The sequence below is a fragment of the Lolium rigidum genome, chromosome 5 (genome assembly GCF_022539505.1).
Source record: "Lolium rigidum isolate FL_2022 chromosome 5, APGP_CSIRO_Lrig_0.1, whole genome shotgun sequence".
Taxonomy (NCBI): Eukaryota; Viridiplantae; Streptophyta; class Magnoliopsida; order Poales; family Poaceae; genus Lolium; species Lolium rigidum.
Window position 1 is genome coordinate 127,383,422 of NC_061512.1, and position 71,393 is coordinate 127,454,814.

Here is a 71,393-nt window from a genome sequence, read left to right on the forward strand (position 1 = left end):
GACAAATCCCACTATTGATCCATATGCCTCAACTCACACTTTCCAAATACTTAATCCCATCTTTATAACCACCCATTTACGCAATGGCATTTGATGTAATCAAAGTACCCTTACAGTGTAAGTGATTTACATGATCTCATGGTCGAAGGACTAAGGCAACTATGTATCGAAAGCTTATAGCAAATTGAACTTAATGACTTGATCTTATGCTACGCTCATTTGGGTGTGTGCCCATTATATCATTCAACTAATGACATGACCTTGTTATTAATAACATCCAATGTTCATGATCACGAAACCATGATCATCCATTAATCAACAAGCTAGTTATACAAGAGGCTTACTAGGGACTCCTTGTTGTTTACATAACACATGTATCAATGTTTCGGTTAATACAATTATAGCATGGTATGCAAACATTTATCATAAACACAAAGATATTATAATAACCACTTTATTATTGCCTCTTGGGCATATCTCCAACACAACGCCCAGAACAAGACCGCCTATTCGGAATCCCACCATTATCAATCAAGCTTTCATCTCTACTCGCAATATTCTGATTGCATCTTTAGTTCTTACTTGTTCTCGATTTTAGGTAGGAATTAATACCCTTGCTGGTCAGGCTAATCGTGCTCCCGCAAGATCAGTAACTCCCGGAGATTGTCCTAGCGATTGCATTGGCGCACGAGCTTTGCACGTGTAGTTGGATCGTCAAGCACGAACTCCACCAACAAATCGAATTATCCATGTCTCATCGAAAGATCGGCCACCTTTGCCCTATCAACCTGGAAGACGAATGTCGTCGTCGGATGAGGAGATGAGGTCGAGAGTGCGCAGCTTGTTCACCTCGCGGTTGGAAATGGTGGAGGCGCCCCAATCGCGGCGGACCTTGGTTGCGCCTGAGGCGCTGGCGCTCTTCTTCTTGCCCATGGCGTCCGGAGTTCTTGAGAGAAGGAACATAGGTGAAAAGAAAGGTTGGGGAAGAAGATGAGCGGTGTGGAAACGTAAAAAGTGCAAACCGAGGGAAGGCTCCCTATTTATGCTACGGGATTGATGGGAAATCATGGCCATAACTCCAAAGACATCGTGGGAGGTGGACGAGATCTGGTCGTACACGTGTTGCTTGGAAGAGAACGGAACCGGCAACCCATTATTCCCACGATGTGCGAAAATCGAGGAGGCGCCTCGGTCAATGTGCATGCACTGGTCATTTCCTAAGAACTGCCCGCGCAGAACTAGGGTGGGCCCGTCAGGTTACGTCTTGTCAATCAAACCATAGCAGTGGTTACGTCATCAGTGATGTCGTGAAGCTCGCCGGAAGCATCCGAAGAGAAACCAAAACCGTCGGGTGGTCAATCTGAGTCTACGCACGGATTGCAAGCATTCGCACCTAGACTCGGAGGCTACTCCCATCGGGAGCGCTGGACGCGCACCCGATAAACGTGAACTCGAAGATTTTCCTGCGGAGAAGCGCATGAAGAAATATTTGAAGTAAAAGGACGGAATGCTCAGCTCGAGTCTACACCCGGTCATAAGCGCCCGTGCCCAGACTCGGGGGCTACTCCCATCGGGAGCGCTGGACGCGCACCCGAAAACTTTTCTGCACTCCAGGATCATGCCCGGGGACTTGATTCTGTGTAGGGTAACGTTGTTTTGCCATCGATAGTTAACCAACAAAAGCTGGGCACGTTACTCAATATCCTTTACGCGAAAAATACAAGCCCCGATACAAATGTATCGGATGACCTATGAAGACCTGCAGAAAACTTCGACAGAAGAAGACGTTCGAGTGGCACAACTTGAGTCTACGCACGGACTGCAAGCATCCGCACCTAGACTCGGGGGCTACTCCCATCGGGAGCGCTGGACGCACACCCGATAGAAGAAGATAATGTTGTTACAAGATGGACAAGAACAATCAGGGGAGAAGAACATTCAGTGGAAGCATGCTTTAGTCTCTACCCGAAATATCATCGGCTAGACACTCGGGGACTACTGACGTGGGCATCACCCTTCGGGTAACTGTCATTGCCCTATCATGTACGGCCCAACCGGAGGCCCATGAAGACACCCGATGGCAAGGCAGGCCACTAGGGCGGTGCTGGAGAAGATTCCTTGAAGAACAAGATGGAGAGGAGCCGAACAAGGAAAGTTTAGAGCTAGGTCTTTTGTAAACCTAGTCGTACCCGGACAGATCTCTTGAGACCTGGCCTCCTATATAAGAGTCAGGAGAGGGGCTGCCGAGGGACACAATCAATGTTAGCAACTTTAGCCACCATAAGTCCAGAGCTAGGTCACCGTAGCACTTAGCCTCTCGACGAGATCACAGCCGAAACCTTCGGCACCCCATTGTAACCCGATATTTTCATAATCAAGATCGGACGAGCGGGACGTAAGGGTTTTACCTCATCGAGGGCCCCGAACCTGGGTAAATCGCTCTCCCCGCTTGTCTGTTAACCGATGTCTCGTGTCAGCCTACAGGATTCCATCAACCTAAGCCCCAATCGGAGGGCATTGCCGAGGAGTACCCTCGACAAGTGGATTACAAATCTTGTCCGGGAAAGGGCTTCTTAGATCGTGGCATGACCTATGTGTTCCAACATCTTCTCAGATCGTGGTGTGACCGTTGTCTTCCCACATTAATTATCATTTCCCACTCCATCCTTTTGTTCTTCCAAGCTTCGTTGTCAGATTGCTCAACATCATGGCTAACGCCAATGTCATTGGGCTCAACAAAATCCTCCTATGGTACAACCGTACCAGGTCAAACGTCAGTTATGGAGAATGCAACATGCAAGAACATAAGAACATGCTTTACCTGGGTGCAGAAAGGGTGGAATGGTTTTGATCAAGGATATTTGAATGTGTTCTTCTAAGCACATAATGCTCTCCCAATTGTGACCCTAAGACTAGAGTGTCGGAGATTGAACACTTCCTTCGCAATCTGGGGCATGTTCATTGCAGTGAACTCGTTCAGACGGTGGTACCTGGTTGACCTAAAGAGTGGAAGAATCCCATGACGATAACCATATTCAACATCTCCTAGGTAGAACTTACCTTCAATGATTTCGATCCCATCAGGTCTAGACATGTTGTCAGGAAGAACAGTTGAATCATGGGATCCTTCCCAACCAACAAGCACGTATGTGAACTTCATATCAAAGTCAATAGCAGCAAGCACATTCTGGCTCGTGAAGTGCTTTCTTTCCCTGCAAGTGTATGGGTACATTGCCCCTATATATGTGTGATTTTGATAATTAATGATAATTCGTATGGACTAATGTTTTTATTGACTTTATATGAAGGAATATTTCATAAGTAATTCTTGTAGTTCATGAAGATGTAAAAATGATTTTTTTGTTTGAATTTTTTTAACATTTTAAAATGTATTAAAGATATATATCTTTATAAAAATAGATCATATGCACCCAAAAACTAAAACATCACTCTCGAGATTACTCCACTATTATCCTTGTGCTTTTAACCCGCCTACTACACTAACATCTTCAAACAAAAAGACGTCGCATTCTTGGCTTCTGCGTCGGTTGTTGCAGACACGCCCATTGGCAGTACCAGCTAAGTGAGCCTAGGAGATTTCTCGATAATCATCCTGCGAGAGCAAAGAGATAAGATAATCATCCTGCAAGAGTAAAGCATGACAATCGCCTCGAATGAAGGCAGAGCAGTGCACAGTCCGTTGTCGAGAAAACAAGTACAGTAGTTAGCAAGCGTGTGCTCTAAGTGAAGTAGTGGTCGCCATACCTGTCGACCCATTCTTTTCTCCTTAACCTTAGACGATCATCATACCATGCGCATGGCGTGCCTCAACGTCTCGACGACGCCCTCATGCATTCATGGTCCCAACTCGGCAACTCCCAAGCCATGACCAATCATCCTCAAGCTCGGCTGCCTGCTAAAGCTATACTAGCTAGCTTCCATCCAGACAGACATGGCCGGATGCACGCACTCGCTTTCAGTTCGCAAAAGCCCCGAACTATACCCCCATCATTCTGTCGTGGCACAGCTAGGCGCGCGCATGCCTGTCTCGACGCCTTTGAGCATCGCTCGAGCTCACGCACCTCTCCCATGATTCCATCGATCGGAAACACTTTGTGCTAAAGCGCATCCGACACCGGGAACAGGTTAAGATCGTCGCGACCGCCCATTAGTTGTTTACTTGCTCAGCTCGCCTGCTAGCTAGTGGCTAGTGGGTTTATCTACCTCCATCGACCTGTTCCTGAAAGTTTACCTACCCGTTCAATCTTATGCTCACCGCGTTCACGGGTATCTTGGAGTAATGGTACTGTAGTATCTTTCACAAAAAGAAAGGAGTAATGGTAGTACAGCTGAAAAGTTTACAAGTGAACTGTATTATGATACTGTCGACTTCTTGGGGTGTTCCGAATGGTACAATTCCAGTGTTCTTTTTTATTTTGTGGCGACTAAATGCATGTGTCCTCAGTTTCTGTGTTTGAAGATGCTATAGGCACCTGAAGGACGGACACAAGGCCAGTACTGTGCCGTTTCAGGCGAGTAATAAATGTGCGTGTCCTTCTTGGTGTCTGTTTTGGACAGCATATCCGTACATGCAACATTTTCATGGCTTTGCACTCACCAATTTCTTTATGGTTTGACTTTCAGCTCATTCCTAACTAACTTTTGACCAAAACTCGGCACTTGTTCACCTGTTCGTCCATTTGACACGGAACATTCAGAAGGCCATGATGCTGATATTGTTGACAAAGTTTCACAGGTAACGCTTGTAAATTGGCGGTGCTAGAGTTGAATAATACGTTTTACGCATTCAACTCCTGCCAAACTAAAAATTACGCCTCCAATTCCATAAAAAATATATCACTTTTCGGCCAACGGTTTTTTCATTGTTGTTGTGCACGCAATGCGTAGTGACCGAGGTGTCACTCGTCATATACCGAAGAAGGATATGTATGCCCAAGATACATATACAAAACTCAAATGTCGCTCCAAGTAAGTCGGATACGTGACAGAGACACGTTGTCGAAGCCAGCATTGTTCGGTACAAGTGGTGTACGAATCAATGATTGAAGCAATGATTGTTCAATACACAACAGATCACGAGGCATGCACAATGGTAGAGAAGACCTGCCTTCCCTTACTCCGCCACATCAACTAGAGAAGGTATTAAATATAAGTCATACAATACATTATCTTTTACAGCCATCTCTAGCAATTAATATGAATAATTAAATTTTGGTAGGAAATTTATTGATAAGGGAAGACATATGTGACACAATGGAGAAAATAGTCTTCCCTTATTTTCTAAGAGATGATCCCTTAGCTAAGGGAAGACAACCTTCTCTCTCTTCATTCTGTCTCCTCCAACTAAGCAAAAATCTGATGTGTCATCTCTAAGAGAAGGTTTACATCATCCCATTGTACGTGCCCTTAGAGAACACAGTGAACGGTTTATAAAGTTGGCAATGACAAATGGGTAAAGAGGAAGGGAGTAAAATGTTTGGTATGTGGATGTTGAATTCGGGGACCTAGCTGATTGCATGCCTAATTTTGGGCTTTCAACATTTGTGGTGTTGTTAGTTGCTACCCTTTTTGGAGCTCACTTTAAATGTTATCTTATTTTGGAACCCATTTTTGCAAGTCTTTTAAGTTTTTCTTTGAGTGTTGTGTCGGAGGAAGTAATTTTGGGTGAGTTATAGCGGGAAGAGATTGAGGGGAGGAAATTCATGAAACCCCTACCAAGTTTCAGCAGAGAGAGTGCTTGCACAGCTGTACCTCACTTACCATGTGGCCCAGGTGTTGTTTTGCCACAACTCACTCATCAACCGGAGGCGCAGCCACCCGACTCGATCCCCAATCCCCTCCTTCTCTCTTCCCAAAGGCAAGCCCAAGCCGCTCCTCCTCGCTCCCTCTCCCCCGCCCAACCGGACGCGGCGACAGGCGGAGTAGCCGGACGAGGCGGCGGCGCTTGCTGCCGGCCCGTGGATACGACGAACACGACGGTGACAAGGCGGTGCTGTGCTGCGCCGGCCGGCCGGCGATGTCATCGACCCCGCCGCCGCGAGATCTCCAGCGCCACGACCCCGCCGCCCCGCCCACGCGAGATCTCGCCGGCCTCGCCCTCGCCGCCGAAAGATCTCGCCGGCCCCGCCCCCGTCATGCCGCTCACGCGGCGTCGCCCTCAGGTTAGCACCCGCGATCCATCTCTGCTCTCGTCTGCCACTGACCTGCTATTTCCTACCTAAAGCTAGCAACTTTAGTCCCGTAATCGCACCAACTCCCTCAAATTCGATCACTTGGCCGCTGTGAGCAAGCTTCGCACACCTGAATTGAAATTTTTTCTGCTAGCAGCTTTGTACCAGTAATAACAACTTGAATCATGCAATTCCTCAAAGCCCACAACTTTGACGATCACTAGGCATATTTCCCCTGCAAACTCTAACCAAAGAAATACCTGCTGTCTAGCAGGCCAGTCGCCGGACCACCGCAGCTCATCATCCACATCCACCTGCAAGGACTTCCTGCGCAAGTTCGTGGACAACGAGCTGCTAACCGCGAGCCTGGAGGACTGGTTCACCGGCAACACCCAAGACAGCGGGTTCCAGAAACCATCCTTCGACGTCCCCTTCGACCTCACCGAGCTGCAGAGCTTCGACTACGCGCTGGAAGGCGTCACCTTCCAGCAGCTGGTGAGGATGCCGAACGCGCTGCGCGCGTCCACATCCGACGCGTTCGAGGCCACCGCGCACCTCGCGCTGGAGGACTTCCTGCACGCGGGCATCAAGGGGCTGTGGGAGGCCTTCTGGGGCCCCGAGGAGGCCATGCCCTTCTCCGTCGCCTGCATACACAGCACCAGCTCCAGGTTCTACCCCGCCGAGAAGGCCATCAGCAGCGGGAAGCTCGACGGCGTCTGCGCGACCGCCGTGCTGCTCAAGAACTCCAAGCACTCGCAGGGGAGGTGGGACCACATCGTCGTGCTGGCTTTGCTGAGGCCTGATGTTGGGATGGTCTCGGCGCAGAGCGACCAGCACCCGTCTCCTGCTGTCTTGGGGGAGGCGCTGTTCTTTGCGCTCCGCGTGTTGCTCTCTCGGAGCCTCAGCAGGTCCTCCACCGTCCTCCGGAATTCGGACTCTGTTTACGTGCTGCTGGTGGATTCGCAGTTTGGAGGGGTGGTCAATGTCCAAGGGGATCTCAACAGGCTGAGCTTTGATACCAACAATGTTTATGAGTGCGCCGCTGAGTGGATAAAAAATGATGCCAGGATTACAGTTTCTTCTGTGGATCGAGTATGGAATAAACTTGGGAATGCCAACTGGGGTGATGTTGGGACCCTTCAAGTCCTACTTGCGGTTTTCCGCTCGATGATCCAATTCTGTGGAGAGCCAAAGTACTCTCTTGATGAACTAGCCACAGAGCACAGTTCCCGGCTGCAGAGTCGAAGATCAGAGAGACACTTGGTTGACAGACAATCTAATGGAAATGGTGTGTATAGGTACCAGCAACGAAGTCATTCTCCTGAAATTGTTGAAGTACAGGAGGAAGGTACCGTTGATGTCAAACCCGATGAAATCTTGAAGCTTGAGATAGGGTCCATTGTTTTGATGGAGGTCTCTAACTGCCAGAAGGGTTTTCAAATCAATGATATCCGCACAGAAAGTGAGCCTCCTATTTATGGTGCTATTCCTGTGGAAGAGCCTACAAAATCCTATTTGCTGTATGTAGGTTCCAGTCCTTCTCATCTAGAGCCAGCATGGGAGAATATGAATTCCTGGTACCAGGTTCAGAGGCAGACCAAAGTGCTGACTCTGATGAAGCAAAGAGACATTTCTAGCAGATACATACCGCAGATGGTAGCTTCTGGACGTGTGGTCCATCCAGGCCCTTGTAACAAGCCAAACTCCAGCGGGAGTTGTGGTCATCCGTTGTGCGGTACTCCAATCCTTGTCACCTCACCAGTTGGTGAAACCATTTCAAATCTGATACGGAACGGATTGTTTGGTGTTGAGGACGCTCTCAGATGTTGCCATGACTGTTTGTCTGCTCTTGCTGCTGCATCATCTGCAGGGATCCGTCACGGTGACATCCGGCCAGAGAATGTGATCCGTGTCAGCAATGGCTCAAGGAGTCCACATTTCGTACTTATTGGATGGGGTCATGCTATCCTGGAAGATAAGGATCGGCCTTCAATGAATCTATTCTTCTCATCTACATTTGCGCTCCAGGAAGGCAAGCTATGCGCAGCATCTGATGCCGAAAGTTTGATTTATCTCTTATATTTCTCGTGTGGTGGAGTCTGCCCAGAGCTTGACTCGGTTGAAGGCGCACTTCAGTGGAGGGAGACATCATGGTCAAGGAGAGTTATACAACAGAAGTTGGGTGATGTCGCAGCAGTGTTGAAAGCATTCGCGGATTATGTTGACAGCCTCTGCGGGACCCCATACCCAATGGACTACGAGATATGGTTACGAAGGTTCCGAAGAACAATCAATGAAGATCATGGGAAGGAGGTTGATACATCAAGTTAGTACTGCAACACATGCTCTTCCAAATTGCAACATGGAAGATCAAGAACAGTGTTCCATACCCTGTATTGTTGTTGTAGATAATTTATTTGTAGAATTGTAGGTCTTGTGAAAGGTCCATAGCTCATAGTACCCTTCTCGGTCTTGCTCGGGTACTTTCAAACTTACAATCTGGCAACCTGCTGCTGCTCTCAACTTGGATCTCCTGACTGCATTACCCTCACAAGAATGCAGTAGAGATCCTTGAGGATATCTGCAACAGGAAGTGTGCTAGAAACACTCTTCTCTAAGCCGGCGAGCTGCGCTGCGGTTGATCTCAGAGATTCTATGTTGGTTTACTTGGTCTGCCTGGACATATGGACTGGTTTATCCTGATCTGAGCCAAAAATGTTAGAACTTAAAAGGGTGGTAGGCAAGTGTGGATCTCAAGTGTGCGTGCGGTATAGCCGGCTGAATTTTTTTGCTCACCTTTTCTTTTTGAGATAGCACCTGAATGGATTTGTCAATTGTGATTAGAGGTGGTGTACTGGTGCAGCATAGTTAGCAGCATTTTGTTCTGACTAAATTATTTTTTTGGTGAGAGGGTACGGTGGTTAAGTGGGCCAAGTTCATGTAAATGTTGGTCAATGTTCAGTTGTTCAAATTCCTGTCCTGCAACTGATGGGTGTTGATTTGTGCAATAATCCTGTCTTGGCCCATAAATGGAGAAATTCTTGTGGTGGTGCTGGCGGCGTGAATTGTATCTTTGCACTATGATGGTGTTTCTGTTTTAGCTATGTTTTGGTGTACCCCTAAAAAAACTATGTTTTGGTGTCTATTTCTTCTTCCTCTGTTGCAATGGAAGTCTCTGTTTCACCCTAGTCTGTGACTTCTTGCAACTTGTTTCAATCTGTGGTTTTACGAATAGGAAAATAGCTAAGCAAACATGAATGTTGCAGTTCATCTTTAGAAAGAACATGAATGTTGTAGTGCTATATCTTGATGTAAGTAATATGTGTTGTCCTTGTTATATCATCACAAGATGTTTGTAAATTTAAGTGCCAGTTAACTCTGTAACGTGTATGATTTTTGTTTATTTTGGATTGGCTGATTGCAATACTTATTGAATCATGTTCCTGTGATCCTGTCCATGTACTTCCCTATAACACACTTAAATTTTTGGAAAGTAATCATTTAATCCATGTCAAAGTTTTTTCTTGGTTTAATGTTTGTGATGGAATTTTTTAAAATATATTTTTACGATCAAGTTAAAATGGCATAAAAAATTAATACTCTCTCTATTTCATACTGCTTGTCGTCAATTTGGATGTATATAGACATATTTTGTGAATAGATACATGTGAATTTGCGACAAGAAATATGGAAAACTCACACGTCTATTGAGAAAGCTCCGTATGACTACTTTCACTTACCGTGGGCCCTCAAACTGACAGAAACTAATCTGAGTGTATGTAATAACCCAGAACATAGGAACAACGAAGGGTAGATTTAGAAATGGGATGTGCATTTCATCGCAAAACGGGGGAAATTTTCGCGCCTTATTGCAACTAAACCTAAGAGGGATCGAGGTTCTCTCTCATTTTGCACTTAGGGTTAGGCATTGTGAGTTAGGGAAATTTCGACATGATCTCTTTTGTATCTTGTTGATTTGAGGAATTGATTTCATTTGACAAGTGTCAATACATTAAACAATAAACATTGAACAATATAAATGGAATTCATAATTCAAACAACTTATGAATTCAAACAACTTTGAATTTCAAAGTGAATCACAAATACAATATTTATTCTAGAATATAAATGTCACATAATCACAAGCTCATAAACAAAAACTTGGGCTTTATTGATAACAACACAGATTACAAAGTCTTTACAATATTCTTGATACAAGAATTGATAAATAAGAAACAGAAATGAAAATGAAGATTACAAGTTTATTCCTAAACTAAAACCTAGACTAAATGGCTTGGAGAGTATCTTCTGGCCATGTCCATCTTCACAAACCTGCAATAATAAAGCACCAACACTAGCCAGAATATAAGTGTTAGCTCAAGATTCAGTTTAGACAGTTAGCAAGTGACACAATATTCAGTTTGGACAGAACCAAGTCACAGCACACTTGTGCTTGTCCAAAACCAGGGACAGCACAAGATAAGGGCAGCAGCAGACCAAACCTGAGCACACACCAGGGCTCAAGTTTCAGCATATGAGAGCACACAGCTCAAGTGTGCTGGGCAGCAACAGACAAGGCCATGCAAAAGCATAGTCACCAAGCATGCCAGGCTTGTGTGTCAATGCGAGGAGAGAAGTAGGGATCATATAAAAGGAGCACAAACCCTAAAACCGGTGACCGATCGACCGAGATAAGATCACCGGGTAGGGGGAAGCAAAAACAAGCATAGTTCATCTGTTCTTGAGCAAGAACAGAACCAACACACACAACCATTCAAGCCACCAGAGATCATGGTGACCTAGAAGATCATCCAAGCTCTGGAGGTGAAGGGCTGTGAACAAACCCAAGTCTGCATCAACAAAGCATTACTTTCTAGGAGCTGGAACAAGGTATACCTAATTCCTGGAAAAGATCCAATGGATCTAATCCATCATATGCATAAGCATGGGATGAGCAGATGCTCATATGGGTAGATTATCACTTGGTTTTCACCAAGGATTACTGCCAGTCAAAAGCTACTAAGACAGAAACCATCCAGATACAGATCATGTGCACAGAGGCTAGAAAGCATGCACAGATGCACACTAGCAAGATCACATGCACAGATAGCACCAGTAGATAGCATAGATTAGCAGCTAAGACTACACAGAAGATCCTAAGCAAGCAACCATCAGAAACCCTAGATTTCTTCACAGGCAAGCATATTGGCATTCATACTTACTATGATCCCCTAATATGCAAGCAAAGTTGAGTAGCCAACAAGATCCAACCAATCATGTGAGCAACCAGTCAGTAGCAAGGCTACTGAGGTCACATCACACTTAGCACCAATTAACAGAAAGCCAAATAGATCACATCACTATCCAGAAATGGATTCAGATTTTAATTGCTTGTAAAAGAATCATGAACAACAAACTCATATACAAGAAAGACATTTAAATCATCACTGCATAAGCAGTTCATCATAATTAAGTAATCCAAGCATGAATTTATCACAGATCCATGCTAAGCATGACAACGACATACTTGTTAAGCAATACAACTTAATTCATAGCCACTAGAGCAAGTCTAGATAGCTAGAAATAAGCAACGAGTACAAGTAAGCAACGACACGGGGATGCTTGCGCATCGGCATCACCGAGATAAGTGAATCATATAGCCACGGTGTTAGCCGGTAAACAATCACCGACAATCAATTGATCAAATTAACCAATCATAGCAAGCCAAGCTACACAGAGAGATTAGCCAACAAGCAAGAAATGATTCAATGGATCATTGGCTTGCATAAGAAGTGCTGAATCATATCACAGGCACCTCTGGCACACACACAAGTGTCACAGATGCAACACAAGTACACCTAGACAAGCAAGCATGATAAACCAGTAAGCATAGCAAGCCCATAAGCATGAACAGCAGGGTATATCAAGCCATAAGCAAGCACAGCATAGCATGATAAGTGTAGAGCAAGCTAGGAGTAGCAGAGAAAAGCAAGCATAGCATGAACGGCAAGCAAAGCATCATGTGCCGGTACCAAGAAATGGTGAATGGGCCATGAGCTTGCAAATAAGCGAAACACGAGGCGGCTTGCGCAGCCATAGCATGGCTCTAGATGATCACAGGACCACCGAGAGAGCATCGTAGTATGAGGAGGAAGAAGAACGATGGCAAGGGAGGCGCACGGAAGAGTAGGAGGAGGAGCGAGAGGACCTTACCCGCGCACGGAGGCGAAGCTATGGCATGGCGAGCGGTGCCGCGCGGCCATAGCAGCTGCAAAGCCAGGGAAGTCGCCGGCGTTACGCCGACGAACACCACCACAGCAGCACAGCACGGAGACGACGGCACAGGCGCTGCGAGCAGCACCCGCGCCAGGTCGGTCTCGGAGGCGCACACATCGACGGCGTGGGCGAGAGCTCGTCGGAGCTTCACAATCGCCCGAGGCGATTCGCCAGGAGATCCAGATCGATGGCGATCCGCCAGGAGAGGACGAGAGGGGAAAAACGGCGCGGACAGATCAATAGATCTGCTCGCGGCGGTTCCGAATCGATAGGTGGCTACGGCGGAGAAACTCGGCGATGGCCGGAGCAGGGCGGCGGCCATGGCGGCGACGCCATCGCCACGGGGTCGCCAGAGGCTAGGGTTAGATCGAGTGAGGAGAGGGCCGAGTGCGAGTGAGTAAGGTGGGCCGCTTCGGCGCCACCGAACCCAAAAGAGGGCCAGCCTATTTGGGCCGTCCACTGGGTTTGAGTTATTGGGCTGGGCCCAATATGAGTCCAGGGGTATTTTGGTCTTTTTACATTTAATAAAAGACCAAAACTTTACCAAATTTTAATAAATCATAAACAACTTTAAAAATCCAATAAAAATTGGATTTATGAATGAAAAATAAATCTTAACAAGAATAAAATATGAAATGGAATTTATGAAACAAATTCAAAATGATGAATTTTCGAATTTAAATAATAACTTGGAATTTAAAATTATTATTTCCTTGTAATTAAAATTCAAGGAAAATCTCAAATAAGTTCAAATACTTATTTTCAAATATTTCAAAATGAAATTCTATTATTCCAAGTCATTTCTTTTAAAAGGGGGATTTTACCCAGAAAAATCCTATATTCCTTTTTATTCCAAAAACTATAGAGATAACTCTATAATTTCAAATTATTTTTGGAATGACTAAGGTAATTATCAAGTAAAATCATTTTACTTTAAATTGTTGTACTTTGTGTGAATTACAATGATTAATACTTTTAAATTAATTGTAAATTACCGTCAAAGACATAAATCTTAAATACAACCCTAAATTGTAATAACTCATTGGGATAAAGGGATTCAACATAAAATAATCCATCCATGATTGCATTATTTGGATTTTCATAACATTGTCCTTACCGGACAATGATGCTTCTTACTGAGAACCCGAGGTCCGGGTTCCATCAAGCTGCATTGAAGCTGCACTATCTCGCGGTCCACGGGCAAGTTCACCCTTGCTCATGTCAACTTGATTATTTTCTACTACTTTAATGCAAAGCTATATACTTATCATTCCTGCATCGCAAATGAAATGTTATTTTCCAACTATGAATATGACTATGTGGCTGGCAATGGAACCATGGTATGTGTTGATATGGTGGAGGTTCCATTGCAATGGGTTATATCACCCTAGGATTAATTACCAATGCCGTCCAGTGATTCTAGCGCCGTACAAATCGCGTTGACCATGAGATCTATAATGGCTGCGGGAAAGCCAGTTGTATCTTTTCCCTTACGCACGCCAACGGATCGGAGAGACGGTGGGGTGCTTGGAGGCACTGCCGCAATAGGTTGGGAAATCCTTTTAAATCCCCATCCATTGGTGATGTTAATCTCTTCCGATCTATGAAGGATTGTCCAAAGTACACCATGAGTAAAGCCGTATTATCGGGGGAAAGTCTACTGGAGGTGTGCGGGTGGACAAAAGGGTGGGTTTGCAGTCGCGGAGAAGGCGGTGTGGGCTTGGATCTTTATACCTGGCCTCACACCAAAGGAAGTGTGAACGGGGGCAAGTCCCTGCGGATGGCAAAAAGGGTGAGATCTCTTGTGGGAAAAGTAACGCACCTCTGCGAGTGTATCAAATTGTGGCTGTCACTCCCTGTTCCGGGAAGGGAACTGCGAACGCGGCAGGAAAGGAACTCCACGAAGTTCTAGTCAACCTGTGAAGACTGACGGGCATAGTTTTCATAATAAAAGCAACCTTTTGAAGAAATGTTTTCAAAACATGCATTGACCTGCGATTTCTCGATCAATGGTCGTAGCTAGTGCATCAAACACCTTTTATTCTTTTAGAACTTGCTTGAGTACCTCCGTACTCACTTTCTTTCGACACCCTTGCTAGACTGTGATCCGGAAGTGGAGGCTATCAACGATGGAGCACCAGAAGGAAGCTACGAGTTGGTCTACGATGAACCTGATCTTACCGGCGGAGTGGAAGGCGTAGACTATGGGATAGTCTACGGACCAGATGACACGGAGGTGGAGGAGTAGTGACATACCCTAGTATCTTAGAGCCGAGCAACGTAGAGTTTACCTAAATAAGTTGTTGAGCTCTTTATATATTTGTTATGAGTTGTAATCGTACTTAAGTAATATCTTAGGTTGTTCTCATAGGACCTATGAGAATACCAACTTGTTAAGACAATGTTTGTAATAAAGTATGGAGTGTTATGACCTGCAATGTTTCGTTGTACCACTGCGAGGGATATGGCAACTTGTGAGGAAGCCCCTTCACAAAGATCATATCAACGACTTGTATACTACAACATGCGGTGGTATCTCTGGGTCACCGCAGCTGGTATCAGAGCAAATGTTGCGACCTTAGGTTGGAAAAACCTAGTATAGGGAAGAAACCTGTAGGAGTCTAGTAGAAATAGTAAAGGATTCTCTAGAAATATGGTGGTTATTCACTTGAGAATAGCAAAACCATATATTTTAGTGCGATAATTCTTTATTATAGCTATTATGATGCATTATCACCACTAATATTCTGTTTTTGTATACAGCCATAATGGCGAACACTTTTCCTAAGAGGACTTTGAGGAAAGTTGAGGGTTGGCTCGGTGATTATGATGGACCAATAACAGCTCTCCTGTGTGGGATGCTTGAAGGAACTTCATTGTGATCCACGGATACTGTTATCAAGTATACTTACTATGATGGGGAAATCCTAGCCAAGTGCGAGTATCGGTCCAACTACCGGAAAAGCTGCCGATGAGTCGTATAATGCCATACGGAGAAGCCAAAACTATCACCACAGCCTACCATATGGGCCTATTCAAGGCAATCCTTGAGATAAGGCAGCACAAGTCGATAGAACTGCTATGTTCGAGTTTTCTCATATACCTCATGCCGAGGAAGATGAGGATCCCACTCTTAATCATTTGGTGTTAGCACGCAGAAGTCCTGAGGCTGCAGCACAACACATGGATAGCTGTAAGTCTTTATTGACCACGATGTATCTTTTACACATGAAGATGAGAGGTGAGATTGACCACATGCTAGCTGAGTTCACGGACCCTGACAAAGTCCAAACTCGGATGCGTGATTTGAGGGCACAACCACAACATACTACACCCTTCTTTAACCCAGATAGCGATGTAGATTTGAGTGACCAGTGGTTCAAGAGAAATCTACCTACAAGAGATCCACTTACACCTAACTTTGTTCCGCACTATCCACACGTGTCAGCATCATATGATACTGGATATGGGGGAGATCATTCATGGAACATAAACTGCTCGGAGTCGCCGATCGAGAACTCGACGGGTTGGCGTTTCGGGGAACCTTTCGGTGATGAGGAGGAGCCAATTCCATGTGATACAGGAGATGAGAGTGATGCGGTTAACCAGAATGTTAACCAAAGCTTTTTGCAGAAAGAGAAAGACACCAACTCCATTTCTTTAGATTTGGAGATGGGATTACCCAAAACATCCCAGTACGTCGTAGGTGAGAGTTCTGGAACAAAGAAGAAGAAGAAGAAGAAGATGAGGGGTCAAGTGAATAGGAATCCTCCATGGATGATCGGGGAAGAGGAGATGTATTCCACTGGGGATATGTATGAGTCTTTATCTAGTTACTTTGGCATGACAGATCTCTGTCTCGGCACTTCGTCCGATTCAGACTACATACCTACGGGAAGAACTTTCATTCCGGACGGTCTTCGGAGGACAGACCGTTGTACCGGATGGACCCCAGGGATGTACGCGGAGGCGAATGAAGACGATGAGGAGTAGGGCTCCAATGAAGAATAAAGTAATCTAGGTGGTATTGTAATAGAACGTATTTTAAATTCCCGTTGGCTTGGGCTTTGAGCCAAATAAGTGGTTTATATGTACCACATGTAATATAAGTTTGTGAGTGTGTTATGTATTATACGGTGTATATACATAATAAATGTTTGTTTTGGATTTGCTTCTTGATTTCATTGTGTGACTAGTTCTGGGCATTGAGTTGAGCTCAGAAAGCATTTGCATGGTGTAATTATGAGTAATCGCTCTTTGTTACAGGACTAGGGGGAATGGCGTTAGTAGAAACTGAAGAGGCTCGCGAGAGCGGGAAGCCGAGAGAGAAAGAGGAGGCGGATGCAGCAGCTAGAGCAGAAACGCACCACCACCACATCCAATGTTGCACCCGGACTTCCAACGAGTATATGAGGTCAATGGAGGAAGATAGGAGGCGTTACCAGGAAAGCCGAGCAAGAATATGCAGGATTTCTTTACCCATGTCATCAATGATAGGGGTAATGAAGGCAAGGGAGTAACACTATCGGACTTCCAAAATGCAAGACCACTACCATTTACATCAGCTCCAGAACCAATGGACGCTGAAGATTGGCTCATGGATACGGAACGGAAGTTGAAGACCGTTGGTTGTAACGATGAGGAGAAGATTAGATTCACCACTTATCTGTTGTCAGGACCAGCAGCATCATGGTGGGAGAACCTTGTAGCAGTACACCCTCCGGATAAGGTATTCACCTGGGCGGAGTTTAAGAAGAAGTTTCGGGATGCTCATGTTCCGGACAGCGTGGTGGAGCTAAAGAAGAGGGAGTTTGAAGAACTAAGGCGGAATACTTGCACCAATCATGCGAGTATGTTCGGGATTTCAATAGGTTATCCAGGTATGCACCCGAGGATGTGGATACGAGAGGAGAAGCGGAAGAAGCGGTTCATGAAAGGCATGAATCCATACATGAAGATGCAAGCGAGGTTGGCACGGACTGCCGAATTCCAGGAGCCGATTGACTCGGCAATCACTTTCGAGGATGACTACAGGCAAGTCCAGGAGGACAGGAGGAAGAGAGCTCGTATAGAGCCAAGGAAGTACCCAATCAGTAAACCATTACCTGATCGGAGTTTCAAACCTCGATACAGACCTACTACTGGTAATCAATACAACCGGGGAGGTCAGAGTCAGAACCCAATTAACCAGATCATCTGCAACAGTTGTGGCCTGAGAGGGCATTTGCAGAAGGACTGTCAGAAACCCAGAATCATCTGCTATGGTTGTGGGAAGGAAGGACACATCAAGCCGGAGTGTCCGAACAAGTCATCTTGGAGCGGACAGAGCTCTGGAGGACGAGGTGGAAACAACAACAACAACAACAATAACCGCAACTATAACTACAACAACAAGAAGGGAAAGCCTTATGGGAAGCTGAATTGCACATCTTTGGAACAAGCGGAAGAGTCAGATCAAACAGTCTTAGGTACGCTAAGCATTCTTACTCATCCTGGCAAAGTATTATTTGATACTGGAGCAACCACATCATTTCTTGCATTGGAATTTGTGGAAAAATTCGGGCTTAGATGTTCTAAGTTAGAAACCCCTATAACTGTCCTATCCGCGGGGGGAACGATCTTAGTAACCCACGTGAAAGAAGCACAAGTCCTAACCATATGCGACTGTGTGTATTTCGCGGACCTATTCATCATACCCATGAAGGACATATCAGTCATCTTAGGGATGGATTGGTTGACAGAAAATGGAGCGGTGATTAACTGTGGAGACAAAACAGTATCACTTCGCAACTCCATAGGAGGTCGAATAGTGTTCCAAGGAGATAGGTACAGTGAGTTGGAGATCGGATTGGAACTCAATAGCTTGAAGGAAGTGAGAATTGAAGATATCCCTATAGTGAATGAGTTTAAGGATGTATTTCCTAAGGAACTACCGGGAATGCCACCCGATAGAGAGATTGAATTCACAATCGATCTGATCCCAGGCACAGCACCAATAGCACAACCACCATATAAGATGGGACCAAAGGAGTTAGTGGAACTTAAAGCTCAGATAGATGAAGCTGGAACGGAAGGGATTTATTCAAGAAAGTGTGTCACCATGGGGTACACCGAGTTATTTTTGTGGATAAAAGAGATGGAGGAAAGAGAATGTGTGGAGATTACGAGAAATTTGAACAATGTAACTATCAAGAACAAGTATCCTTTACCTAGAATTCAAGATCTTTTTGATCAAGTTCAAGGAGCAGGAGTCTTCTCGAAGATTGATTTAAGGTCAGGATACCATCAAATCAAGATCAAGAAGGAGGATGTACCAAAAACAGCATTCGTATCAAGGTATGGACACCATGAATACTTGGTTGTACCATTTGGACTAACAAATGCACCAGCAATTTTCATGAATTTGATGAACAAGATATTCATGAAGTACTTGGACAAGTTTGTGATAGTATTCATAGATGATATTCTAATCTATTCCAAAGATAAAGAAGAACATGCCAAGCATTTGAAGATAGTTTTGCAAACCTTGAGAGAACATCAGCTATATGCAAAGTTCAGCAAGTGCAAATTTTGGTTAGATAGTGTTGAATTTCTTGGACATGTTATAACCAAAGAAGGCATAGCGGTGAATCCAAGCAAGGTTCAGTCCGTATTGGAATGGAAATCACCCAAAAATGCTAAGGAGATACGAGGATTTCTTGGTATGGCAGGCTACTATCGGAGATTCATAGAGGGATTTTCGAAGATTGCAGGACCAATGACCAAGTTACTCAAGAAAAATACTCCATTTGTGTGGACTGATGAGTGTGAAGCCAGCTTCCAAACACTCAAAGATAAGTTAACCACAGCACCGGTATTGGCAGTTCCTGAACCTGGAAAGGATTATACGGTGTATTGTGATGCTTCCAAGAATGGACTTGGATGTGTTCTTATGCAAGATCGGAAGGTAATCGCTTATGGATCAAGACAGTTGAAACCACATGAACACAACTACCCAGTACATGATCTCGAGTTAGCAGCAGTTGTGTATGCTCTGAAGAGTTGGAGACAATTTCTATATGGATCCAAGTGTGAGTTATACACCGATCACAAAAGTTTGAAATATTTCTTCACCCAGAAAGAATTAAACATGAGGCAGAAGAGATGGCTAGAGTTGATTAAGGATTACGATCTTAAGATCAACTATACCCCAGGCAAAGCTAATGTAGTAGCAGATGCTTTAAGTAGGAAGAGTACGGAGAATCAACCTACGGAATGGGAGATTCCAAAGGAACTTCGGAAAGAGTTAGAGGATGCTCAGATTTTGTTTATTCAAGGTGATGTCAAAGGAAGTATAGCAACCATGAGGATTATGGATGAGATGTACTCAGACTTGAAATATGAGATTATCCGAAAGCAAGCGGATGATTTGTTCATTCAAGAGGAGATCAAAAGGATTGGCGAAGGAAGACCATCGGAATTTCATCTAGGGGATTTTGATTCATTATACTTCCAGAAAAGGATCTGTGTACCAGATGATCCAGAAGTGAAGTCAATCATATTAAAAGAAGCACATGAAACCCCTTATTCCATACACCAGGGAAGTACGAAGATGTATATGGATTTGAAGGAGATGTTACGGTGGAACAACATGAAAAGAGAAATAGCACAATATGTCTCGGAATGTCATACATGTCAACGAGTGAAGGCAGAGCATCAGAGTCCTGCGGGATTACTCAAACCACTAGAGATACCGGAATGGAAATGGGATGAAATAGGAATGGATTTTGTTACTGGTTTACCAATGACTAGTAAGAAGAAGGATATGATATGGGTAATAGTGGACAGACTTACCAAGAGTGCTCATTTCATAGCCGTAAACACAAAGATACTTGCGGAAAAGCTTGTGGATATATATGTAAAGGAAATTGTGAGTAAGCATGGAGTACCAAAGAAGATAGTCTCGGATAGAGGTTCGATTTTCACATCGGCATTACGGAAACAACTACAAGAATCTTTGGGATCCAAGTTGGATTTCGATACGAGCATATCATCCACAAACCGGAGGACAAACCGAAAGAACCAATCGAGATACTAGAAGACATGCTTAGAGCTTGTGCTCTAAACTTTGGAGGCTCATGGGAGGATCATTTACCTTTAGCGGAGTTCTCATATAACAATAGTTATCGGAGTAGCATTCGAGATGGCACCGTACGAAGCACTGTACGGAAGGAAGTGTAGATCACCAATTTGTTGGTTTGAAACCGGAGAAAACAAGGAGTTTACACCGGACTACATCAAGGAGAGACAAGACGTCATCGAGGTGATCCGAGATAGACTCAAGATAGCTCAGAGTCGTCAGAAGAGTTACGCCGACTTAAAAGAAGAGATTGGGAACCGAAAGTGGGAGACATGGTTTATCCGAAGGTTAGCCCAATGAAAGGACTTAAGAGGTTCGGAGTGAAAGGAAAGTTAAGCCCTCGATATATCGGACCATTTAAGATACTCGGTCGAGAATCGAGGAACAGACTTTTGAGTTGGAGTTACCGGCACAATTAAGTCAAGTTCATAATGTATTTCATGTATCACAACTCAGAAAATGTTTGAAGGCACCGGATGATCCTATCACATATGAAGAAATAGAATTGCAATCTGACCTAACTTATGTGGAAAGGCCTGAAAAGATCTTAGAAGTACAATGGAAGAAGTTAAGAAACAGGGCAATCAAATATTGTAAAGTGCAATGGCAACATCATCCTGAGCGAGAAGCAACTTGGGAGACGGAAGAAGAATTGAGGAAGTCTTACCCCGAGATGTTCAGGTACCAATCTTAACTTCGGGACGAAGTTTACGTTAGGGGGAGAGGCTGTAATAACCCAGAACATAGGAACAACGAAGGGTAGATTTAGAAATGGGATGTGCATTTCATCACAAAACGGGGGAAATTTTCGCGCCTTATTGCAACTAAACCTAAGAGGGATCGAGGTTCTCTCTCATTTTGCACTTAGGGTTAGGCATTGTGAGTTAGGGAAATTTCGACATGATCTCTTTTGTATCTTGTTGATTTGAGGAATTGATTTCATTTGACAAGTGTCAATACATTTAACAATAAGTATTGAATAAAATGAAAATGGAATTCATAATTTAAACACACTCATGAATTCAAATCACTTTGAATTTCAAAGTGAATCACAAATACAATATTTATTCCAGAATATAAATGTCACATAATCACAAGCTCATAAACAAAAACTTGGGCTTTATTGATAACAACACAGATTACAAAGTCTTTACAATATTCTTGATACAAGAATTGATAAATAAGAAACAGAAATGAAAATGAAGATTACAAGTTTATTCCTAAACTAAAACCTAGACTAAATGGCTTGGAGAGTATCTTCTGGCCATGTCCATCTTCACAAACCTACAATAATAAAGCACCAACACTAGCCGAATATAAGTGTTAGCTCAAGATTCGGTTTAGACAGTTAGCAAGTGACACAATATTCAATTTGGACAGAACCAAGTCACAGCACACCGTGCTTGTCCAAAACCAGGGACAGCACAAGATAAGGGCAGCGACGAGACCAAACACTGAGCACACACCGGGGCTCAAGTTTCGGCATATGAGAGCACACAGCTCAAGTGTCTTCGGGCAGCAACGACAAGGCCATGCAAAAGCATAGTCACCAAGCATGCCAGGCTTGTGTGTCAATGCGAGGGAGAGAAGTAGGGATCATATAAAAGGAGCACAAACCCTAAAACCGGTGACCGATCAACCGAGATAAGATCACCAGGTAGGGGGGAAGCAAAAACAAGCATAGTTCATCTGTTCTTGAGCAAGAACAGAACCAACACACACAACCATTCAAGCCACCAGAGATCATGGTGACCTAGAAGATCCAAGCTCTGGAGGGGAAGGGCTGTGAACAAACCCAAGTCTGCATCAACAAAGCATTACTTTCTAGGAGCTGGAACAAGGTATACCTAGTTCCTGGAAAAGATCCAATGGATCTAATCCATCATATGCATAAGCATGGGATGAGCAGATGCTCATATGGGTAGATTATCACTTGGTTTTCACCAAGGATTACTGCCGATCAAAAGCTACTAAGACGAAACCATCCGGATACGAGATCATGTGCACGGAGGCTAGAAAGCATGCACGAGATGCACACTAGCAAGATCACATGCACGAGATAGCACCGAGTAGATAGCATAGATTAGCAGCTAAGACTACACAGAAGATCCTAAGCAAGCAACCATCAGAAACCCTAGATTTCTTCACAGGCAAGCATATTGGCATTCATACTTACTATGATCCCCTAATATGCAAGCAAAGTTGAGTAGCCAACAAGATCCAACCAATCATGTGAGCAACCAGTCAGTAGCAAGGCTACTGAGGTCACATCACACTTAGCACCAATTAACAGAAAGCCAAATAGATCACATCACTATCCAGAAATGGATTCAGATTTTAATTGCTTGTAAAAGAATCATGAACAGCAAACTCATATACAAGCAAGACATTTAAATCATCACTGCATAAGCAGTTCATCATAATTAAGTAATCCAAGCATGAATTTATCACAGATCCATGCTAAGCATGACAGCAGCATACTGTTAAGCAATACAACTTAATTCATAGCCACTAGAGCAAGTCTAGATAGCTAGAAATAAGCAACAGTACAAGTAAGCAACGACACGGGGATGCTTGCGCATCGGCATCACCGGATAAGTGAATCATATAGCCACGGTGTTAGCCGATAAACAATCAACGACAATCAATTGATCAAATTAACCAATCATAGCAAGCCAAGCTACACAGAGAGATTTGCCAACAAGCAAGAAATGATTCAATGGATCATTGGCTTGCATAAGAAGTGCTGAATCATATCACAGGCACCTCTGGCACACACACAAGTGTCACAGATGCAACACAAGTACACCTAGACAAGCAAGCATGATAAACCAGTAAGCATAGCAAGCCCATAAGCATGAACAGCAGGGTATATCAAGCCATAAGCAAGCACAGCATAGCATGATAAGTATAGAGCATGCTAGGAGTAGCAGAAAAGCAAGCATAGCATGAACAGCAAGCAAAGCATCATGTGCCAGTACCAAGAAATGGTGAATGGGCCATGAGCTTGCAAATAACTGAAACACAGGCAGCTTGCGCAGCCATAGCATGGCTCTAGATGATCACGGGACCACCGAGAGAGCATCGGAGTATGAGGAGGAAGAAGAACGAGTGGCAAGGGAGGCGCACAGAAGAGTAGGAGGAGGAGCAGAGGACCTTACCCGCGCCTGGAGGCAGAAGCTATGGCATGGCGAGGCAGTGCCCGCGCGGCCATAGCAGCTGCAAAGCCAGGGAAGTCGCCGGCGTTACGCCGACGAACACCACCACAGCAGCACAGCACGGAGACGACGGCACAGGCGCTGCGAGCAGCACCCGCGCCAGGTCGGTCTCGGAGGCGCACACATCGACGGCGTGGGCGAGAGCTCGTCGGAGCTTCACAATCGCCCGAGGCGATTCGCCAGGAGATCCAGATCGATGGCGATCCGCCAGGAGAGGACGAGAGGGGAAAAACGGCGCGGACAGATCGATAGATCTGCTCGCGGCGGTTCCGAATCGATAGGTGGCTACGGCGGAGAAACTCGGCGATGGCCGGAGCAGGGCGGCGGCCATGGCGGCGACGCCATCGCCACGGGGTCGCCAGAGGCTAGGGTTAGATCGAGTGAGGAGAGGGCCGAGTGCGAGTGAGTGAGGTGGGCCGCTTCGGCGCCACCGAACCCAAAAGAGGGCCAGCCTATTTGGGCCGTCCCTGGGTTTGAGTTATTGGGCTGGGCCCAATATGAGTCCAGGGGGTATTTTGGTCTTTTTACATTTAATAAAAGACCAAAACTTTACCAAATTTTAATAAATCATAAACAACTTTAAAAATCCAATAAAAATTGGATTTATGAATGAAAAATAAATCTTAACAAGAATAAAATATGAAATGGAATTTATGAAACAAATTCAAAATGATGAATTTTTAGAATTTAAATAATAACTTGGAATTTAAAATTATTATTTCCTTGTAATTAAAATTCAAGGAAAATCTCAAATAAGTTCAAATACTTATTTTCAAATATTTCAAAATGAAATTCTATTATTCCAAGTCATTTCTTTTAAAAGGGGGATTTTACCCAGAAAAATCCTATATTCCTTTTTATTCCAAAAACTATAGAGATAACTCTATAATTTCAAATTATTTTTGGAATGACTAAGGTAATTATCAAGTAAAATCATTTTACTTTAAATTGTTGTACTTTGTGTGAATTACAATGATTAATACTTTTAAATTAATTGTAAATTACCGTCAAAGACATAAATCTTAAATACAACCCTAAATTGTAATAACTCATTGGGATAAAGGGATTCAACATAAAATAATCCATCCATGATTGCATTATTTGGATTTTCATAACATTGTCCTTACCGGACAATGATGCTTCTTACAGAACCCGAGGTCCAGGTTCCATCAACCGCATTGAGCTGCACTATCTCGCAGTCCACGGGCAAGTTCACCCTTGCTCATGTCAACTTGATTATTTTCTACTACTTTAATGCAAAGCTATATACTTATCATTCCTGCATCGCAAATGAAATGTTATTTTCCAACTATGAATATGACTATGTGGCTGGCAATGGAACCATGGTATGTGTTGATATGGTGGAGGTTCCATTGCAATGGGTTATATCACCCTAGGATTAATTACCAATGCCGTCCAGTGATTCTAGCGCCGTACAAATCGCGTTGACCATGAGATCTATAATGGCTGCGGGAAAGCCAGCTGTATCTTTTCCCTTCGCACGCCAACGGATCGGAGAGACGGTGGGGTCTTGGAGGCTACTGCCGCAATAGGTTGGGAAATCCTTTTAAATCCCCATCCATTGGTGATGTTAATCTCTTCCGATCTATGAAGGATTGTCCAAAGTACACCATGAGTAAAGCCGTATTATCGGGGGAAAGTCTACGGAGGTGTGCGGGTGGACAAAAGGGTGGGTTTGCGGTCGCGGAGAAGGCGGTGTGGGCTTGGATCTTTATACCTGGCCTCACACCAAAGGAAGTGTGAACGGGGGCAAGTCCTCGCGGATGGCAAAAAGGGTGAGATCTCTTGTGGGAAAAGTAACGCACCTCTGCGAGTGTATCAAATTGTGGCTGTCACTCCCTGTTCGGGAAGGGAGCTGCGAACGCGGCAGGAAAGGAACTCCACGAAGTTCTAGTCAACTTGTGAAGGCCGACGGGCATAGTTTTCATAATAAAAGCAACCTTTTGAAGAAATGTTTTCAAAACATGCATTGACCTGCGATTCCCGATCAATGGTCGTAGCTAGTGCATCAAACACCTTTTATTCTTTTAGAACTTGCTGAGTACCTCTGTACTCACTTTCTTTCGACACCCTTGCTAGACTGTGATCCGGAAGTGGAGGCTATCAACGATGGAGCACCAGAAGGAAGCTACGAGTTGGTCTACGATGAACCTGATCTTACCGGCGGAGTGGAAGGCGTAGACTATGGGATAGTCTACGGACCAGATGACACGGAGGTGGAGGAGTAGTGACATACCCTAGTATCTTAGAGCCGAGCAACGTAGAGTTTACCTAAATAAGTTGTTGAGCTCTTTATATATTTGTTATGAGTTGTAATCGTACTTAAGTAATATCTTAGGTTGTTCTCATAGGACCTATGAGAATACCAACTTGTTAAGACAATGTTTGTAATAAAGTATGGAGTGTTATGACCTGCAATGTTTCTGTTGTACCACTCTGAGGGATATGGCAACTTGTGAGGAAGCCCCTTCACAAAGATCATATCAACGACTTGTATACTACAACATGCAGTGGTATGCTGGGTCACCGCAGTGTAAGAGCCTGATTGGTTGTCAACTAGCTTTTTTCGTTTTCACTAGGCCAAAAATTGGATGTTTGGTAGCCAACAACGAAAAGATTTTCTACATATGATGGTTCTTAAAGCAACCTAGATGCAGGGAAAAGTTAGCCCAAGAAAAACGCTCAAATCGGCCATTTTTTCACGGCCAGTCTACAGTGAGCGTAAAAGTGGGCCCTTCGTGGCCGAAGTCGTACGATCATGTGTACATAACCTTGCCATTAATCTGCATCATTTTAATCCTCCCCGATCTACAAAACGATGGACCAGTTCAAAATATGCTTAACACGAAAAAGATGTGTATTGATGTTACAAATCAATTACCTTGAACGGTTTTTTTGGTTTCGTGAAGTATTTAAATGACAATTTCATATTCTCTTCAAAGCTTTTTGGGCTGAATTTAGTTGCAGTTGTTCGCTGGTTTCAAAATTACTTTGGTATCTTCATCTCTCCCACACACAACTTTTGTGTTCATAGTTTTCCATATTAACATTCGTATGCGTGTACACTTACACCTTGCTAGTACATTGTACGTAGTTGTAGATCTACTCGTTTACAAATGTTAAAACCGAAAACTTTGAACACAAAATTAATGCGAACTGGTGTAGTGAAGCTACCCCCGAAGAAATTTTGAAATGGTAAGAAAACTCGTCCACAAATGGTTTAAAAAGAAACACGGGTCCGATTACGGGAATAGAATCACAACGTCCAGACGGATTTTTTTCCATTTGACCTTATCTTGAATCGATAAATAGTTAGCCAGATTAAAAATAATTATAATTGAACTAGTTGAGTTAACCACAACCCTCTTCCTTAACGTGCTGTCAACCAATCGAACTGTCACTGTCTTTCCAAATTACATGCGACGGGACGCGAAAAGCTAATGCGAGCAACCAACCAGGACCTAAGTGACAATACAGAATAACTACAAGGGTGTTTTCACGAAGCGCCATCAGCCATTTCGCTCACTCCATCCAGGCTACGCATGCTTGATCGAACGGCCGCCTCACGCCACGATCCAGAAAGGGGAGCCAGCCCGCCGCCGGAGCCGCCGCCGTCTTGCATCGCCGCCTCCGCGTTGGGCCAGCTTTGAACGAGACGAATCGATGGCTGCCGCCCCAGCCGTGTACCGGCGGGTGATGAAGGCGGTGCAGAAGCACGTCGGCGGGGGCGCCGGTAAGAAGCACTTCCGCGAGTTCGTGGCCGCCGAGTTCCGCAGCCCCGTCGGCACGGAGGCCGAGGCCAGAGCGGGGCTGCGGCTGGCCGAGGACTACGCGTACCATATCACCAGCATCCAGCACCAGAAGGTCGGTCCTTTTTTATAAATGTTTGCTATGCGGAATTTTTTGTTGCTACTTCCGATTAGAAGGTCGTACTTGTGTTCGATGAAATGCTAAAGTAGAGATTGGTACGCGGGCGCCTATTTCTATGGTAGATTTGGGCCCGAAATAGTCTGGATTTGCACAAGTTTGAATGGTTATATTCAACGAAAAGAAACTGATGTAGTGTATTACAATTGAGCATTACAGGATGTGCTTATTTGATTCCTCATTTCCATGATTCAATCTTGTTTGATCACCATTTCAGAGCGTCGTTACTCTTGTGATCTAATTTGAATGGTGATATCTGACTAATAGAGTTTGCATTTATAAGTGATTCTTATTTAATTATGTGCTAATTGTTTTGTCCATGCGTTCCAGATTCAAGTTTGAATGGTTATATTGAACAAAAAGAGATTGTTTTAGTTTATTACGGCAGAGCATTAGATGTGCTTATCTGATTCCTGATTTCCATATTTCAATCTTGTCTTATCACCATTTTAGAGTGTCGTTCCTATGGTGATCGAGTGGTGATATCTGACTAATAGAGTTTGCGTTTATACATGATAGTATGATACGGTAATATACTTGATTTCGTGCTGATTTCCTTAAACAACGACATCAAATCACCTATTTTAGATTGAACAAGTCATCCACTTGTTCATATATCCTTGTAATGGTGGCATGCTCCCATCGAATTTTTACGCACCGTGTACTCGACTAACTCTGTAAATATGCTTGATTATCCAGGAGCTGCTATTCTCGTATAATATAGCTGTGGACCGATCTGAGGAAATGAAGAAGACATTGAACAAATCTGCTGCCAGTGTAGGCCTTCAGCTTCCAGATGTCTACCAGCCATGAGAGCTTATTTTCTACAAGTCTGCTACCCGTGGTACTGTTTTCTGGGCAACTTTGCTTGACTTACGAAATTCCAGTTGTTCTGGAAAGTTTAGCTTGCTAGCTGTAAGCGCCTGTACTCTTCCCAATAATGAGCTGTAGCATTGGTTTTGTTGATGGTTTACACTACCTTGTGGCGTATTTGTTCCTTTTGAAGTTAATTTATGAGAATCCATCAATTTCCTGTTGTAATTTGCACAGAATCTAAATTGCTTTTTGGTGGGCTGCTCGTTTCTGTGACCATTCAATCCTTCATCTTTATATTACTATTTTGTGGAGAACTTCAGTTATGTCTATCTGACCTGCTTTATTACAAAGTCATGAACGAAAGCAGTCAATAGAAGTATAGAGCTGCTTAAACTCTTCTCTTGCTATGTCCACTTTTGCCATGCAAGGCACATGCCCTAGAATTCGGAATATCTAATGTAAACATGTACAAACAATACAGTGAGAGATGTGGATAATACTTCAGTTCATTACACTCTCCTTAAAAATATATTTTCTGATGTAAAGAATGAGGTCAACTCACAGTGGCCATATCTATGGACAAATACTCAAAACATATATGAGTAATACCTATCAGCTCATGTCCTTCACGGGCTGGGAAGATTCAACTTCTATCTGAGAGTTATTCTCCTTAGTATCGTGCTGAACTGTTTCATCGTCAGATATTGCATTACCTTGTGTGGATGTTCGTGCGGGGCTTGTATTTGCACTACTAATTTCCTTAGCATCGTCCTCGCTTGTTTCTTCCTTACATGCTTCCATAGCTGCTACTGATGTTCCAGCACCTTCACTTCCTTTTTGTGCCCAAGCTGGAGAAGAAGACACTGTTCTGTTGCCATCGTTCTTGCTCTTGTCATGTGAACCATCTTCAAAGGAGCCGTAGTCTATATTCTGCAGTACTGTTGGAATCTGAATCCCCCCTACGAGTACTTCCTTCTCTCGCGTCTCTATATCAATCTTCTCCCTTGCGCTAGTCACATCCAACCCAATGTATGGAGTGTAGAACCCAGCTTCCAAAGCGCCCTCACCTACCTGTGAACGGAAGTCGTTCATTGGAGGAGGGATCTTGGTGAAGAACACTTCAGCAAAGTTTTCTGCGATGCTCCTCCGGTAAGGATTGTCCTGTTTGTCATAATTGTATCTGAAGTTTTCGTATGTTGTCTGCATAATTTGTAGCTAATATCAGTAAAGCTATGCAATGTTGATATTAATATAAAGTACAACCTTAATAAGCAAAGCAAATGTTAGAAACTCCTATATCACGAACCATACGTTCATTATCTAATGAGTCCTCTATATACCTTCTATGATGGATGTTTTAATAAATTTTCCAATACGGCTCTGCCCCATTTTTTCACCATGGCAGGAAACTCACATTTTCCTGTTGTTTCTACTTGATTGACCAAGGCAGGAAATAGATATTTTCCTGCCCCTCCATCTTGGTAACTGTCACTTGGCTTTTTATGGGTGCAGGCTTTCAAAATATGCTCAAACAATAAACAAGTTTTTATGAGCAGCGAAGCAGGTTTCTATGTTTTCTGCAACATCATCTACTATGTAATGTTACAAATTGAATGGTATCCATGGGAATGATGCTTGAAGGAGATATAACACATGGCAAACGGTTCCAGTCCCAAACACACTTTGCACGCTCAACAGTACATCACCATTTTTCTGTGTGTGCAATATGATTGCACTGGGCCACCATCTTGTGCACGCTCTAGCATTGCGGGTACAATTAGTTCCATAACTTCTTAGAGACACCATTTCATATAAATAGCTAAAGAATGAAACAAACTTTGGCAAAATAGCGTATTTCACAACAATGGTGCAGCCATGTCATGGTAGTATATTGTACTGCTAGTTCAAGAGAATAGACCTAGTATTTTGTAGTGTACTCAAGTGCATTACTTGAGTCTCAAGAGCTAAATTGTAACAAGAATTTAACATTGCAGCAGAAGGAAGCAAATTTTACCTGATTAGTACTGATCAGATATAGGTGCAATACTGTTAGGCCACCAACGAACCATACAACAATGGAAGTATAGATGATCAGCACAAAAGAGTACACTTCCTTGCGCAAGGCCCTCCAGATAGAGCCACCGTTGTCTTCCCTTTCGCCATAGACATTCAGCCATGAAAAGATTAAGACGGACATGCACAGGAACGTTGATGTGGCTATGAACATGAAGAAAAAGCGGTAGTTCCTCTGCGAGGGAAGAGAAGACATTGGGATTATGATGGTTCAGTTGCAATTATCTGAGAGTGCAAATATGAATATAACTCGGTCAGTATTTCTGTATAAGACATTGTTGGGTTCTTGAAAAAACACATGTATGATGCTTAATTTTTGGTTAATCTGGTCGTTGAATGCCTGCTATTCTTCTTTGATGTCAAGTTCTCTTCGTTGTGATGAATTCTTGGAACTGTCCCTGAGGCGGTGAGGCCTCAAAAGTCAGCTGGTGGAGGATATGTTAGTGTTAGGTATAGACCTTGTAAGGTGATCTTAGCTGCAAACCTGGTCAGATAATGAAATGCTCCCACAACTTGCTATCACTAGCGGTATGCTCTAATTTGACTTAATTGGTTTAGAGAAGTTTTGTAAAGCTTGGACTACTGTTGCAACTGTAAGCACAAGTTTAAATCTCTTGGTAAACTATTTCTTTTGAGATAGCGTCCCTTTGCCAGAAAAAAAAAAGGTGATTAGGCTTGGTAACTCTACATGGAAACAACATTTGATCTTTTCTCCTGAAAATAAAGTTTGGTGAACAATATTTGGTTTTACTCTGTTAGATGTGTATCATAATATCCTATATGCCTAATGGTAGGGGAATAGATAATACTCACATGGTAGGAGAATAGAATGCCAGAATTGCAGACTTAATGCACATGGTCACTTTTGTACTTACAAGTCCAATGCACTGGCCAACCCATGGGCAGTGGTGATCAAACTTCTGGACGCAGTTGTTGCAGATGGAGCAGTGTGAGGATCGTGGTGGGCGGTACCTGAGGCAGGTCTCGCAGAACTTGAGCTTCACTGTGAAGCCATTCACGATGACATCCTTCGTCCGGCGGAACCTCATCCGTGGGGTGCCCCCCATACTCCACTCCATCGATGGCGTGGTAGGGAGGTTTCGTTCGTCGGCTTCAGGCGGCGGAGCTCTTGTGTTTCGTGGCACTATTCCCGGGTCTCTGGCCGATGTCATGAACAGGAAGAACAGGTCCTACAAATGTTTTGGTCAATATGAAACGGGTCGTTCATTCAGTGCCGCACATGGTGTATATACTGGCAATTGGAATTTTAATGCTAAACGCCTTGTTGATGTCAGTTTCAGGTGTGAAGGCTGGAAAGGTTTCTGTGTCGATCCATTGTGATTGTGGGGTATGAGTATGACAGCAGAGCTTATGACAAAGGTGCCACTGAAGATATGCAGACAGCAAAGATGAGCACTAACCACTAATGTTGTGATGATAACAATCAGAAGCGCAGCCCGGTGCATGTGTGGTTGCCCGTTGGAGCGAAAGAACTTGGACTGCATCTGGTAGCAGAAGACGATGGCTGGGCCAGCGACGAGGAACGTAGACAGCAACAGGGAGGCCGCGTCCGGCCCGAGTATAAGCCTTCCGCCACACAGGAATACCTGCAGAGACCAAGGATAATTTGTTGTGAATACACTCTGCTATCTCACACAAGAACATGGAGCTTTCAAGAACCTCATGTCAGCTGAAAGGCTGTCTACAGTCGCGCAGCTGCCATAGCGCCCAGCTCTACTGACCATGACACATAGAAGAAGGCGAAGAGGGGAGTCGAGCAAAGCATGCACTTACGTTGTTCCCCTTCCAGTCCTGGTAGAGCCGCTTGGGCCGGGACGGCGACGCCGACGACGGCTCAACCTCCGGCGGCATCGACGGCACCATCATCATGTTCCTCCGCTCGCTGTTGCTGCTTCTAGCATGGGCGAGTTTGAGAATTTTCTGTGTCTGCCTAGCTCTGGTCGACGAGACAGACAGATGCAGCCCAGCGAGCCGGCGGCAGGGACGATGACGATGGCATTGATGTCGCCGTCGTTGGGATGGTCGCACACCGTGCTGCCACCTCTGGAGTACCTCGCTGTTGTTTAAGACGTTGTTGCAGGCAGGACAAGATTTGGACTTTGGGGCGTTGAGGAAAGCGAGGGAGAAATTTGTTTGTTTGCTTGTACGTCCGGTTGGTTAGGCGCGGACAAAGGACAGGGCGGCGATCCCAATTGACCATGATGTGCACCTATCTCTTTTTCGTTTCACTCGCACTCCCGTGAAATTATGGTCGCCAAACCACAAAACGGCTAGGATGGATGGAGCTTACATTGATTATTTTTCATCTCACAGCTATGGCATTTCACGCTCGGCACAAAGCCCATTGCTGGGCCATGCTCCTGCATATCGGATTCTAAATATATTATTGAAAGGGTGTGACTATTTTTTAGTCGACTCGTTCTCGGTTAGATGATATCATCAAATCTCAGTTATAATTTATGTTGCAACTGATAACTAGCACGAATCACGAAGCAAATTTAACGGTCTAGATAATTTTTTCTTAGTTGCTACTCCACTTGCAACTGAAAAAATCTCAATTGTAAGTCCACTTAAAATTCAGTTGCAACGAATCACGTTGCAAATCAAGCGGTGTAGGACTTAAATGAGCACGAACTAGCAAATCCCTGTGGAAAAGCTTGTCTGATGGATGATTGCTATCACCTAGAGACCGAGTTTGCGAAAATTCAGTTTCAACATAACTATCATGAATCAAACTCTGTAGCTCACGAACTAGCTAGGCTAGCACGGGGTTGTGAGCAACATGTCTAGCTCGATGATCCACCTATGTCTATTATACCTCTCTTTATCAAGGCTGTAACCTATGTGACCAATGAATAAAAAGTAGTATAATGATGTTTAAAAACTTAGTTGATTATCTCTACATTTTAGCGATTATATCTCCTTGGGCTTTACGAAGTTTTCTGAAAAACTAAAATATATCCCTTTCTTGACCATGAATAGTATCCCTTTCTTGGGTTCAAGGGACGGATGAATTTCGTTGGAGTCTCACCAAGAATTGTGTATTTTCGGTCAGCTCCATGTACACAGCTCTATGTATTCCATCACAACCGGTTTTAAATAATAAATTCGTCTGGAAGATGAAGATACCTCTTAAAATAAAGGTATTTGCATGGTATCTTCGTCGAGGTGTGATTCTTACTAAAGATAACCTTGTAAAATGCAACTAGCATGGTTGTACGAAATGTGTGTTTTGTCACGAAGATGAGACAATAAAACATATTTTCTTGTTGCTAGATCTATATGGTCAATCATTCAGATAGGGTCTACCTTATATCCACCTCGTAGCATTGCAAACATCTTTGGCAATTGGCTAAATGGGGTTGATTTTAGGTACAAAACTATTATCAGAGTGGGAGCGATTGCGGTAGCATGGTCGATGTGGCTATGTAGAAATGACAAGATTTTGAATGACAAAAATTCATCTATCTTGCAGGTTATTTACCGGTGTACAACTTTGCTCCGTTCATGGTCGCCACTTCAGCGTTTGAAAGATCGAGACCTCTTTACGGAGGTGTCTACACGGTTGTTGGAGAACACGGCTACGAAGTTTATTACCCAACATGGGTGGCTGCATAATCGAATGATTGGGGCCAACGGAGCGCTTTATAGTAGTTGGCTTCTTGATATCTTTCTTTGTATCTCTTTTTTGCTTGACACTAGACTGTTAAATGGCTGTGTGCATTGTAGCTATGCAGCTGGGTGTAATGCTTGAAAATTGTTTTGAGTAATAAAGCGGCCCTTATCGAAAAAATAAGTAGTAGATTCTGCTTTTGCATTAAAGGAAAGTACATGTTGGTGACACAAGTGTGTCAAAAACAAAAACGTGTCAAACAAAAATAAACAGAGAAAACAACTCCACCCATCGGTGTAATTCTACCGGCTATCAGCACTCAACGCCAATCCAACTAGCTCACAACCTGCACGAACCAAGGTAGCAATAGCTACAGGGTTGACCAACATTGGTATCAATCACGAAAACAACCACCTTGTCAATGTAGACATTTTTCATGTAGTGAGCATCATTAACCAAAGCGTTGGCACAAAGAGAAGATGATAAAATGGGAGTAGGGTGAACGAGAAAAACGAAGACAATGGACTCATAACCACTTTGTATATGATTCTCAAATAGAAAACTTAAGGCATAAAGTTGTGCAGTAAGTGGATGCAGCCATTTTTTTTAGAGATCTCCGCAAACTGACGCACTTCATAGACATCAGGGGAAAGAGGAATTTGAGGCGAGGTAAGTGCGCAAAACTTCACTTGAAATTCACCTACCCAATAATAAACTCATAACCACTTTGTCTACGATTATTGAAAAACCGAACTCACAACATAAAAATAATGTGAAACGACAAGATAAAGCTAATGCTTTTTTTTTTTTGAAATATCGACCATAGGAGACGAATTTGATGAAATTGATCTCAATGAACTTTGAATGGCAACACAAAATTAGGGAGTCACGGTTAACGAGCTTTGAATCGAGTGCATGAATATAACCACCTCTTCGAGTGCATGAATATAACCAACAAAAGCACTATAGAGATCAGACGAGAGGAATATGAGGCTCTTTTATTTCGAGGGGAGAGGAATATGAGGTGAGGAGAACCAATCTATGGTTGGATGGTTAGAGCATGTCTAACAGGCCCCTTATAACCCGCCCACCCCGTAAAATTCCGGCGGGATACGTGGCAGGAGCGGGCCGTCTAGCAGGCCCCGTATTCGGGCCGGCCCGTTTCGGCGTAATACGGGGCCCAGGAAATCGGCCCCGCCGCCCCCTACTTATACCGGGCGCAGGTGCGAGTGAGGGGTTAACCCCTCACTCGCAACCCTAGCTCCGCCGTGCGCCGCTGCCTCCGTAGTTAGCTCCGGCGAGTGATACGTCTCCAACGTATCTATAATTTCTGATGTTCCATACTAGTTTTATGACAATACCTACATGTTTTGCTCACACTTTATAATGATTTTATGCATTTTCCGAAACTAACCTATTAACAAGATGCCGAAGCGCCAGTTCCTGTTTTCTGCTGTTTTTGGTTTCAGAAATCTTACACAGGAAAATATTCTCGGAATTGGACGAAACAAAAGCCCACGATCTTATATTTCACGGAAGGTTCCAGAAGTCCGAAGGGGAGACGAAGATGGGCCAGGGGGCCCCCACACCACACCTAGCGCGCGGGCCCACTCCTGGCCGCGCCACCTGGTGGTGAGGGCACCCTGGTGCCCTCCGACTCCGCCCTTTCGTCTATATAAAGCTCCGTCTGCAAAAACCCTACCGGAGTCGACGATATCCCACGAAGAGTTCCGTAGCCGCCGCCATCGCAAAGACAAGTTTCGGGGGACATAAGTCTCTGTTCCGGCACGCCGCCGGGACGGGGAATTGCCCCCGGGGGTCATCTCCATCGACACCACCGCCATCTTCATCGCCGTTGCTGTCTCCCATGATGAGGAGGGAGTAGTTCTCCTCCGAGGCTGAGGGCTCTACCGGTAGCTATGCGGTTCATCTCTCTCTCCCATGGTGTGATCTTTATATGATCATGAGCTTTTTATCACTATTAATCTATGTGCTACTCTAGTGATGTTATTAAAGTATTATATTCCTCCTCCATGATGTAATGTTGACAGTGTGTGCATCATGTAGTACTTGGCGTAGGTTATGATTGTAATCTTTTATAAATTATGAAGTTAACTATTACTATGATAGTATTGATGCGATCTATTCCCCCTTTCATAGCTATTGTTGACAGTGTGTATGCTATGTTAGTACTCGGTCTAAATTGCAACGGTCTATTATGCACTCTAGAGGTTACTTTAATATGAACTCCGGACGTTGTGGAGCTTGTTTACTCCGGCTTGAGGTGTGCTTTTATAGCCCTACACAATGAATGGTATTTGTTATCCAACAAGAGAGTGTTTAAGAGTAGCTTTATTTAATTATGTGATCATTGTTGAGAGTGTCCACTAGTAAAAGTATGATCCCTAGGCCTTGTTTCCAAATATCGAATCACCGTTTATTTATTGTTCCACTGCATGTTTACTTGCTGCCATATTTATTTCAGATTGTTATTACCACTCATATTCATCCATATCACTTGCATTTCACTATCTCTTCGCCGAACTAGTGCACCTATACATCTGACAAGTGTATTAGGTGTGTTGGGGACACAAGAGACTTCTTGTATCTTAATTGCAGGGTTGCTTGAGAGGGATATCTTTGACCTCTACCTCCCTGAGTTCGATAAATCTTGGGTGATTCACTTAGAAGCGTGCGTAGACATCAGCGAGCAATCCCGCCCACCCCAGCTCCGCATTTCGACCGCTGTTCGGTATGTACGCTCGCGGCTGCAGTACCGGCTCGCCGGCGAGCGGATCGAAGCGATCCCGCTCGCCGGGCACCGTGGAGGAGGCGTGGCGGCGCCAATGCAAGCGCTCCGCCCAGGGGAGTCGCCGTGCGGCGTGCCGGTACGCCGGTGCGCTTTACGTGCCGGATTCGCTCCGGGAGTTCGCCGCGGGTGGGCGGTGGTACCGACAAGACCCGCCGCTCAAGCCGATGAGCAGCGTCGCCTTCGAGATGTGGCGTGCCGACTGGGAGCGTGACCGCGCGTCGAAGGCGGCATGGACGGCGCGCATCGGCAGCACCAGCGGCGGAGGAAGCGGAGGAGATCCGCGAGCCGGCGAGGAGGAAGCAGAGGCGGCAGAGGAGGAGGCAGCCTTCCTGCAGGCGGTGGCCGCATCCGAGAAGGATGCCACCGAGAAGGCTCATGCGGAGGCAGAGGAGGAGGCGGCGGCCATCGCCGCCATCCGGGAATTCGAGGCGCAGGAGGAGGCGGCGGCCCTCGCGTTCATCTCATTCGTCATCCTTGACGAATAGATGTAGGATAGATGTAGGTATGATCGCAATGTATGTATGATCCGTAGTATGATCAATGAAGATGAACTTCTTGGGGTTTTAATTTTTGAAAATACGGGGCGAAATACGGGGTCTGCTAGACAGAATGACTCTTCCGTTAGCAATTTTTCGATACAGGGCGAAATGCGAGCGTTATACGGGCATAGAAATACGGGGCTGTTAGACATGCTCTTAGGAGGGCAGTGACACACCCAGCCCCCTAGAGTTTAAATCACAGATTTAACACTTTGATGTCTCATTAAAAGGCGGAATATTCTTTAGTGGGAGGCGACGTTTCCGTCAATAGCGAGGCGTCCCTGGGGATTTCGTCAATTTCAAGACCCGTTGGATTAGTTTCTTAGACTTAGTCTCTCGAAGGTGCTCATAGAGATAGGGTATGCGTACGTACATTTATAAAAATGAGTGTATGTACATATATGTGAGGATCTATGTCTGTACTTTTTTGTTAAAAAAAGGAATGTGAGGTGAGATAGGTGAACACAACTTCTCTTTTCCTTCGCATGGGCTGACACAGATTCTGCCGTTCTTCTGGGTGTCCTTTTGAGTTTGTATGCTGCGGGCCTTAAGTTTCACAGCAGGCCAGACCCACGAGGTCCTGTAACATAGCAGAAGAATCAGCTGCATCTAGCGTTGGAGCCTTACAAAAAAAAAATCAGCATGACGAAGAGGCTCGGAAATTGCAGAATATATTTTTCCCGAGATCGAAGCAATTAGAAAACGACATCAATCTACACGATCCACACGTACGATACACATGAATTCAGCGTGTACATGTTTTGGTAGCTACATGGAAGCGCGTAGCATGAAGGCATGTGGACGGATGGATAGTGACAAGCGAGAGCGACGCTAGCATGTGTGGATGGATATGCGCCCGGATCAGCTCGGGAGAGTATTCAAAGTCTTCGAGTCAGCGCATGTGGGCTAGCAATAGTCCACCAAACTTAACGACAGTCTAACACCTCACTTGCACATTCCATACTTCATATATTTTCTGCTTAGCATCTTACTAGTCCTCCGTTTCATAATTTTTATCATGGTTTTAGTTTAAATTTAGACTACAATCATGATATGAAATGTGAAACGGGGTAGCTTAGAGCATCCCCACTCGTTGGCGCTCCCCACGCCCAAATCCGGACGAAACAACCGCCGGATTGGACGAAAATAAGTCGTGGGGAGTACCGTCTTTCCAGTCGTCCACCCGGAGTTCGGCGGATAGAGTTTAAATTCAAACAAACCGCCGTCCCGCGCTACAAGTACGGCCGGTTGATCGGCAAAAGGAGCAAAAGGATCGGCCACGGATCGGCGATCGGAGGGAAATTACACGGAGACGAGGCTCGTCGGCGGTCCCGGCCGGCACGGCGGTGTCCGAGCGGACCGGTTTCCTCACACGTCGTGGCCGAAGCGGGCTGCGGCGGCCGACGATGAAGCGGCGGCGGTGGACGTCGAAGCGGCCCGCGGTCGGCGAGGTAGATGGTGAGGCGAGACGAGGTAGGAGCCGGCGGAGACGACGAAGGACTGTCCGGAGTGGCTCGGAGGATGTCGGCTGCGGTGGCCACGGTACCAATTCCTCGTCTCCTCGTCCATCGGTTCCATGTCGCCGCCGCCCACGAGGAACGCCAAGTCCGTGTTCCTCTTCTTCGCCGCCGCCGTCGTCTTCGACGAGGCGATCCGGACGCCTTGGTTGGCGAGCATCTCCCGCCACCTGCCGTCGAACTTGTCGTTCCTCCCGTCGGCGTGCGTCCTCAAGTCGGCCCGGCACTTGTCGATCGACGCCCGCATCTCGTCGGCGGGATTGCCCGTCTTTTGAGCTCTTTGAGCTTCTTCCGGCCGAGTTCGGGCGCCCTTCCGCCGCGCTTGCCGCCGGAGCGTCGGGGTTGTACTTGCTCGGTCTTGCTCTTCGAGAGGGTCGTGCGGACTTCCTTCCACTTCTCGCACTTCTCGAGGCGGGCGTAGACGTTGAGGAACTTGAACTGCAGGCCGGTGTCGTCCGTGTACATGTCCAAAGCTCGGCGCAGCTGGGGAAAAAAAGACTACGCGGTTTTCCAGTCGCCGACTACGCGGGTCCACACGACGTTTCGCGCCAAAATCTTTCGTCCGGAGTCCCCGAGCGCGCCCCGGGGGGCCGGGGATGGCGTGGGCTCGCCGGATGGATGAAGGGCCAAATCCGGACGAAAGCGAGGAACCGGGGGCGCGACTGGGCCGAATTTCGCCGTCCGGATGGAAAAAACGTCGCTCGGGGGCCTCGTCGGGGCGACGAGTGGAGATGCTCTTAGTAAGATCTGTCTGGTGGAGGAAGAAATGGGCTATTATCCTCAAACCATGGACTATGATTCACTCTTGAAATTCAAGTACACCACCGTCTAAAATAACAAACACATTTGATATTTGCATGGAGAAACATATTTGCTTTCGTGCGAGCCTTTGTATAGCATATCTACCAATTTTTTTATAAGTAGTTATACCAAAGTTTTGTATGAATATATCGCTTGTCGCGAAACTTGATGAACACACAGAGAGATATATACATGCAGTATTTTTTTTTCAAATTTTTGTTGTCACTTTGAAATATGTCTTCGTGTGAGCCTTTGCTGCTCGTAGGCCACGCAGAAGCCTCCCTTCATTATTCCGGACCAGCAAACACGGAGTACTTCCGTTCTTGTCATGCTCGATGAAGCAAGTATTGATCTTGAGCACTTGTTCAGGGGAGGAGACCAACAAGTAGTTTTCGCTTGTATTTGACCAAAGTTGCAAAATTTGACTTTGACTGATTCCACAAGGCGAAGTAATTATGAACGCTCACCTGATCGAAGTTGCAAAACAGCGTAGAGGCTGTCAATGTAATCTTTTTCAAACAAGAGATATGCCTTTTTCTGGGTTATATGCCACACACCTCCTCTTCTCCAAATCGGCCCCCCTCAATCCCAGAAGAAAATAGGAGTTCCGACCCCTCGATCCCGAGTCTCCACAAACCGTCCGTCATCGTCTTCCCCTCACCTGTCCTCTCCTCTCCAACGCCGGCGGTCGCCGCCCGCCCGCGCGCTCCGCCCTCCTGGTTTCAGTTAACCACTGACGCTGACCTGACAAAACCTCCCCGTTAGCAGTTGCCACCATATAAAAACGTGCTCAAAGGGGAAGCCTCCACCCAAAAGACGCGGCCTTTTCCTGCCTCCTTCCTCCCCGCAGCCCGGTCACCGGCCCGGCGACTCCTTCATCATCCTCCACCTCCGACCTCCTCTCCGAACCACTTTCCAGAAGCCTCCCCCAACCAACTCCCGGCCGAGGATGTGCGGGATCTTTGCCTACCTCAACTACAATGTCTCGCGGGAGCGCCGCTACATCCTCGAGGTGCTCCTCAACGGCCTCCGCCGCCTCGAGTACCGCGGCTACGACTCCTCCGGGATAGCCGTCGACGCCGACCTCCTGTCCTCCGCCGCCGCGCCCTACGCCGGGGCCGCCCCGCTCGTGTACCGCCAGGAGGGCAAGATCGAGAACCTCGTGCGATCCGTCTACTCCGGTGAGTGCATGTTTGATTATTTATGCTCTGCTTGGGCCTTGAGCTAGGTGGTTCGTCGATCGGGGTCGGCAATTTATAGGCTAATTCACGCGGTAAATTTTGACCGGGGTTCAGATCGCATTCTGGATTCCGCTGTACTGAATTTTGGGTTTGGTGGTCATTGGGAAGGCAATTCTGCTGCTGCTGCTGCAGCTGTCGCTTCGCATTGTCAGATTGGGATCTCATAACGCCCAAAATTCTGGATCTTCCAAGAAAAATTACAATTCTTCCCGTTAGGATCCAGTATAACTTGTTTCAGATTTATGCCATCAGTCAACTGTTTATGCAATTTTGCGCATAGTCCCTCCTGTTATCGGGATTTCCTGTCGATTTTTCTGTATGCAAGTTCCTCGTGAGAATTCTGCTACTTCACTTGGTGTACGCGGCTACTAAATTAAACCACAGAAGCTAAGACTTGCTCCATTTTTTGTTCTTTCCAGAGGTTGATGAGAATGAGGTGAACTTGGATGCCGCATTCAATGTGCATGCTGGAATTGCACACACCAGGTGGGCTACACACGGTGTTCCCGCCCCGAGGAACAGTCACCCGCAGTCTTCTGGCGCCGGTGATGAGTTCTTGGTCGTGCACAATGGCATCATCACGAACTATGAGGTTTGCTTAAAAAGATCTCGTGATCTTGTATATAGTTGTTGTAGTATTTGATTCTAGTTACCTTTACAGTTGATGCACATGCACCATGCATTATTGAAACTAGGAAGATGTTGTGCTAGTGGACTATAATTAGTTTCCTGTTATCAGACCTCCACATGGGTTGTCTCCTTATCTCTTACTGTATACTAGTCTTAAACAGTAGAAGGATTTCCAAAAAAAAAACTGAGAATCTCAATTGATTATGTAGAAAGTTGCAGGGTTGCTTACACCATATTGCAATTAAGAAAGTTTCGTTTCAAAGACGATCATTTGTTTATGACACGTGTCTGACACGGTACTATCTGAAACTTGCATGCATGAGCACAATCATGTTTAACCTCCTGATGCCAATCTTGAATTAATAATGCACGAATAACCTGATGCACTGTAAAATTTCTGGTATAACTTGTCTCTCTGATGTATGTATTCAGGTTCTGAAAGAGACGCTAATTCGGCATGGGTTTACCTTTGAGTCTGACACTGACACAGAAGTCATCCCAAAGCTAGCAAAATTTGTTTTTGATAAGGCTCATGATGAAGAAGGTATATGCATGTTTTTAGGACGTGTTATGTTATTCATTGCAAAAGAACAATTGAGATACTGTTTTCTTAGTTTCGTATGTTTTTCTTATGCTGTGTTTGGTTGCAATGAATTGAGCTCTGAATTGAATTGGCAATGGAAAACCAAATCAACCAATTCAATGGAATACCACAAAGAGTGTTTGGATGCGCGTTGTATTCAGCTACATAATTCAGATTTCAATGGAATACCAAATCCTGTTTGGATGTCACATGTGTGGAATTGAGAGTATTTTTTACTTTGAACAATATAACATATGTTAATGAAAATAGCACAAATAGCAGAAAGTGGACAATTATGCTTACAAATAGTAGAAAGTGGGTACATTATGTCTTACAAATAGTAGAAAGTGGATACATTATGTCTCACAAATAGCACAAAGTGGATACATTATGTCTCACAAATAGCACAAAGTACATACATTATGTCTCACAAATCATCAAGGCAAGGTCATGAGCCAAAAATTAGTATGTTACAAACCTCCACATATCTAGCCCACACTTCATCACTGTCAACACTCACCATGTTATTATCCCAATCCCATCCAAAGAATCAAGTCTGAACCATCTACCACAGAATGGGCAAAAGCCAGTTTCGCTACAAATTACTTCGACATTGCAAAAAAAGGGGGCAAACATCCGTTCCCTACAGACTATTTCGCCATTACAGCACAGGACCTCAGCTCGTCAGCTCAGGACCTCGTCCGCCGGCCGTCCGCTCGTTCGCCGGCCGCATAGGACCTCGTCCGCCGGCCGTCCGCTCGTCCACCGGCCGCACAGGACCTCGTCCGCCGGCCGTCCGCTCGTCCGCCGGCCGCACAGCACCTCGTCCGCCGGCCGTCCGCCGCTCGTCCGGCCGTCCGCCGCTCGCCGGCCGGCCGCCTCTCGTCCGGCCGTCCGCCGCTCGTCCCGCGGCCGTCGCTCGTCTAGGGTTCAGGTCGTGCTCGGGAGGAGGAGTGCGGAGCCGGACTGGGGCTGGAGGGGAGGAGGAGGGAAGAGGAGGGCGGAGGAGGGCCGCCGGAGTGGGGCCGGAGGGGAGGAGGAGGGCGGAGGTGGGCGGCCGTACCTGCAGGCGACGACGACGGAGGAGGGCGGAGGTGGTCGCGCTCGGTTCGGGAGAGGAGAGCGAGCGACGGCTCGATTCCGAGCGAATACGGAGCTCAGGACCTCCGAATTGGGCTACGGGTTATGTTGCCTCGCGCGGGCCTCTCCTTAGAATTGGGCAACAATTCCATAGTCCAATACATAGCACATCCAAACAGCAGAATTGGGCCCTCAATTCTAGATTTTCCAATTCAGAGCCCAATTCATTGCAACCAAACACAGCATTAGAGAATTATAGTATTGCTGAAGCAATATTTGCCACATAGAAACCAAATGAGGCCAAAAGCTATGCATCTGTTACATTTTCTCAACACTTCCTATTGGTCACCTAGAAACATTCTAGGCCATACATTACCCTAAACTTGGCAGGTTAATTCCTTGAGCTCGAGAGATCTGATCATCAAATTACGAATTAAATAGTTACTGAATTACTGTCTGGAGTGTGAACATGTGGGTATTAGTTCTAAGTTAAGCGACTTCTTACAATTTATCTGTTCTCGCAGGTGATGTGACATTTATCGAAGTTGTTAATGAAGTCATGAGGCAGCTTGAAGGAGCCTACGCCCTTATATTTAAAAGTCCACACTACCCCAACGAATTGATTGCATGCAAACGAGGCAGCACACTGATACTTGGTGTCAATGTAAGCAACAATACCCCTGTATCTTTTTTTTTGCTATTTCGTTTGTGTCAAGGAAGTTAATCTAATATTCTGTTCATACACTAGCTATTTATGGTATGTCTGCAAGTTTTCAAGCCTTTCAATAAGCATATTATTATTGACCCTAACATATAAAGTTAAACATATTATATCTAATCGTCTCTGCATGTCTGCCGCCACTTATTTCCAAAATTATGTAACTGAAAAAATGCAAACAGAAAACATAAAGGTTTGAAGAATGATATTAGTTCTGCTTTTGCATACATAAGACCTGTATGCGTTTTTTTTTGCCTTGTATGGTTTTGTCGTGAATGAGAATCTGTCACGAGGTCTGCGCTCCAATATTCGATATATAGTAACTCTATGGTTAGCTGGTTTTGTTCCACATTATTCCTTCACAATGAAACATTTATGTTTGAATGTTTGTAGAGAAGTTTGTCTATTTTATGGCAAGGATAGTTCAGTAATGATTTACCCTTTCTCCTACCATTTTGGTATTGCTATGCCTTCCACTTCCGGTTACTGTAACAATATAGATCTTATAGTGCCACTTCTGTTGAGTTGAATTTGATGGTGTACCAATCGTAACTATTCTCTCTGTATTTTCAGGAATTGAGTGGTCAAAAGATTGGGAAATCATTCCACGATGTCAAAGCACTGACAGCAAATGGAAAGCCCAAAGAACTGTTTTTCTCCAGTGATTTATGTGCTATTGTGGAGCATACTAAGAATTATTTAGCTATTGAAGATAATGAAATAGTTCATATTAAGGTACTTTTGAAGTGATTTCTTTGTTTGAATGCATCATTAATTGTTTCTTTGCCTTTTTTTACAACTTCCCTTTTTCTTAATCAGTCTTGCCTGGGAAATTTGCTTTTATCAACTTCGGTCTATTCACTCTTCATCGCTACTATTTTCACCATTGTTTCCCCACTTTTTACAATGACTGAAAAATAAAACATTGAGATGCATATATGTGCAGCAGTTGTTGTTTCTTTGACAAAGCTTACACTTCACAATTTATGTCCTTCCCAAGTTCTGAAAATTGTAAATGTTGCAGGATGGTAGCGTGTCTATCCTTAAGTTTGACCATGACAAAGAGAAGCCAGCGTCTGTAAAACGAGCATTATCTGTTCTTGAGATGGAAGTTGAACAAATAAAGAAAGGAAGCTATGACCACTTCATGCAAAAAGAAATCCATGAACAACCACATTCACTGACAACAACAATGAGGGGTAGACTGAAGGATGGTGGAGTTCTTTTGGGTGGACTGAAGGAGCACCTTAAAACAATCAGACGCAGTAGAAGGGTAGTCTTTATTGGCTGTGGCACTAGTTATAATGCTGCGTTAGCTGCGAGAACTTTTGTGGAAGAACTAACCGGTGAGTCAAATCAATGTCCAACTGCATTGTCCTTGTATGGAAATTTTAGAAATCATCAGTGCAATAGGTACTTTGCTAGTAGTCTTTAAACATATGTTTCTCCCTTGTGTTATTTTGGCCATAGGTATTCCTGTGACTATGGAGGTTGCAAGTGACTTGCTGGACAGGCAAGGCCCTATCTACAGAGAAGACACTGCAGTTTTTGTTAGCCAGTCAGGGGAGACAGCAGATACCCTCCTTGCTCTTGATTATGCACTAGAAAACGGAGCACTTTGTGTTGGCATAACAAACACTGTTGGAAGCACACTCTCAAGAAGAACTCACTGTGGAATTCATATCAACGCTGGTTGTGAGATTGGTGTTGCTAGCACCAAGGTAAACTTTTGTCATTCTCATCTTGCATAGGTTCAGTTTTTTGGCATCTTGTTCCTTAGTTAACATCTCTGAAATCCATGCAGGCATACACCAGTCAAATTGTAGTCATGGCAATGCTGGCATTGGCTATTGGATCTGACCAAATATCCACTCAACCTAGAAGGGAAGCTATCATCAGTGGTCTTTCCAGTCTCCCAGGTATGTCTTGTTGGTTTAACAATGTACCATGCACCTCAAGAAAAATGTTATTTCTTGTTGACGTTTTCAAATGACGCGTGTAATGTCACTATGCAGGCCATGCCAGTGAAGTTCTGAAACTTGATTCTGAAATGAAGGAACTTGCCTCTTCGTTGATCGACTCGGAGTCCCTCCTTGTGTTTGGAAGAGGTTACAACTATGCCACTGCCTTGGAGGGTGCCCTCAAAGTTAAGGAGGTTGCACTGATGCACAGTGAAGGCATGTTTGCTGGTGAGATGAAACATGGGCCGCTAGCACTAGTTGATGAAAACCTTCCAATCATCGTCATTGCAACACGTGATGCATGCTTCAGGTATTTGCTTTGAACAGAGCTTAGTCAATTTTCATCTCAGCAGGGAAAATTCGTGAACTGTTTTCCTCGTCCTGCAGTAAGCAACAGTCAGTGATCCAGCAGCTCCTTTCTCGTAAGGGGCGTCTGATTATCATGTGCTCAAAGGGAGATGCATCCGCTGTCAGCCCCAGTGGATCTTGCAGAGTGATTGAAGTTCCACAGGTTGCTGATTGTCTCCAGCCAGTGATCAATATTATTCCATTACAGGTTCGTCCAAAACTGTATTATCTTTTTTTTCTCCAACCCCAAAACCTACCCTTGCACCACCTCCTTTTTGCTGGAATTTCGTTACTGAAGAATGTCTGTTATTTCTATTGCAGTTGCTCGCATACCATCTTACTGTTCTTCGTGGATTTGATGTCGACCAACCAAGGAACCTAGCGAAGAGCGTGACCACACAGTAAATAGTACATGAAAAATCTGTGCATGGGAGTCGGAAGCATTCAGATATGAGAAATATTCAGATGTCTGTATCAGGGTTCTGTTATAGAGGGCAGGTTGGCCAGCTGTTGTCGTATTGTTTCTGGTAGCCGTGAGGTTCACGATAGTCTAATTATTGTAGATGTTTGAGGAGGTTAGCATCACAGTCTGTTGATCAGCTCACTGAAAATGTATGAATGTTGTTGCAAAGGAAGGCGTGGCACTTTTTATGTGCTTGCTTTCATGGCCGATGATATGGCTCACAGAAATTCTGCAACAGTTAAGTTGAACAAGGAGTTCACTGGTATTTACTCCCACACGATTGAGAAGACTTTTCATTTCAGTTCAAAACACATAAGCTAGCCAAGGACTGACTAAAATTCATAAGTATCTCATAGACGTGGCACTGGAATTAAAGCTACAAACCTATTCCTCATTGATGATACCATTAGCCAGTCAATCATTTTCAGGGGTTCGCAGTTTCGATTCCATATATCCAACCGACGATCTTCACTACATCAATAATAAAACTGACATAGATAATTTGCCTCCCTGTACATTTAGCAAGGTCACACATGCAGGAGGCAAACATACAAATTATAGTTGTCATCTGCATGTGCTTTGTTTTTCACAAAGTGTGTAGGTAGCTTAGCTAAGAAGGGCGCCTTCTTGCAAAGTGGTTTGGCTTCGCCTGGCGTCTGTGGTAGCATACTAGATTCTGTTGACACCCTTCAGCATCTTTCTTGTTACCTCGATAACTTCTAGGACTACTACCTCGATAACTTCTAGGACTACTTCCTCTATAAAAATGACTCCTGCAGACCTGAAAATAAATGTGGATACATATGGGTATCGCTGACCTAATGCAAAAGTACAGCACTGCAATGTGTACGACATATCAGGTACGATGTTGCATATGGGCCTTAGATGTGTCAGGCCAAATCAAAGTAGTCCGCTGGATATTGCATCCGGGATCATACATGCATATGTCATATGCATAGTACTTCCGGCAAAAGTATATAACCTCCCCCGGCAACAGAAAAATCACATGATTTGTGGTTCACATTCGCATTATAAACTAAATAAAGAGGAAAGACAAGAAGAGAGTAAGTAGAGATAAACAAAAACATCACACATATGAGTAGACAAACATTAACTGTCTTTTAGCAACGACACTGTTCAAAAAAATAGGTCAAACTGTAACATTTATATGTTATTTCTAAACTTGAAATTACGATGACAAACATGATCTTTTTTTTTACCACCGGACTATTCGGACGAAGAAACAAACCAAGATCCGTTGTATCCAATGTTCAAATGGATGGTAGTGGAACCTTGTTGCAAGCATTTGTACATCCCTTACCATGCAACAAATGCTACTCTTACCCTATCCACACATTCCACAAACAGTTGTAGTCCAAGCACTAATCACTAGCTTCATCAAACGACAGGAGAGTCTGGACTACAGATTCCATGGTCGGCCTCTTGTTTCTATCTATCTGCAAGCAAGAAACAGCCAACTCGATCACCGTTCTTGCTTGCAGATAGTTGAACTGTCCACTCAATTCCTGGTCTACAAATTCACCAACCCATGATTCTTCATGTACCTCCAGTTTATCAGCAAGCGCCCTGACAAGCTTACCGAGCATGCTGTGCACCTCTGCGTCTGAACCGACAGCAAGCTCCGAAACTCTTGTCCCAGATAAAAGCTCAAGCAGCACAACTCCATAACTGTACACATCAACTTTTGCTGTGATTGGGAGGCCAGAAACCCACTCGGGGGCTATGTAACCATCTGTTCCTCGCACCTTCGACATGTTCTGATTGGATCCAGCTCGGCTTAGCAACTTCGCCAACCCGAAGTCGGTGATCTTAGGCTCAAAGTCTGTGTCCAGCAGTATGTTCTCAGGTTTCACATCACAGTGGATGACCCATTCTAAGCACTCATGGTGAAGATAGGCCAATCCTTTGGCCACACCTAATGCAATATTAAACCTTTGCTTCCAGTCCAGGACGGAAGTTTTTGGTCTCTGAACAAAATATTTGCCAGGGACCCGTTCTCCACATACTCACAAACCAACAGCCTGTGTGACCCTTCTGAGCAAAACCCCCATATTCTCGCCAGATTCATGTGGTTAATCCTGCCAATGATGCTCAGTTCAGCTTGAAACTCTTCCTTGCCCCGACTCATATTTTTGAGCTTCTTCACAGCCACTGGCCTTTCATCTTCTAGGACACCTTTGTACACAGCGCCTGATCTTCCCCTTCCTAGCTCAACTCTGAACTCTCTTGTTGCCTTCGCGAGCTCTCTGTAACTGTATCTTCGAAAATGGCTAGTCATCACCTTGTAACCTTCCTCGGCTGCCCACACCTCTGATGGCCCCATCTCTCTTCTAAAGACAAAGAACCATGCAAATGCTATGAAGGAAACCTCAATAACAAAAATTGCAACTATGAAACTGAAGAAGTAGATCCACTTTGGTTCTCCATCACTGGTTTCTTTTACATCCGGAAATGGGTGTCTGACTCCTCGGCTCATCTGGTCGCAGTGCAGGGTAGGCGGTGCCGGATCCAACACATTGGACTGAGGAATAGGTGTATCTGATACATTGAACCTGGCAGGAAGTTTGAGATAGATTGCTCGCACCATAGGTGTTGCACAACTCATTCCATTGAAAAGAAGGGATTTCGGGTAGCATGACCCTTTGCCTTGCAGGTACTGGAAGCCTTTGCAGGTGCAGTCACTAATGCAACTATCCATACAAGCCTCCAATGAGACTCCCAGAAGACGCTTCTGATCAGATCCCCAGAAATCAGTGTGGGGGAGCTTCACGAACTGCACAGGTTCCTGATCACCACAAGTTAATTTGAAAGTAGCCGTGCAGCCTTCAGTCCAGTTACCTGGGTTGGTCATCACGTAACCTGGTGGGCATGAGCACGTAGGTTTAGGCGAGTAATGGCAGATTCCATTCTGACCGCATATGCCATGGATGGCGCAAGGCTGGGATATAGCTACCATTGAAACTGACCACACCCCATCTGAGTCATCCAGGCTGTACATCCGGAAATTACCATCAGGGTCGAGAGTAAGCCTTCTCTTGGTCCCCGGCACCGCTGCATCAGAGGCCTTAAGTAGTAGTCCATCAGCAAAATCACTAGATGAAAGGACTCCATTGTTGCCTAAACTCCCCAATCTAGTACTGTTATACCGGCTTCTGCTATTGTCGAAGACGCTAATATCAGGGTTTGGCCAGTATATATCCGAGACATCAGGAACACTGTATATGAGTGACAGCATCGATATATCATTGAAACGGAAGATGTAGTTACCAGGAGCATGGGACTGGGTCGTCGGGACCAACTGTGTCGCAGCGGTGATGCGCTGGGACGGCAGGAGAGTGTCTGTCGGTGAATCAAAACTCTGCCATACTATGCCGCCGCTGGTGTTCTTCACAACGAGATTCCCGGTGTCCAGCAGCTGAGCATGCTGAACATTTGTGAGGTAATCAGCAGCTTGCCACACCAGGGTGTCGTCGTAGTCTCTGAGCACCATGTTGCCGTCCTTGCGCAATGTCAGGGCCGCCCTCCTGGAGTGGACGGGGCGGTCGCGGTTCGCGCTCCAGACAACGGTCTTGTTGGCTGCCCTGGAGTACCATACTGAGAACGTGAAGGCGTTCTCGTAGATGCTGTAGAAGCCGCAGGAGAAGGTGCCGTCCGGTGACTGAAGGATGTCACTGTGGTAGGCTTCCACGGCAAGGGAGGATCCCAGCTGCAGAATGTCCCGACTCGCGGCGCATGAGACTAGCGCGAGAAAGGAGAGGAGGGAGACGGTGGCAAGGTTTGGTGGTAGAGCTGGAGCCATGGTTTCAGAGATGGCAGCACCGGATGGTGACTGAAACAAGTATCTATTTCTGGTGCTTGTGTGTCTCAATCCTGAAAAAGGGGGAAACCACTCCAGGTCGATAGCAGAATGCTACAGGGTCTCAACTTCTTAAGGATCTAAAAGTAGCTCCAGAGCTGTAATCATGCATGCCAGTGCATTGCCTCACATGCAGTCGAAGACTCAAAGTCAGCCTTTTTCCCTCACCTAAGCTCCAGAAAAGTCCTGGTAGAGGGTGGCACATTTGACCAGATAATCAGAACGCTATGCCAGCATTAAAACTAGTATTACCTAAAGATGGGGTCGCTCGTACCCATTACATCTATTTGATTGATGCTTCGAGGACGACTTCTCTGCATTTGAAAATTCAACGAAATTGAGCATGCATCAGGCCAAGATAGTCACCTTCAGGGAACCAACAATGCCCATTATCTAACCCCACAGCTAGTATAATCTGCAGCTTCCAGAAATGTAGTCAGTTCGATACCACGTTGGGGTCCAACATGCCCACCACTCCACCAGAGTGCTGAATTTGGTTTATCCATATTGGGTAAAAAAACTTATCTGCATCTAAACCAATATAATGAGTTGCTGGCACATATTGTTAAGATGCTTACCAATAAACTGGAGTTGGGGAAGAGCAATCGTGGACTCGTGACTTTATGGGGTCGGTCAATTCTTTTCTTTTTTTTGAGAAAGGGTCGGTCAATTCAACTGCACACAAGCAAGAAGGTTGATCACGTTGGTTATGTCATGCTTAGGGGATGAGGATTGAGGACAGGACAGGAGTAGATCACCAACTATATCAAATTCATTGTATACTTCCTCTATCGGGTTGCTGAAGCATACAGTTTCCATTAGAATATTTGGAACAGCTCATGATGAGAGACACACCAACAACAAGGTAGGAGAGAAAGTGAGGGACTTTGATCTTCTCAGTCAATTCATCGAGCAGGGCGCGTGCAGGATGGCCGAAGCGAGCTCCATCCACCTCCGTGTCGATCGGTGGTTGGGGGCAGTCTTGTATCTGGTAACGGCAGGCGCGAGCGACGTGACGGTGGTCGGTCAGGCCGGCCGGCGGGAGGGAAGGATGTTTCGAACTCCATGAGCAGGAGGGGCCGTTGGATTGAGGTGGAAACAGTCTAGTTGATGAAAGCCTTCCAATCATCGTATTTGCTTTGAACATAGCTTGGTTAATTTTCGTCTCAGCAGGGAAAATTCGTTAACTATTCTCTCTTCCTTCTGCAGCAAGCAACAGTAAGTGATCGAGCAGCTCTTTCTCTCTGATTGTCATGTGATCAAAGGGAGATGTATCTCCTGTCAGTCCCAGTGGATCTTACAGAGTGATTGAAGTTCCACAGGTTGCTGATATTCTCCAGCCAGTGAGTATTATTCCATTGCAGGTTCGTCCAAACTGTATTTTTTTTTCTCGAACCCCAAAACCTACTCGAGCACCATCCCATTTTTGTCGGAATTTCGTTACTGAAGAATGTCTGTTATTTGATTATTTCTACTACAGTTGCTCGCATACCATCAAACTGTTCTTCGTGGATCCGATGTCGACCAACCAAGGAACCTAGCGAAGAGCGTGACCACACAGAAGTATTTACATATCCTTCTCGAAGTGAAGAAGAGAAATACTCACATGTTTGTATCAGGGTTCTGTTATAGAGGGCAGGTTGGCCAGCTGTTGTCTTAGTATTGTTCCGGTAGCCCTGAGCTTCGCAATAGCATAATTATTGTACTACCTCTGTCCATAAAAGGATGTCTTAGATTTTTAAAAAATTAGATGTACATAGACACTATTTAGTGTATAGATACATCCAAATTTAGACCAATATAAGACATCCTTTTATGGACAGAGGGAGGTTAGCATCAGTCTCTTGATCAGCTCACTGAAAATGTATGAATGTTACTGCAAAAGGAAAGCATGACACCTTTTATGTGCCTGCTTTCGTGGCCTATTGTATGGCTCAAAGAAATTCTGTAACAATTAAGTTGAACAAGGACTTCACTGGTATTTACAACCATATGAGTGAGAAGACTTCTCGTTTCAGTTCAAAGCACATAAGCTGGCCAAGGACTGACTGAAATTCATAGGAAGTATCTCGTAGATGTGCCACTGGAATTAAAGCTACAAACCTATTCCTCATTGATGATACCATTAGCCAGTTAATCATTTTCAGGGGTTCCCAGTTTGGATTCTATATATCCAACCGAGGATCTTCACTACATCAAAATAAAACTGACATAGATAACTGGCTTCCCTATATGTTTAGCAAGATCATACATGCAGGCAAATATACAAAATATAGTTGTTATCTACCATTCTACCTGAGCTCTGTTCTTCACCAAGTGTGTAGGCAGCTAGCCAAAAAGGGCGCCTTCTGGCAAAGTGGTTTGGCTTCTCCGGGCGTCTGTGGTGATAGCACACTAGATTCTGTTGACACCCTTCAGCATTTTCTTTTGCCTCGATAACTTCTAGGACTACTTATCTAAAAAATATGAATCCTGTAGACCTGAAAATAAATGTGAATACATGGCTGTCACTGAGCTAATACAAAATTAGAGCACTGTTTTTTTAGAAGAAAGTAGAGCACTGCTACATATCATGTCTGATTTCTGTACGACGTTATACATGGGCCTTAGATGTATCAGGCCAAATCAAAGGAGTCCGCTGGATATTGCATCGGGATCATATGCATAGTCCTTCCGCCAAAAGTATATACCCTCCCCCAGCAACAGAAAAATCACATGATTTATGGTTCGCATTAAACTAAATTGAACATCACTGACAATGAGGAAAGATGAGAAGAGAGTAAGTAGAGACAAACAAAAACATCACACAGATGAGTAGATAAGCATTAACTGTTTTTTAGCAATGTTATTTAAAAATTAGGTCAAACTTTAGCATTTACAGGATATTTATAAACTTGAAATTACAATGACAAACATGATCTTTGTTTACCACCGGACTATTCAGATGAAGAAACAAACCAAGACCAATTGTATCCAATGTTCAAATGCATGGTAATGACAACTTGTTGAAAGCATTTTTACATCCTATACCATGCACACAAATACTACTCTTACCCTATTTACACATTCCACGAACAGCTGTAGTCCTAGCACTAATCACTAGCTTCATCAAACGAGAGGAGAGTCTGGACAACAGATTCCATGGTCGGTCTCTTGTTTCTATCTTCTTGCAAGCAAGAAATTGCCAACTTGATCACCGTTCTTGCTTGCAGATAGTTAAACTGTCCACTCAATTCCTGGTCAACAAATTCACACACCCATGATTCTTCATGCCCCTCCAGTTTATCAGCAAGAACACTGACAAGCTGCCGGAGCATGCTGTGCACGTCTGAACCGACAGCCAGCTCCGAAACTCTTGCCCCAGATAAAAGCTCAAGCAGCACAATTCCATAGCTGTACACATCAACTTTCGCTGTGATTGGGAGGCCAGAAACCCACTCGGGAGCTATGTAACCTACCGTTCCTCGCACCTGCGACATGTTCTGACTGGATCCAGCTCTGTTTAGCAACTTCACCAACCCAAAGTCAGTGATCTTAGGCTCAAAGTCTGTGTCCAGCAGTATGTTCTCAGGTTTCACATCACAGTGGATGACCCATTCTAAGCACTCATGGTGAAGATAGGCCAATCCTTTGGCCACACCTAATGCAATAGTAAACCTTTGCTTCCAGTCCAGGACGAAAGTTTTTTGTTCTCTGAACAAAATGTTTGCCAGGGATCCGTTCTCCACATACTCACAAACCAACAGCCTGTGTGACCCTTCTGAGCAAAACCCCCATATTCTCGCAAGATTCATGTGGTTAATCCTGCCAATGATGCTCAGCTCAGCTTGAAACTCTTCCTTGCCTCGACTTATATTTTTAAGCTTCTTCACAGCCACTGGCCTTTCATCTTCTAGTACACCTTTATACACAGCGCCTGATCTTCCCCTTCCTAGCTCAACTCTGAACTCTCTTGTTGCCTTCGCGAGCTCTCTGTAACTGTATCTTCGAAAATGGCTAGTCATCACCTTGTAACCTTCCTCGGCTGCCCACACCTCTGATGGCCCCATCTCTCTTCTAAAGACAAAGAACCATGCAAATGCTATGAAGGAAACCTCAATAACAAAAATTGCAACTATGAAACTGAAGAAGTAGATCCACTTTGGTTCTCCATCAGTGGTTTCTTTTACATCCGGAAATGGGTGTCTGACTCCTCGGCTCATCTGGTCGCAGTGCAGAGTAGGCGGTGCCGGATCCAACACATTGGACTGAGGAATAGGTGTATCTGATACATTGAACCTGGCAGGAAGCTTGAGATAGATTGCTCGCACCATAGGTGTTGCACAACTCATTCCATTGAAAAGAAGGGATTTCGGGTAGCATGACCCTTTGCCTTGCAGGTACTGGAAGCCTTTGCAGGTGCAGTCACTAATGCAACTGTCCATACAAGCCTCCAAGGAGACTCCCAGAAGACGCTTCTGATCAGATCCCCAGAAATCCGTGTGGGGGAGCTTCACGAACTGCACAGGTTCCTGATCACCACAAGTTAATTTGAAAGTAGCCGTGCAGCCTTCAGTCCAGTTACCTGGGTTGGTCATCACGTAACCTGGTGGGCATGAGCACGTAGGTTTAGGCGAGTAATGGCAGATTCCATTCTGACCACATATGCCATGGATGGCGCAAGGCTGGGATATTGCTACCATTGAAACTGACCACATCCCATCTGAGTCATCTAGGCTGTACATCCGGAAATTACCATCAGGGTCGAGAGTTAGCCTTCTCTTGGTCCCCGGCACCGCTGCATCAGAGGCCTTAAGTAGTAGTCCATCAGCAAAATCACTAGATGAAAGGACTCCATTGTTGCCTAAACTCCCCAATCTAGTACTGTTATACCGGCTTCTGTTATTGTCGAAGACGCTGATATCAGGGTTTGGCCAGTATATATCCGAGACATCAGGAACATTGTATATGAGTGACAGCATCGATATATCATTGAAACGGAAGATGTAGTTACCAGGAGAACGCGACTGGGTCGTCGGGACCAACTGTGTCGCAGCGGTGATGCGCTGGGACGGCAGGAGCGTGTCTGTCGGTGAATCGAAACTCTGCCATACTATGCTGCCGCTGGTGTTCTTCAGGACGAGATTCCCGGTGTCCAGCAGCTCAGCATGCTGAACATTTCTGAGGTAATCAGCAGCTTGCCACACCACGGTGTCGTCGTAGTCTCTGAGCACCATGTTGCCGTCCTTGCGCAATGTCAGGGCCGCCCTCCTGGCGTGGACGGGGCGGTCGCGGTTCGCGCTCCAGACAACAGTCTTGTTGGCTGCCCTGGAGTACCATACTGAGAACGTGAAGGCATAGTCATAGATGCTGTAGAAGCCGCAGGAGAAGGTGCCGTCCGGTGACTGCAGGATGTCACTCTGGTAGGCCTCGACAGCAAGGGAAGATCCCAGTTGCAGAATGTCCCGACTCGCCGCACTCGAGACTAGCGCGAGAAAGGTGAGGAAGGAGACGGTGGCAAGGTGTGTTGGAGGAGCAGGAACCATGGTTTCGGAGATGGCAGCACCGGCTGATGACCGAAACAAGCATCTATTTCCGGTGCTTGTCTGTCTCAATAAGAATGCTACGGGGTTTCAACTTCTTAAAGAACTGAAAATGGTTCCAGGGACCAGTGCTGTAAGCCTGTAATCATGCAAGTGCATTGCCTCATAGGCAGTCAAAGACTCAAAGTCAGCCTTTTACGCCCACCTGAGCTCCAGAAAGTCCTGGTAGAGGTGACACACTTTGATCAGATAATCAGAACGCTATGCCAGCAATTAAGACTAGTAATAATAAAGGTGGGGCCTCTTGTATCCACTACAGCAATCTGATTGATGCTTCTGACTTTTGTGCGTTTGAACATTCAAAGGAATTGACCATGGATCAGGACAGTATGGTCAAACTGCTGATGCCGACGCTCTAACCCACATGGAACCTGCAGCATCCAGAAAAGGAGGCGGTTTCACGGGTACCACGTTGGGGGTCCAGCATGCTCAACATAGTGCTTAATTTGGTTTATCAATATTCAGTACACAGGAACTGATGTGCAGCTAAACTGATATAATGAGTTTCTGGCATGTTGCTAAGATGATTGCCAATAAACTGGACGAGGAAGGAAGACCAATCGTGGATTCCTGAATTTATGGGGTTGTTCAATTCAAGTGCACGCAAGCAAGAAGGTTGATCACGTTGGTTATGTCATGCCTAGAGGAGGAGGGCATGAGCAAATCATCGACCGTCAAATTCATTGTACAGTTCCTCTATTCGGTTGCTGTAGCATACATTGTCCATTAGGCTATTTGAAACAGTTCGTGATGAGAGACAGTCCAACAACAAATGTAGGAGAGGAAGTTAGGGACTTTGACCTTCGTGCTCAATTCATCGAGCAGGGCGCGTGCACGATGGCCGAACCGAGCTCCATCCGCCTCCGTGTCGCCGCGCCATCACGTCAGAGAGACGGAGGAAGAGAGAGACCATGGCTCGGCGGTTGGGGACAGTCATGTGTATCCGGTAAGGGCGAGAGCGATGTGACGGTGGTCAGTCAGGCCGGCCGGCCGGCGGTGTGAAGCGAGGAGATGTTTCGAACTCCATAAGAGCATGTCGACCCCCTAAAACGGCCAACTCCATAAAATAATCGTTAAAATACAGGCCCGTAAAACAGTTTTTTACAGTTTCGGCTAGGGATGGCTTCTGGCCCCCTACTTGTGCGGAGCGGGAGAGGAAATACAAGGCAAACCCCTATCCCATTTCAGCTAGGACGCGGACATTTCAGAATTACACCCGTTTTCCCCGCGCCTCTGGCGCCGCCGCTGGAAACAGATTATTCCGTAGATTCTGTTTTAGGGTGGGGATACGGGGTCTGCTAGTTCGGACGAGTTTTCGGCCGGTGGAAAGTGAATACAGGGCCCTTTACTCGCGTTTAACGGGGCAGAAAAATAGAGGGTCCGTTAGACATGCTCTAAGCAGTTGATCTCGCCAGCGACGCCTCTCACAGGATCTCCAACGGGGCGACAGCGTCCGTTTGCGTCCACGAGACCGAAAATGCGCCTAGGTCCTCTTCCAGCGGGCGACACAAAAAGACCAGACCGTCCGCGGTGACGTAAACCTGACCCAAATATGCGTCAGGTTTGCGTCTCAGCGGACGCTTCGCGATCACGCCGATGTAGAACCCGCGCGTCAGTGGCAGGGAGACCGATAACATTCTCGCTAGTGGCTATTCCTCGCGCGAAAAATCAAAGTAGACCGGCGCCAGCAGTCCAGAAGCGATGGATGTCCTCGCCGCCGCATGCACCACCATGGATTCCGAGGTAACCCTCGCACCCGCCGCCGCCCCAGACTCCCCCATAGCCACGACCATAGCCACAATGAAGGCCGCAGCTCCGGCGGAAGCAAAGCGGGCCGCCACCAGTGGCCGGGACGCTAAGCCGGAGGCGGTAAAGAAGGTGATGTCCAAGGAGGAGAAAGGCGTCGAGGCCGGCGCAGGAACCAGAAGGAGAGGAATGCAGCGGACGCTGCCCTGCAGGCCAGTCAGCGAGCGTGGCAGATGCAGCTGAAAGCCGGCGGCGCGCAAGTAGGCCTCCATCCGAGCTTAGCGGAGGCCTACATGCTCGTCAAGTGAGAGGGGATCATCGGCGTCGCTCCTCCAGCCTCGTCGGTGAGCTCGGTAAGTTCCCAGCTGCGCCCTAGAAATCCCGCTCCCTTGCGTCGCGGTTCACCTCCGGCGTGGCGCCGGTGCAGTTCAACGGGGCGCCGGTTCCCGACCTCAACCGGATGTCGAGAAGCGGTGACTCGTGCCCGGGCGCGATACACAAGACGCGCCAGGTGCCGGAGGAGAGCATGCCGGTGCCCCACAGCCTGTTTGAGGAAATGGCACCATCTGCCCGACGATGGACAACCCGGTACGTAAGTTCTCTCACTGTGTACGACTACCGTGTGTCATGCGTCTGACGTCCGGTGATTCGTAGGCCTATTGGAAGGACCGGCATGACAAAGACATCGAGGCCATGATCTACGGCAGCGGCTTCGTTGGCGACGCCGGGGCCAGGATAGGGCCGCATGATGAGTGGGCACCAACGCAAGATGCGGAGGACATCGATGCCGCACGGCTGTTCTCCACCCAACCCACGCAGCCAACACCCGTGTGTGTCAACGACTATGAGGACGCGCCAACAGGGCATGTCCTCATCACGGACAATCTAGCAAGAAGAAGGGGGAGAGCCACATGACACAAGGATTGAACGACGACGAGGACAAGTGTTTGTGCGAGCGTGGCTAACGACAAGCCATGACTGTATTAATGGCGCCCAGCAAAAGGGCAAGGTGTACTAGGCCAAGGTCATGCAGGAGTATAATGAGAGAAAGCTTCACGACCCCTACGAGATGCTGGTACGTCTCAAACGTATCTATAATTTCTTATGTTCCATGCTACTTTTATGATGATACTCACATGTTTTATACACATTATATGTCATTATTATGCATTTTCCGGCACTAACCTATTGACGAGATGCCGAAGAGCCGATTCGTTGTTCTACTGCTGTTTTTGGTTTCGAAATCCTAGTAAGGAAATATTCTCGGAATTGGACGAAATCAACGCCCGGGGTCCTATTTTTCCATGAAGCTTCCGGAAGACCGAAGAGGATACGAAGTGGGGCCACGAGGTGGCCGGACACCGGGCGGCGCGGCCCAAGCCCCGGCCGCGCCGGCCTGTTGTGTGGGCCCCTCGTGTGGCCCCCCGACCTGCCCTTCCGCCTACTTAAAGTCTTCGTCGCGAAACCCCCGGCACCGAGAGCCACGATACGGAAAACCTTACGCAGACGCCGCCGCCGCCAATCCCATCTCGGGGGATTCAGGAGATCGCCTCCGGCACCCTCGCCGGGAGAGGGGAATCATCTCCCGGAGGTCTCTTCATCGCCATGATCGCCTCCGGATCGATGTGTGAGTAGTCCCCCCCTGGACTATGGGTCCATAGCAGTAGCTAGATGGTTGTCTTCTCCTCATTGTGCTATCATGTTAGATCTTGTGAGCTGCCTATCATGATCAAGATCATCTATTTGTAATCCTTCATGTTGTGTTTGTTGGGATCCGATGAATATTGAATACTATGTCAAGTTGATTATCAATCTATCATATATGTTATTTATGTTCTTGCATGCTCTCCGTTGCTAGTAGAGGCTCTGGCCAAGTTGATATTTGTGACTCCAAGAGGGAGTATTTATGCTCGATAGTGGGTTCATGCCTCCATTAAATCTGAGACGAGTGATGTAAAGTTCTAAGGTTGTGGATGTGCTTGTTGCCACTAGGGATAAAACATCGATGCTTTGTCTAAGGATATTTGTGTTGATTACATTACGCACCATAATTAATGCAATTGTCTCGTTGTTTGCAACTTAATATCGGAAGGGGTTCGGATGATAACCTCGAAGGTGGACTTTTTAGGCATAGATGCATGCTCGGATAGCGGTCTATGTACTTTGTCGTAATGCCCCGATTGAATCTCATAGTACTCATCATGATATATGTATGTGCATTGTTATGCCTTCTTTATTTGTCAATTGCCCAACCGTAATTTGTTCACCCAACATCTGTTTATCTTATGGGAGAGACACCACTAGTAACTGTGGACCCCGGTCCAATTCTTTACATCCGAAATACAATCTACTGCAATTGTTCTTTACTCGTTCTTCGCAAACAAACATCATCATCCACACTATACATCTAATCCTTTGTTTACGAGCAAGCCGGTGAGATTGACAACCTCACTGTTACGTTGGGGCAAAGTTCTGTGATTGTGTTGTGCAGGTTCCACGTTGGCGCCGGAATCCCTGGTGTTGCGCCGCACTACACTCCGCCGCCATCAACCTTCAACGTGCTTCTTAGCTCCTACTGGTTCGATAAACCTTGGTTTCTTTCTGAGGAAAAACTTGCTACTGTACGCATCACACCTTCCTCTTGGGGTTCCCAACGGACGTGTCGACTGCACGCATCAAGCTCTTTTTCTGGCGCCGTTGCCGGGGAGATCAAGACACGCTGCAAGGGGAGTCTCCACTTCCAGTCTCTTTACTTTGTTTTTGTCTTGCTTTGTTTTACTTTATTTACTACTTTGTTTGCTGCACTTAAACAAAACACAAAAAAATTAGTTGCTAGTTTTACTTTATTTACTGTCTTGTTCACTATATCAAAAACACAAAAAAATTAGTTACTTGCATTTACTTTATTTACTTTCTGTTTATTTCATCATGTTTCCTCCTAAGTACACTCTAAAAGACATACCGGTAAGACGTGGGTCTATCATTGGGAGAGATAATATAGAAGATTTTTTCACTCATGTTAGTACAGCTGAAGATTTTAAAGATAGACACTTGGTAGAACTTGCTCCTACTTATGAAATTGCTGTTGCTTATTTAGTACACATGTTGGAAACTAAATTTGTTAATCTCAATCCTATAATTCAACATATGTTTCTTACACTCGGTGATATGGAGGAAGGGGAAAAGAAAGATTTTGTCTTAGAAACCCTTCTTAAAGAATTTGGTGGTGTAGCAAGAGAGGCTAGAAAGGTCTTTACTAAATATAAGATGCTTGGCTCTTATACCAACTTTGCTAGTATCCTTGAAAAAATGGACATGGATAGAATAAGGTACACTAATAATGTTAATGATGGTGGGGAGATTAAAGTACTGATACCTAGTAAGCTCCTAGGAATGCATGAAGCTATAGAAAATAACTATGCTTGGCTTGTTCCTGAAAATTTGTTTGATGAGAACAGTAAGCCTAAAAGTGTACAAAGAGGAGTTACTTACATAGACCAGATACAAAGCATTGTTGAGGAAACTCCCAACACCCCTGGTAAGAATGCTAATGCTTCATCCCTTGACAATACTTGATTCACACTTTCTGCGCCTAGCTGAAAGGCGTTAAAGAAAAGCGCTTATGGGAGACAACCCATTATTTTACTTCTGCACTTTATCTTATATTTGAGTCTTGGAAGTTGTTACTACTGTAGCAACCTCTCCTTATCTTTATTTTATTGCATTGTTGTGCCAAGTAAAGTCTTTGATAGTAAAGCCAATACTAGATTTGGATTGCTGCGCAGGAACAAATTTCTTGCTGTCACGAATTTGAGCAGTAGTCTCTGTAGAAAAATTAAAAAAATCTGCCAATTTACGTGCGTGATCCGCAGATATGTACGCAACTTTCATTTAATTTGGGCATTTTCATCTCAGCAAGTCTGGTGCCACTTTAAAATTCGTCTTTACGAACTGTTCTGTTTTGACAGATTCTGCCTTTTATTTCGCATTGCCTGTTTTGCTATGTTTGATGGATTTCTTTGTTCCATTAACTTTCAGTAGCTTTGTGCAATGTCCGAAGTGTTAAGAATGATTATGTCACCTCTGAATATATGAATTATGCACTCGACCCTCTAATGAGTTTGTTTTGAGTTTGGTGTGGAGGAAGTTTTCAAGGGTCAAGAGAGGAGGATGATACAATATGATCAAGAAGAGTGAAAAGTCAAAGCTTGGGGATGCCCCCGTGGTTCATCCCCGCATATTTTAAGAAGACTCAAGCGTCTAAGCTTGGGGATGCCCAAGGCATCCCTTCTTCATCGACAACTTATCGAGTCACCTCTAGTGAAACTATATTTTTATTCCGTCACATCTTATGTGCTTTACTTGGAGCGTCTGTTTGTTTTTATTTTTGTTTTTGTTTGAATAAATCGGATCCTAGAATTCTTTGTTTGGGAGAGAGACACGCTCCGTTGTTTCGTATGAACACATATGTTCTTAGCTTTATCTTTAATGTTCATTGCGAAAGTTGGACTATTTCATTCATTGTTATATGGTTGAAAACGGAAAATGCCGCATGTGGTAAATGGTTTAATGTCTTGAATAATGTGATACTTGGCAATTGTTGTGCTCATATAGATCATGTTTAAGCTCTTGCATCATGTACCTTGTACCCATTAATGAATAACTACATAGAGCTTGTTAAAATTTGGTTTGCATGATTGATCTCTAGAGTCTAGATATTTTCTGGTTGAGGTGTTTGAACAACAAGGAGACAATGTAAAGTCTTATAATAGTTACAATATTTTCATATGTGAGCTTTGCTGCACCTTTTATACTTGAGTTTGCTTCAAACAACCTTGCTAGCCTAGCCTTGTATTGAGACGAATTCTTCTCGTGCATCCAAATCCTTGAGCCAATAACCATACCATTTGTGTCCACCATACCTACCTACTACATGGTATTTTTCCGCCATTCCAAAGTACATTACTTGAGTGCTACCTTTAAAATTCTATTCTTTGCCTTTGCAATATATTGCTCATGGGACAAATAGCTTAAAAACTATTGTGGTGAAGAATATGTACTTATGTGTCTTATTTCTTAATAAGTTGCTTGTTGAGCGGTAACCATGTTTCTGGGGACGCCATCAACTTTTACCTTTGTTGAATATCATGTGAGTTGCTATGCATGTTCGTCTTGTCTGAAGTAAAGGCGATTTTCATGATCAAATGGTTTGAGTATGCATACTGTTAGAGAAGAACATTGAGCCGCTAACTAAAGCCATGATTCATGGTGGAAGTTTCAGTGTGGACAACTAATCCTCAATCTCTTATGAGAATATTAACTGTTGTTGAATGCTTATGCATTAAAGAGGAGTCCATTATCTGTTGTCTATGTTGTCCCGGTATGGATGTCTAAGTTGAGAATAATCAAAAGCGAGAAATCCAATGCGAGCTTTCTCCTTAGACCTTTGTACAAGCGGCATAGAGGTACCCTTTGTGACACTTGGTTGAAACATATGCTATGCAATGATAATCCGTGTTAATCCAAGCTAATTAGGACAAGGTGCGAGCACTATTGGTATACTATGCATGAGGCTTGCAACTTATAAGATGTCTTATACATAACACATATGCTTTATTACTACCGTTGACAAAATTGTTTCTTGTTTTCAAAATGAAAAGCTCTAGCAAAAAAATAGTAATCCATGCTTCCCTCTGCGAAGGGCCTATCTTCTACTTTATTGTTGAGTCAGTTTGCCTATTCTTTCTATCCCAGAAGCAAACACTTGTGTCAACTGTGTGCATTGATTCTTACATGTTTACCTATTGCACTTGTTATATTACTTTGTGTTGACAATTATCCATGAGATATACATGTTGAAGTTGAAAGCAACCGCTGAAACTTATATCTTCCTTTGTGTTGTTTTAATGTCTTTACTTTGAATTTATTGCTTTATGAGTAACTCTTATGCAAGTCTTATTGATGCTTGTCTTGAAAGTATTATTCATGAAAAGTCTTTGCTATATGATTCATTTGTTTACTCATTATCTTCATCATTGCTTCGAATCGCTGCATTCATCTCATATGCTTTACAATAGTATTGTAATGTCCCAGGTTTAGAGACGATCGAGGGGTAGATTTTAGAAAGGGATGTGCATTGCATTGCAAATTACGGGAAATTTCGCGCTTTTAAACAAAAACTGCATCGAAGGGGGACAAGTTTCTCTCTCGACACCTTACAGGGTTAGGGTTTCGAGAGTGCGATAAACCTGTTCCTTATTCAATTAAACTAGGGTTTTGAGTTGAGAGGGGAGAGTTGAAATCACCAACTTAAGTTGCATGATTGAATTTTAAATTAAGTTGTATGACTGAATTCAAACAAAATTCGAATTTGAATTTCAAATTCAAACATCAAGTTAATATCTCATAATTCAAACTTGAGATAATTTCATAAACAATTTTAATAATCAAAATATAAAGAGAACAATTAATATATAAAGCTCAATAGGGAAAAATTGGAGCTTTATTGATATTCACACAAAATACAATGTCAATTACAATATCCAGGATTGAGATATAACTTTACAACACATTACAAGAATTGGAGAAATAGAATATTAAAAGAAAAAGAAAAGAAAATTACAAAGCAAATGATCTATCCTAAATTCTATAAGATAAGTTAAATCTTTATCTTGATCATTCCAAAGTCCCTGCACACAAACACAACAAAAAGAAGTTATGCCAAGTGGTAAAACCACTTGGCAGGTTAGAAGAAGAATGAAATGGAGTAGATATGGATCAGCTCTGCGCGAGTCGATCATCTCACAGACCAAGACACAAGCCAGGTACCAAGAATGTGCACACACACACAGCCACACTTGCTCACCGGGCGGTGTGCATGCTCAACAGACACACACGGTCGAGGAGAGTCACCAAAGTGACCGAGGCCAAGTCTGTCGACCAGAGAGAGCAAGAGGGCATCATATATAACCTTTTTGAGCCAAACCCTAGCTCATTCATCGGCAGGCATCTTGGTAAGTCATCAGCAAACAAGAACACTTAGAACAGGAAGAACACATAGCCATAATTTCATCCAGGAACAGCTCAAGCAAAGAAGCTGCTTCTGTTGAGAAGTAAACCATGGAGTAGATCAAGCACAAGCCACAAGGAGGAGCAGGGCAAGCCAAGAAAGCAGCACAGAAGCAAAACCTCTACACCAACACACCATTTTCTAGGAGCTGGAGTGAGGTATAAACCAAATCAACCTGAGCAAAACCAAGTTTTGCTCATAAATAAGCATACAATGCATCACGAGAGCACGAAGGGTAGAAAACCCTGTTTGTGTCATCATCCGGCTACAAAGCCAATTGGTGCAAGCAAATATGGGTAAAGACTCTAGGAAATCAGCCTATGGGAACATCGGTCATGCAAAACGAGTGCATAACTGAAGAAATCCAGCAAAAGATGAAGTCATAGTCTAGCCTAGCCCACACACTTAGCACCTACAGCTAATTGACCATCAGACTTAGACAGATTACTGTCTGTTCGATTTCAACATCAAGAGTCACTGGCAATCCAATAAATGGATCACCCAGTAAACATTTGGTAAGCAACAGCAAGCCAACAGATAGGGGAGCTACCCTAGGGCAGCACATGTCTACTGCCAGGGTCACCTCAAACCCTAGATTAACCACACCAACAAGCCAAATACATATATCATCACCCTGAGTGGGTTCAAAGAGGGGCTAGGGTTCCCAACCACTCGTGGGCATCCATCTAGCCCTGTCACATTTAATTGGATGATCACAAGCTGCAGAGCAGTTCACATCACTTATCCACTTCGGTAAGATTCGATCAAATACGGATAAGTGAACTAAGCAAATAAATCAAAACACCTGAACTTTGCGGTGAACCATTGGATCACCTGCAAGCAACGACAGGTTGCTTAAGTCAGCAATAGTACACACCAGGCTAAGCCTGTATGAACCACAAACAGCACTGGTAAGCACCAGTGAATCACAGAGAGAAACACACACTTGCTCACAAGCAAACAATGATCAATTGATCATCAAAACATCACTTGCTCTTGCTACAGATCACTATAGCCAAGCATAGTATCATCACAAGGCCCAGACAGTTAAGCTAACCAGATAATTGAACAATTGCATCACAGATAAATGAATAGAGCATTATAATTGTATCCAGAAGCACTCCATCAAGGGATGGAGTTAATAGTGCAACAGTTAGGCTCAATTGAGCATGTCCAGGAATTAGAGCACAGATAATAGCACATCTGGAGCACTGGCACTTGCCAAAGGCAAGGATCATCACAGAATGATCAAGCCAAGAGCAATTCATGGCATTCACAGGAGAGGAATATTATACAGAGAATCAGCAGGAGCTACTAAATTACACAGAGCACCACAGCATGCTCATGAGCAATAGTTCATGAGTTGCAACAGCAAGCAATTGAGCAAGAACAGCACAGCACAACAAACTGGAACCATGACAGATGCACAGCAGCAGCAGCAGCGGCACAGCAACATAGCACAGCAGCATACGCGTAAGCTAGCAAGGCGCAGCGGCTAGCACAGCACATCGGCACAGCATGCATCCCCACGGGGAGAAGCAGGCCAGTGGCCAAGCTAGACGAAGGGAAGGAGAAGCGATAGAACAAGTAGCGAGTAGAAGGACGGAGGAGATGAGCACTTACCGGTGAGCGGAGAGAAGCTCGGCCATGGCGGCTACGGCGGCACGCGGCGGAGCACGGCGGCGCCGAGGCCAAGCCAGGCCATGGCGGTGCCACGGCAGTTCTCGCACACGGTGGCGAAGCCACGGCAGCGCCGTGACGCCAGGGGCGTCGGCGGCGGTGAATCGCCGCGGAACTCCTCAACCTTGTGAGCGAACGTGTTGAGGACGAGAAGTGGAGGCGGAGAGGACCAGATCGACGCCGTAGATCTGGTGCGCCGTCACCAGGCGGTCAAGATCCGCCGCATCTCATCGCCGGAGATGGCCGGAGACGGCCGGGGAATCTCGGCGAAGAGCGGCGACCACGGCATCGCGAGAGCGAGGAGAGGAGTTAGGGTTTCTGCGCGAGGAGAGAGGAGAAGTCGAATGGGCCGACCGAGCCCAAAGGGTGGCTCGGGTTCGACCTAACCCGTTGGGCCACCTGACAGGTGGGGCCCAAGGGTATTTCAGTCTTTTCACAAATCAACAAAATACATGAAACTTGAAAATTCAATAGAAAATTGATAAAAGCTCTTAAAAATACATTAAAAATTTGAAAAAGGATCAGCATAAAATTCTCTATCTAAATAAAATAACAAAGAGAATTTTTGAAGACAAATAAGAATGAGTCTTAATTTGAAGATTTAAATAACCATTTAAATCACACATATAATTTTCAATAATAAAAATAAGTCCATTAATGCATTTGGACTTCAAAACACCTTGACAATATTTCAAGGTTGCTTTTACCCTAAAAACCACTATCCCTAAGATGTTCTTAGTATTTAACCTCTCATAAAATAACAACAACATCGGAAGGGGGGAACAAATCCTAAAAACTGGAATCATGCATTATTGCTTCTTTAACCATTGCCCTTACCGGACAATGATGCTATTTTTCAGAACCAGAGGACAAGGGTCAGTCCATACCATCCAACTGCAGAACTTTGCAGTGTTCAGGCAAGTTCATCACTTGCTCATGTCATTTGAGTATTTTTATCAAATTACTTGCTAAGTATTATGGTTATCACTATTGCACAAAAATCAAAACCACTACTTTCATAACTATGAATATGACTATGTGGTGGGCAATGGAACCATGGATTGTGTTGATATGGTGGAGGTTCCATTGCAAGGGTTAATATCCATCTAGGATTAAATAACAAATGTCGCCAGTGATTCTTGTGCCGTAATACCCGTGTTAACCATAAGATCCGGAGTGGGACGGAGTAGTCAAAAGTGTTTCCACCTCTCGTACATCAACGGATGCGCTTACCGTAGACACTTGACCCAGGTTGGGCAAGCGGTGGGGTGGGGATCCCATTCTAATTCCCCACGGTAAGTGGTCTATGATGGGTTGCGACTACCGGCGAAGGAGTTTGGTTAACGAGTCCCAAACCGTTGTCGTGGTCGGGGTCCATCCTTAATTGGTGTAAGAGGACCGACGAGGACCCGGGGTCGGGGTATGCAACAAAGGGTGGGTGTGCGAGGCAGCGGAGGAACATGATTGGCTAGACCTTATACCGGGCCTCACACCGAAGGAAGTGTGGACGGGAAAGCTGCCCGGTTGGCACCAAGGTTAAGATCTCTTATGGGAAAAGCAACACACCTTCGCAGAGTGTAAAGAATCGTGACCTGTCACTCCTCGTTCCGGGATTGAGGAACTGCGAACGCGGCCGGAAAGGAGCTCCATGAAGTTCTAGTAAACCGGTGAAGGCCGACGGACATAGCTCTTTAAAATAAAAGCAATCTCTTGAAGAAATGTTTATCAAAACCTGCATTGGTATTAGACTTTCTGGTCTAATATCGTAGCTAGTGCATTAAACACCTCTTATCTATAATGAACTTGTTGAGTACGCTCGTACTCATACCACTCTTAAACCCCATGCTTAGATTGTCTGAATCGTCTGGAGGAGGAATACGACAACAATGAAGGAGCCGAGATCATCGGCTATGAAGAACCTGACCTCTCAGGAGGTGTTGAAGGCGTAGACTATATCATAGTCTACGGATCCGGGGAGGCTTCCGGAGGAGATCAAGCCTAGAGACATCCAGTAGTAGTAGTAGTAACCGAGCAGCCCAAACTCTTAGTATTTAGCTGCTCGATGCAATAAATGTATAGTTTACTGAGACTCCTATATTGTAAGTTAAGTTGGGTTCACCTCGAACCCAGGAGTATTCCTCTTAGGACCCAAGAGGAGCTCCAAGACAATATATGTTTGATGCTTGTAATAATATGTGAATGAGTTATGGACCCTGCTATGTTCTGTTGTACTACTCTGAGGGATGTAATATTTGCGGAATGGTACTTCGTGAATGTTATATCAACGATCGGCATACTACAACATGCGATGGTATGCGGGGTCACCACAGTTGGTATAGAGCAAAAGCTTTGACCTTAGGTTGGAACCTAGTAAATGGGACTAAAACGTTAGGAGTCAAATAGGATTAGTAAAGAGTTCTCTAAAAATATGGTGTATATTCAATTGAGAATATAACAACCATATCTTTTAGTGCGATAATTCTTTATTATCTCTATTCTGATGCATTATTACTAATCTCATAATCTTTCTATTTCTACAGCCAACATGGCAAGTTCACGATCAGGAAGAAACGTGAAAGTTATGGATTCCACACTGAATGAGTACCAAGGAGGACTGGCAGATATCCTACGAGCCATGTTACTAGAATTTGGGTGCGATCCCCAGATTCCAGTAAAGAAGTACATGTTCTATGATGGTCCGGTGTTGGCCAAGTGCAGAGTAGGATTGCGACTTCCCGAATCTTTGGGAATGAGCGTAGTCATGCCAGCTGGGAAGCGAGGACAACCAATACCGCCTACCATATAGCTGTTATGAGAGCCATAACCGATATTCGGGAGCATAAGACGAAAGCGCTTATGGGTTCCGAATTCACACACATTCCTCATATGGAGGAGGACAATGATCCCATGCTGAACCATTTCAAATATGCCAAAAGTAAACCAGCCGAAGCAGCCAAATACATGGACAATAGCCGTAACTTCATATCGTTACTCTTTCAGTTGAATCATCATCTGATAGGAGCAATTGATACGATGCTTGAGGAGTTCACTGAACCCAAGGAGGAGAGTAGGGGGAAAGAACCTATGGAGAATGTGGTGCACACACCAGTTTATTCAGTCGGTGACTACATCGATATTGATCCACTTGCACGTGAACCAACACTGTTACACTCGGGAACTATCCGGGTAGTTCCTATGGGGGATACGAAGGCGGAGAGGAATCCGAAACAACCAGCGTTCCGAGACTCCTATCGAGAATTCTAGGGGTTGGCGTTGGGGATCGGATATCGGAACTCATAGTACCACAGCGTATTATGATGGGGAGATGAATGAAGATGCCACGTCCCAGCACCAGAGTTATCCATGGAATGAGGAGGAAGTTGGAGGGTATCCGACACAGGTTGAGTCGGATACGAATATAGGAAATACCTATGGTATAGGTACAGGGGAGTACACCCGTTGGGTGGATTACGATGCACTGAATGATCAGTTTGTGAACACTGATTTTTCCCTAGGATCATCATCGGATTCCGACTATCGACCAACGGGAGATCTTATGTTCCGGGTTTTGTCGGAGAGAACGGCACGTTCGATCGGATGGAAGCCTCGGAATGTATCGGGAGTGAAGATCGACTAGAAGTCTACCAAGAGAAGCTAAGCTACAATACACAAGTACCACGTGTATTGTAGAGTGTAATATTTTGTAGAATTTGTATATATACTTTAATAAGTGAGTTTGCATACTCACATCGACTTGAGTTATGTAATAAGACCACTTATGTATGTAAATATATGGTATATGTTTTGTATGATTTGGATTTGCTTCTTGATTTCCATTGCGTGACTAGTTCTGTGCACAATGTTGAGCTCAGAAAACTTGCGCATGGAGTAATTATGAGTATCATCTTGTGTTGCAGAACTAGGGGGTTATGTCGGGAACGTTAGGAGAGGAGACCGAAGCACAGCGCATGGAGCGCGAAGCCAAGCAAAAGGAGGAGGCTGAGGGTGCAGCCAGAGATCAGTTTCCACCACCACCACCACCCATGACGCAACGAATTTTCATTCAGTACATGCAGATGGTGGAAGAGAGACAACGTGTCACGTTGGAGCAGCAGAACAAATTCTTCCAGGATTTGTTGCAGCAAAACAGGATGGAGAGACCTGAGAACCAGGGAGTCACACTAGCAGACTTCCAGAACACCAAGCCCATATCCTTTGCATACGCGCCCGAGCCAATGGACGCGAAGACTGGCTCATGGACACTGAGCGAAAGCTCAACACCGTTGGATGCAATGACCAAGAGAAGGTCCGCTATGCTACACACTTGTTGTCTGGACCCGCCGCATCATGGTGGGACAATATTGTAGCCGTTTACCCGGCTGGAAAAGTATTTACCTGGGAGGAATTCACGAGGAAGTTTAGGGAATCCCATGTCCCTGAAAGTATTGTGGAGCTAAAGCGTCGAGAATTT

General features: G+C 45.0%; 5 protein-coding genes and 1 pseudogene across 5 annotated transcripts; 3 read left to right on the top strand and 3 right to left on the bottom strand.

Moving 5' to 3' along the window:
* The first annotated feature begins 6,037 nt into the window (after positions 1-6,037).
* On the top strand, positions 6,038-9,084 carry LOC124656386. The gene is made up of 2 exons (XM_047195142.1): positions 6,038-6,182; positions 6,466-9,084. Exons 1-2 carry the CDS (start codon positions 6,038-6,040, stop codon positions 8,520-8,522), a joined length of 2,202 nt encoding a protein of 733 aa, XP_047051098.1. The 3' UTR covers positions 8,523-9,084.
* Positions 9,085-27,426: 18,342 nt separating this feature from the next.
* LOC124658388 lies at positions 27,427-28,603 on the top strand. Its single transcript, XM_047196733.1, has 2 exons — positions 27,427-27,689; positions 28,452-28,603. Exons 1-2 carry the CDS (start codon positions 27,489-27,491, stop codon positions 28,563-28,565), a joined length of 315 nt encoding a protein of 104 aa, XP_047052689.1. The 5' UTR covers positions 27,427-27,488; the 3' UTR covers positions 28,566-28,603.
* A 347-nt stretch (positions 28,604-28,950) lies between these two features.
* On the bottom strand, positions 28,951-32,680 carry LOC124653032 (probable protein S-acyltransferase 4). The gene is made up of 5 exons (XM_047192087.1): positions 32,436-32,680; positions 32,063-32,248; positions 31,517-31,831; positions 30,583-30,816; positions 28,951-29,768 (listed from the first exon to the last, which is right to left on the bottom strand). Exons 1-5 carry the CDS (start codon positions 32,529-32,531, stop codon positions 29,181-29,183), a joined length of 1,419 nt encoding a protein of 472 aa, XP_047048043.1. The 5' UTR covers positions 32,532-32,680; the 3' UTR covers positions 28,951-29,180.
* Positions 32,681-40,870: 8,190 nt separating this feature from the next.
* Positions 40,871-46,977, top strand: LOC124652445 (glutamine--fructose-6-phosphate aminotransferase [isomerizing] 1-like). Its single transcript, XM_047191458.1, has 11 exons — positions 40,871-41,125; positions 41,605-41,777; positions 42,248-42,359; positions 44,003-44,142; positions 44,770-44,931; positions 45,221-45,542; positions 45,667-45,917; positions 46,001-46,115; positions 46,212-46,467; positions 46,545-46,713; positions 46,827-46,977. The coding sequence occupies exons 1-11, from the start codon at positions 40,894-40,896 to the stop codon at positions 46,908-46,910; spliced, it is 2,016 nt and encodes a 671-aa protein (XP_047047414.1). The 5' UTR covers positions 40,871-40,893; the 3' UTR covers positions 46,911-46,977.
* A 1,330-nt stretch (positions 46,978-48,307) lies between these two features.
* On the bottom strand, positions 48,308-50,967 carry LOC124654880 (annotated as a pseudogene).
* A 2,813-nt stretch (positions 50,968-53,780) lies between these two features.
* LOC124654700 (putative receptor protein kinase ZmPK1) lies at positions 53,781-56,494 on the bottom strand. The gene has a single exon (XM_047193699.1). It carries the CDS (start codon positions 56,368-56,370, stop codon positions 53,938-53,940), a length of 2,433 nt encoding a protein of 810 aa, XP_047049655.1. The 5' UTR covers positions 56,371-56,494; the 3' UTR covers positions 53,781-53,937.
* Between the last annotated feature and the right edge of the window lie 14,899 nt (positions 56,495-71,393).

What these genes read in the sequence shown, in the direction of transcription:
- LOC124656386 (XM_047195142.1), top strand. Translation starts at nt 6,038, where the DNA reads ATGTCATCGACCCCGCCGCCGCGAGATCTCCAGCGCCACGACCCCGCC. An exon ending in TCACGCGGCGTCGCCCTCAG is followed by an intron (nt 6,183 to 6,465) that starts GTTAGCACCCGC and finishes GCTGTCTAGCAG; the next exon opens with GCCAGTCGCCGGACCACCGC.
- LOC124653032 (XM_047192087.1), bottom strand. Translation starts at nt 32,531, where the DNA reads ATGATGATGGTGCCGTCGATGCCGCCGGAGGTTGAGCCGTCGTCGGCG. An exon ending in AGGACTGGAAGGGGAACAAC is followed by an intron (nt 32,249 to 32,435) that starts GTAAGTGCATGC and finishes TGGTCTCTGCAG; the next exon opens with GTATTCCTGTGTGGCGGAAG. An exon ending in ATCTGATCAGTACTAATCAG is followed by an intron (nt 29,769 to 30,582) that starts GTAAAATTTGCT and finishes CAAATTATGCAG; the next exon opens with ACAACATACGAAAACTTCAG.
- LOC124658388 (XM_047196733.1), top strand. Translation starts at nt 27,489, where the DNA reads ATGGCTGCCGCCCCAGCCGTGTACCGGCGGGTGATGAAGGCGGTGCAG. An exon ending in CCAGCATCCAGCACCAGAAG is followed by an intron (nt 27,690 to 28,451) that starts GTCGGTCCTTTT and finishes TTGATTATCCAG; the next exon opens with GAGCTGCTATTCTCGTATAA.
- LOC124654700 (XM_047193699.1), bottom strand. Translation starts at nt 56,370, where the DNA reads ATGGTTCCTGCTCCTCCAACACACCTTGCCACCGTCTCCTTCCTCACC.
- LOC124652445 (XM_047191458.1), top strand. Translation starts at nt 40,894, where the DNA reads ATGTGCGGGATCTTTGCCTACCTCAACTACAATGTCTCGCGGGAGCGC. An exon ending in ACACGTGATGCATGCTTCAG is followed by an intron (nt 46,468 to 46,544) that starts GTATTTGCTTTG and finishes CTCGTCCTGCAG; the next exon opens with TAAGCAACAGTCAGTGATCC. An exon ending in TCAATATTATTCCATTACAG is followed by an intron (nt 46,714 to 46,826) that starts GTTCGTCCAAAA and finishes TTTCTATTGCAG; the next exon opens with TTGCTCGCATACCATCTTAC.